At 33.7% G+C, this 54352-nt stretch overlaps 9 protein-coding genes, 1 non-coding gene and 1 pseudogene across 10 annotated transcripts; 7 read left to right on the top strand and 4 right to left on the bottom strand.

Annotated features, from left to right (window-relative positions):
* Window positions 1-1037: 1037 nt before the first annotated feature.
* LOC130494968 (uncharacterized) lies at window positions 1038-17708 on the top strand. Its single transcript, XM_056985845.1, has 5 exons — window positions 1038-1146; window positions 1235-1324; window positions 1890-3248; window positions 4048-6917; window positions 17436-17708. Exons 1-5 carry the CDS (start codon window positions 1038-1040, stop codon window positions 17706-17708), a joined length of 4701 nt encoding a protein of 1566 aa, XP_056841825.1.
* Window positions 17709-23886: 6178 nt separating this feature from the next.
* On the top strand, window positions 23887-24612 carry LOC108857509 (uncharacterized). The gene has a single exon (XM_018631501.2). The coding sequence runs from the start codon at window positions 24023-24025 to the stop codon at window positions 24383-24385; it is 363 nt and encodes a 120-aa protein (XP_018487003.1). The 5' UTR covers window positions 23887-24022; the 3' UTR covers window positions 24386-24612.
* A 698-nt stretch (window positions 24613-25310) lies between these two features.
* Window positions 25311-27841, top strand: LOC108863046 (uncharacterized). Its single transcript, XM_018637345.2, has 7 exons — window positions 25311-25715; window positions 25915-26050; window positions 26165-26246; window positions 26575-26750; window positions 26864-27001; window positions 27091-27230; window positions 27436-27841. The coding sequence occupies exons 1-7, from the start codon at window positions 25598-25600 to the stop codon at window positions 27636-27638; spliced, it is 993 nt and encodes a 330-aa protein (XP_018492847.1). The 5' UTR covers window positions 25311-25597; the 3' UTR covers window positions 27639-27841.
* A 103-nt stretch (window positions 27842-27944) lies between these two features.
* LOC108863047 (probable histone H2A variant 3) lies at window positions 27945-29221 on the top strand. The gene is made up of 2 exons (XM_018637346.2): window positions 27945-28159; window positions 28709-29221. Exons 1-2 carry the CDS (start codon window positions 28049-28051, stop codon window positions 29003-29005), a joined length of 408 nt encoding a protein of 135 aa, XP_018492848.1. The 5' UTR covers window positions 27945-28048; the 3' UTR covers window positions 29006-29221.
* An 826-nt stretch (window positions 29222-30047) lies between these two features.
* Window positions 30048-30133, bottom strand: TRNAY-GUA (transfer RNA tyrosine (anticodon GUA)). The gene is given in 2 exon segments: window positions 30048-30083; window positions 30097-30133. It is a non-coding gene; the product is annotated as a tRNA-Tyr (tRNA).
* Window positions 30134-31267: 1134 nt separating this feature from the next.
* LOC108861236 (probable 2' cyclic ADP-D-ribose synthase BdTIR) lies at window positions 31268-31944 on the bottom strand. Its single transcript, XM_018635068.1, has 2 exons — window positions 31427-31944; window positions 31268-31352 (listed from the first exon to the last, which is right to left on the bottom strand). Exons 1-2 carry the CDS (start codon window positions 31942-31944, stop codon window positions 31268-31270), a joined length of 603 nt encoding a protein of 200 aa, XP_018490570.1.
* A 9238-nt stretch (window positions 31945-41182) lies between these two features.
* Window positions 41183-44128, top strand: LOC108805432 (nuclear/nucleolar GTPase 2). The gene is made up of 11 exons (XM_018577482.2): window positions 41183-41457; window positions 41536-41669; window positions 41756-41885; window positions 41962-42125; window positions 42208-42309; window positions 42430-42534; window positions 42627-42755; window positions 42860-43000; window positions 43213-43313; window positions 43396-43453; window positions 43537-44128. Exons 1-11 carry the CDS (start codon window positions 41223-41225, stop codon window positions 43975-43977), a joined length of 1740 nt encoding a protein of 579 aa, XP_018432984.1. The 5' UTR covers window positions 41183-41222; the 3' UTR covers window positions 43978-44128.
* Window positions 44129-45056: 928 nt separating this feature from the next.
* LOC108857669 (3-deoxy-manno-octulosonate cytidylyltransferase, mitochondrial) lies at window positions 45057-46847 on the bottom strand. The gene is made up of 8 exons (XM_018631681.2): window positions 46549-46847; window positions 46401-46446; window positions 46235-46321; window positions 46033-46157; window positions 45814-45953; window positions 45672-45723; window positions 45466-45576; window positions 45057-45315 (listed from the first exon to the last, which is right to left on the bottom strand). Exons 1-8 carry the CDS (start codon window positions 46780-46782, stop codon window positions 45223-45225), a joined length of 888 nt encoding a protein of 295 aa, XP_018487183.1. The 5' UTR covers window positions 46783-46847; the 3' UTR covers window positions 45057-45222.
* A 1196-nt stretch (window positions 46848-48043) lies between these two features.
* On the top strand, window positions 48044-50696 carry LOC108860083 (putative ubiquitin-conjugating enzyme E2 38). The gene is made up of 7 exons (XM_056986771.1): window positions 48044-48237; window positions 48792-49187; window positions 49285-49348; window positions 49446-49585; window positions 49679-49990; window positions 50070-50356; window positions 50558-50696. Exons 1-7 carry the CDS (start codon window positions 48166-48168, stop codon window positions 50670-50672), a joined length of 1386 nt encoding a protein of 461 aa, XP_056842751.1. The 5' UTR covers window positions 48044-48165; the 3' UTR covers window positions 50673-50696.
* Window positions 50697-51553: 857 nt separating this feature from the next.
* Window positions 51554-52331, top strand: LOC108860766 (uncharacterized protein At1g43920, Chloroplastic-like; annotated as a pseudogene).
* Window positions 52332-52541: 210 nt separating this feature from the next.
* On the bottom strand, window positions 52542-54165 carry LOC108859836 (uncharacterized). The gene is made up of 3 exons (XM_056985846.1): window positions 54055-54165; window positions 52968-53936; window positions 52542-52886 (listed from the first exon to the last, which is right to left on the bottom strand). The coding sequence occupies exons 1-3, from the start codon at window positions 54163-54165 to the stop codon at window positions 52716-52718; spliced, it is 1251 nt and encodes a 416-aa protein (XP_056841826.1). The 3' UTR covers window positions 52542-52715.
* Between the last annotated feature and the right edge of the window lie 187 nt (window positions 54166-54352).

Genomic DNA, 54352 nt, shown 5'->3' on the forward strand with positions numbered 1-54352 from the left:
TAATATGATCGGTATTTTCTACTAATGTATAAATCGTTATGCCTACGTACTAAAACCCATGTTAGCCTTTGACTTCGAATAAATTGTACAAGTCGTTCTCATGCATTTTAAAGAGGAATGAAAGCAAAATAAAACGAACCCACTTCAAGACGCTAAAAATATTAAAATGGAGTAAGGTTGAATATTTATAGTTTTTTTTTCCTTTTTGAACTTGGCTTCCATATTAAAATTGCAAAAGAGAAACAAAAAGAGTACAGGCCCATAAGCCCTGAATTGTTTAGAGCAGAGCCCAATTACTTTTAACACACGGTAAGGATCAAACTGTATATATCATGCAACTATTTCATAATTAGCTCTATATATTTATAGTTTCGCATTCCTTTGAACGTAAACTAGCTCTAAATATAAGCTAGGAATTCCAGAATGGCATTATAATATGATCCGAGTTTTCGTGTTAATGTATGAATCTTTACGACAACCTACAAACTGTATATATCATGCTACTATATCATAATTTTATGAACAAGCATCCTACGATGATAGTAATATTTTTAGTTTCCGAGTAATAAATTTGGATAAATTTATTCCTACAACGCGTATAGTAATAATGTCCTAATCTTGGATGCTGTATTTATTTTTTCATTCCCCCCCCCCGTCCCCCCCCAAATAAAACATGTTTGTATTTATATGTTTATATTTATATATTTATCAGATTTGTTACCATCATATAAAATACAATAAAATATTTACATAAATCTTACTGTGATAAACAACGAATGTCCATATATCTTAATCCAAGTAAACAATTCTAATATTTTAGCAAATATTGTCTCAGGAAATAGTCTTTTCATACGTACATATATGGAAAACCATTACACAGGCATTTACGGCAAATAAATGACTTCCAGAAACAAACCAATATTATTTGTAACTGTCAATTACATCATACCCAAACAGTCAGTGGTATTCTAAGAATCAGACTCATAACCCCCAAAACTTTACTTCCAGCTACGCTCTCTGCGAGATAGTCGATAGCAATGGTGAATAAAACACATAGAAGAGTTACAACTGCTGATCCAGAGGCAGGTGTGGACACTGACAGCAGCAGTGGAAGCGTCAGGGGGAACGAGGAATCCTTCAGTTCTGGTACGCCCATCTCTCTTTCCGTTTAGTATCAACGGTCAGCGAAACAGAGTATTGTAGTCTATAACATCTTCCACCGTCTTATCCACAGCTGGTGATCAAAACAGAGCTGTATCGCGATTGGCACGGCAATCCCGAATGCTGATTCGGTCCACAAAAACAGACAGAACGTCAGCAGTAGGTAAGTCACCACTATATTGTGATTAGCATCGATTTACCCAAACAGAATCACTGATACGAATTCGACATGACAATTCCGTAGCTAGCAAGAAACCAATGAAGAGACGCGGGGTCGGCAGGCCGATCATTCCGACAGGTATACTTATAAGTAGAACGTCATATTGCCTATTTTCACCATATATGTATCTCTGCGTATGTATTGACACTCCTCACAACCAAAACAGCGTCTCCTGCGACAACACCGATCACAATCAACGCCCAAATGCATATGACTCCCTCCGCGTCTGCCTCTCGCAATGCCAGACAATTACGGATATCAATTCGTAATCAAAGAAAAGCAAGCCGGTCAACTAACCCTGCGACCACAGCTGGTAGTTAGTTAATCATGCCTTACATTTAACAGATCACGAGCCATTATATATTTCTGATTTGGTTATATTATGTGGTATAACAGCGTCCTCTTCCAAACGCACAAGGGCTACACGTACGTCAACAACACTCCGGAATCGTTTTCATTGTATATTATCAATACATGATTCTAATCCGGTATTGCTCTCTTTATGTAGGTGGTAAGAACGTCAAACCATATAACAAATGGGAGTTAGGCTCATGTCCATCGTGTAAAGCAATATTGTGGAATGCTGAAGCAATTGCGGGTCAGACCACCAGAGAGAACAAACAGTACAGTCTATGCTGCCAGCGAGGTCGAGTGAGGCTTCCACGTGTTAGGGAACCACCACCTCCATTGCTAGCGCTTCTAGAGTCACCCAAATTCAGAACTCACATCAGAGTTGCTAACAGTCTGCTTGCCTTCACGTCCATGGGTGCTCAGATAGATCATACTGTGACTGGAACCCCCGGCCCTTTTACCTACCGTGTCCATGGCCAAATTATTCATAGAATAGGATCCATGCTTCCTGAGGATGGTAACGACCCGGGGTATCTGCAGCTTTATATTTTCGACACTGAAAATGAGCTCTCTAACAGAAAACGAGCAATCACAAAAGGTTCTTCCTCCATAGAACTCGAAGATACTATCATAGTCCAGTTGATTGAGATGCTCGATACTCACAACCATCTAGCAAAAACCTTTAGATTTGCACGCGACCGCTTCCAGGCTACAGGGAAAATCGAGTTCAGCATCAAATTAGTCAGTCAACCAAACAGAGGTCGTCAGTACGATCTTCCTACTGCAGATGAGGTTGGAGGCCTAATAGTTGGAGACTTATCTGCGACCTCAGTAGGAAGGGATATTGTGGTCGAACACAAATCTTCAGCGCTGCAGAGGATAGGTGATCTCCACCCATTACTGATGAGTCTCCAGTATCCTCTGTTGTTTCCGTACGGTGAAACCGGTTACAGCGAGAGAATCCCGTACAGAGGGCCTGAAGCATCCACGGTGAAGCGAGAATTCATGACTATGAGGGAGTATTATGCTTACCAACTCCAAACCCGACCTACTGAAGGGATGACAATTATTAAGGGAGGGAAATTGTTGCACCAGTATATCGTCGACGCGTACGTAGCTACTGAGACTGAGCGACTGCGATTCATAAGTCTGAACCAAAAGAAACTGCGAGCGGATCTATATAACAACGTATGTGACGCTGTTGAGGCCGGTGACGCAGATCCAGCACAAATCGGTAAAAAGGTCATCCTACCTGCAACCTTCACTGCTGGACCACGGTATATGGCTGAAAAATATCAGGACGCAATGGCTATTTGCCGTTGGTATGGGAATCCTCATCTATTCATCACCGTCACCGCCAACCCAAACTGGGTGGAACTCCGAGATCATCTTAGTGCATATGGAGGTGATTCTCCCAATAGTCGACCTGATCTAGAATGCCGAATTTTCAAACTAAAGCTGGATGAAATGATAGCAGACTTTAAAAAGGGAGTATACTTCCCCAAGCCAGATGCAGGTACACTCTTCTCTTCAACAAAAACTATTAACTACGTATAAATGAACAAAGAAAAATCAATACAATTATCCAGTAACCATGACAATCCATTGTAACATAACCACCGAAAACAGAAAAAACAAACAACAATTATTATTATTAGCAATCACAAACATTGTCCACTACAATTATAATAAATTGCTCTACTTTAAAATATCTATCTTTAATAATTTACAAGCCCTCACAAAATAATATAATATTATTTGAGATTTAAATCGCATCTGATTGATTATATTGTTTTATGGTATCGCACTACTTATACACTACAAATTCTGTCAAATCCGAATTAAGCTATAAACTCCACTAAATATATTCAGTTAATTAATATAATTGGAATTTCGCATAAACAACAAACTGACTAAACTCACAACATAGAGTGAGAAATTTTACACAAAATTATAACTGCGATAATACTTGGTTCAATCAGATTGCGAATTCATTCTTTTTGTTTGGGTCAAAAATTGCAAATTCATTCTAAAACGAGATTATTTAGCATTTCTATTTCGATGACTGACCGTTTACTTAAACAATATTTTCACACCTTTTGTTTAACGAGTTGCCTTGCTTCTGTACTTTTTGTAGTCACCCGTAATTCTTTCAGACCCTTATTCTGTAGTTGTATGAGTTAGCTCAGACTAATAATTTTATTACAGCCTTTAGTAAAAAAAGTTAAATCCTTTACCAATAAATATGTAAAAAATTACAATATTCTAATCTACTATTTTTGTTCTGTTTTGCCTCTATCCGTCAAATGTTGCAGTTGTCTACACCATAGAGTTTCAGAAAAGAGGGTTGCCTCATGCCCACATTCTATTATGGTTGAAAGGCATACAAAAAGAAGTTACTGCTGCGATCATCGATGAGTACATCTCGGCAGAGTTACCAGACAGAGAGACTGACAGAGAAGGATTCGAACTGGTTGAACGTCATATGATTCATGGTCCGTGCGGTAAGTTCCGCAAGAGCTCACCGTGTATGGACAAAGGGGTGTGCACAAAGAACTTCCCTAAACCTTTCTCAGAACATACAAGGATTGACAAATCTGGATTCGTGGTTTATAGAAGGAGAGCTGATCCCGGATCTTTCGTGGTCAAGGGTGACATCAGGTTGGATAATCAGTTTGTCGTGTCCCACAATCTTGCACTCCTAAAGAAATACCAAGCCCACATCAACGTGGAATGGTGCTGTAGAACCAGCGCAATCAAGTACCTGTTTAAATACATTACCAAAGGCGTTGATCGTGCAACTGCCGTACTACAGAAGAATGACCCGAATATGCTTAACGAGGTTGACAGATATTTGGAGTGCCGATACATATCAGCTTGCGAGGGAGCATGGAGGTTGTTCGCTTTCCCGATCCACCATAACCAGCCCAACGTCGTCAAACTCCCGGTTCACCTGCCAGGGCAGCATCTAATGGTTTTTGATCAATCTGATGACTTATCTCGAGTGATTTCGCGAGAAAATATTGAGAAGACAATGTTGACAGCTTTTTTTGAAGCTTGTGACACATATGAGGAGGCGAGGGAGATGACATACGTCGAATTTCCCTCCAGGTTTGTTTACCATTCAAACGAACGGTTATGGGCACCTAGGCAGCAAGGAGAAGCTATTGGTCGGGTCGTGTACGTAAGTCCAGTATCTGGTGATAGATATTACCTAAGGATTTTGCTTAATGTTGTGAGAGGTCCTAGGAATTATGACGCGTTGTACACTGTCGGTGATGTGGTTTACAAGAAGTTCAAGGAAGCGTGTTATGCACGAGGCCTGCTTGATGATGACAAAGAGTGGCATGAGGCCATAGAAGAGCCATCGTATTGGGCTACCGGACGGCAGTTGAGAAAATTGTTTGTCCTCATCCTGGTTTACTGCCATGTTGTAAGCCCGCTCAAGCTCTGGGAGCATGCCTGGAAGTTTCTAGCTGAAGACATTCTCTACATGAAAAGAAAGGAATTTCGCTTTCCAGGGCTTGACCTGCAGGACGAGCAGTTAAAACAGTATACTCTGTTAGAGGTTGAGAAACACCTGAAAGAGCACAACCAGACGCTTTCGGACTACGATGATATGCCACAGCCAGATAAATCAATTTTATCAGATTTGAGAAATCCTCATCTACGTGAAGAAATGGTCTACGACGTTCAAAAGGAGGCCGAGACACATAGCATGTTGTTTGATGCAATGAATGAGGATCAGCGGAAAGTATATCATGCCGTTATGCAGTCTGTCGAGAAACGGTCAGGGCAGTTGTTATTTGTTAACGGTGCAGGAGGTACAGGAAAGACATATCTATACCGGACTATCATCGCAAGGATGAGGTCAGTTGGCAAAGTAGTTATTCCAGTCGCCTCCGCTGGAATCGCCGCATTGCTTCTCCCAGGTGGGCGGACAGCACACTCGCGGTTTAAATTGCCATTGAATCTGGATGATCGTTCGATGTGTGAAATACACAAAGGCTCCAGCTTGGCGGCGTTGATATCTAAAGCGGAACTAATCATATGGGACGAAGCTCCGATGGCACACAGACATGCGTTCGAGACTCTAGACCGTTCCCTCAGGGATTTGTTATCAGATGCAGACCCAGAAGCTGCCAACAAGCCTTTTGGTGGCAAGACAGTGCTCCTCGGAGGTGATTTTAGGCAGATACTGCCGGTGATCCGACATGGAAAACGGACAGACACAGTTCTCGCATCTATTAGCAAGTCTTATCTGTGGAAGATGGCTCGAGTATTCTCTCTTAGCATCAACATGCGACTTCGGCAGGAAGACAAGGATTTTGCTAAGTGGATATTACAAGTAGGAGACGGGGAAGCTCAGACACTGACTTCGTATAAGCCAAGTCATGACGAAGGTAATCGTATTTTGGTTGACAAACGCTTTTTACTCCCTACCTCTGAAACTCCACATGAAGCTTTGGCAGATGCTGCATACCCAAACTTCCTCCATAATTACCGAAACAAAGAGTATATAACAGAGAGAGCGGTCTTGACGCCTACAAATAATACAGTGCATGAAATCAACGCTTACCTCCTCTCTAAGATCCCATCGCAAGCTAGGGAGTATCTGAGTTCTGATTCCATTGAGTTAGAAGCTACACCAGATGATGATTGGACCAGCCATTACCCTCCAGAGTACTTGAACTCCCTAGAATTCCCAGGCCTCCCCAATCATAGGCTCTGCTTGAAGGTGGGAGCACCAGTGATGATGCTGCGCAACCTAAACCAAAATCAAGGATTGTGCAATGGTACAAGGATGATGGTCAGTAGACTAGGCAACCGCATCATTCAAGCGGATATCATGACGGGGACAGATGTTGGGGAGCAAGTTCTCATACCTAGGATACAGCTAAGTCCCACTGACACCATTCATCCCTTCACTTTTAATCGAAGACAGTTCCCGATAAGATTGTGCTACGCCATGACAATAAACAAGAGCCAAGGCCAGAGTCTGAACCATGTTGCCCTGTACCTTCCTCGGTCCGTCTTCACTCACGGACAACTGTATGTGGCCATGTCTAGAGTCACTTCGCCAAATGGGCTAAAGATACTGGACGAGACGTCTGATGAGGAGGGCGAAGATGGAGTGACCAATATCGTCTACAGGGAGGTCTTCGAAGACATCAAAGTGACACAGGTTAGAGCCTCAAATATGTTCCTTACGTTTCTCTATAGCTCAATAATTTTCCCTAAACTAACAATCATATCATGTTGTGCGAAACTGGACATCTAATTATTCACAGTGACCTTCACACTGAGATACAAAAGGGTCCCGACGACAACAATCAGGCTTCCAACCAGATACAAGCTTCTAAGATGACAACCTCTTTCATAAAAAAAAAAAAAAAAAAAAAAAAAACCAACACAGAAACTAAGGATCACCAAATTTCTTTGAGAATGTTACGTTATACGTCTTTGGATACATGATCTCCCTGCTTATTCTGATTGTTCATGCCTTAGCTTTAGCTTTGTTTAGATGTTACAGAGAGCCTGGATTCCTTTTGGAAAGTTCAAAGCTTTGTTATAAATAGAAAATTTGGTGACAATGAACGTTCCTGTATTCCTCATGTGTCTTCTTCTAAGATGAGTCCTTTAACAGCTTCCTAAATCCAGTTTGGATTATTTCCTTAAATTCAGAATTTGTGTTTAGCTGGTAATCACTAAATAAGTAATCTTCTCTGATCCGGCTCATACTTATCTGTTTCATATTAATATGGCATTACAAAAAAATTAATCTTCTCTGATCCGGCTCATACTTATCAGTTTCTATTTATAACGTCTATCGCACAACAGCAACCTATAGTCAGCCATACTACCTTAGTAAGACAAAATTATAATTGGTATTACATAGTGAAACATATCCCGCCCGAAGGGCGGGCCAATTCTAGTAGAAAGTAAAGAATTGTGACTGGGAGCTTTACATTAATTAAGAGTATTAATGTGCTTAGTATATGTCCCAGAGTAGACGTTAGTGAACAAAAATAAGGTAGCTAGGGTTCCCACCATTTTTTACGGTTTGTTAACCTTATCTACGCTAAAGAATATTACTAGTACCTAAGCACATTCAATAAAATTTTATGTGTATATTTAAAAATATACTGTTTATATGATGAAAACTATATTAACCTAGAGTAGTCTAAAGGAAATGAGAAATAGTCAAAACTAACATATTGTTAATACCACTTTCATGTTTAGTTTAACCAAATTAACTCACAATTTTAAAGAGATAAATAGACAATTATAATTCTAGTATTAACTGATCAAGATTTATGGTTTAGAGTTGAGACGTGTGGTTTTAAAAAGTGAGGTTTATGATTTTAATAAATATTTAAATAAATAACTAATTAAAAACTAAAAAAAATTCTAAAACAATTTTTGAATTCCTAAAAAAAATTTTGAAAAAAAAAATCTATAAAAAAATTCGAATTTGAAAAGTTATAATTCGAAAACTATAAAAAGTTTATCTTTATCTTATTTAATTATTTATATATCTATAAAGCATTGTATTAAAGTATCTTGTCTTTTTAATGAAAAATATATTTTTGAAAATATTTATTTAATAAAGATAAACATAATTAATTGTACCAATAATGTGGTAGAAGCGAAATGTTCTCGAAGGAAATTACAGATTTCAACATGAATCATTTTACTGGGCATTTTTATATCTAAATATTTTTACAGTATCAATTTACTCTTAGCTAACTTTTTGAAAAGTAGCTAACTATTAAATTTAAACTAAAGTCATTATCGACTCAAAATTAACTGATACTCCCTCCGTTTCATATTAAGTGTCGTTGTAGAGATTTTTTTTCGTTGCAAAATAAGTGTCGTTTTCGAATTTCAATGCAGAATTTATTAATTTTATTCTGTATTTTATTTTTCTATTGGTCGAAATACATGGGTAATAATGTTTTTGTATGGAAAATATGCAAAATTTAATGATTTCTTAATCCGTGTGCACAACTCTAAAATGACACTTATTCAGAAACAGAGGGAGTATATAATATATGTTTTTGAGTCAGATACCACCGCTAAACTTGTGGCAAAAACTAACTAAATTCTGCTAATTAATCAGAAACTACACATATGGCATCTGAACTGAAAAAACTATATACGTAACATCTTCACCAACCTTATTTTTGTAATTGATTTAAATTTGATATTTATATTTGTATGAAATAAACTTTTAACTATGATTAAAATCTGAGTGATGTTAAAATTAATATATACAAAAATATGACAAAATGAGGCGAAACATACTAATTCTACCGAAAAAAACTTATAAAGAAAGTAATTACTTGATCTTGCAGCTCCGCTTCAGTCCCTCTCATCCCTTGCTCTGGTAACGCTGCGTCCTCTATGAGGTCGTTCTAAGCCAGATATGGTGTTTCCGCTCCTATGTACCTCTTTGTAGTCTCCCTTTTTAATTGTGGTGATGGTTTACCTAGCCGAAATTTGTGCTCTCGATTCAAATACGATGCTCCTGGTGTGGATCTGTTCTCAATTTAGATCCAGCGCTTCGCGTAGATCTAGGAGGCTCTTAGTGTTGTGGGAGTCCCTTGAGGAAGACGATTGCTCACCACTCCTGTCTCATCCTCTCATTTGGAGTCTTAGTGTGGTGAAGATCTTGTAGATCTCGTCTAGCTTCTCCGAGTTATGCAGCGTTTGGATCATTGGCGGTCCCTTCCAAGTGCTTTCTCCTTCGTCAGTGAGACTGGATCTCTTGTCAGGTCGTGAGTTGGAGCAGTTTATGATCCGGTCATTTGCTCGAGTTTTGTTTTCCACTGGTGGTATCTGGTAGGTTGCATAAAGTCAACAGAGGATGGCTTCTTGACTCTCCTCATGGTTGTCTCATGTGTCGGCGCATTGTGGTTTTGCTTTGACTCTCCAATTCGAACCTCGTAGTTGCTCTACATTTCAAGTTTGTTTGCTCTGAAATGGGTTGTAGTGGTTTGTTTTGATAAGTGCCAGGATGATAGTTGGGCATTCGGTATGCGTACTCGCTTGGTGTTGGCTGCTTTAGAGGTTGTGTACCCTTCCGGTTAAAACAGTGCATACGGTCCCGGTTGGCGGGTTTGGAGGTGACAATCTTTGAGTTTTCCCCCCATATAACGACATAGTCGGTTGGTGCCATTTCTTTGTACCACCCGGTGGATATTGCCGGATTGGTAAATAGGTCCATACTTGTGATTTTTTGGTTTTGGGAGCGGCATGTCTTTAGGAAGCTGTAAGCACCGTGTATTTACGGTTTGAAAGCGTCTTTCTCTAGGGTTCCTGGTAACTGTTGGATTTTTCCTCTGTTCCAGTGTCTTTGGTCTGAGTTTGCCTTATTGTCTTTCAATACGGTTATTTGCCTTTTTAAATTTAATTATCGCTTTACGTTACTAGTTTATTATGTAAAATCTGTTAAAATCTGAAAAAATGGTAAATTTAACATTTTACAAAAAGAAAAAAAATGATAAAACTTAACGTAAAAATGCAATTTCCGAGTAGTTTAATGATCTTGCTCATCAGCATCATCCCGTTACACTGGCTTAGATCAAAATCTGTTTTCATTTCATGGATACAAATTCACTCCAAAGAAAGAAACAATAGTAAACACTAAACAACAACCGTATATGTGTTTGGAGCAATGATAATAGACCAACAAATCTTCCCTCGACTTAAAATATAAACCCTTCAAATAATTTTTTTTTTTTGTAAACTATCTTCAAAATAATTATACATATGAACAAAAAATGAATGTATGTATGAAAAGGATACTAATTGGAAGTGAGAGCAAGCTGTGTGGAACTTTAAAGAAGTATATATTTGGTGATTAGTCTGAAATGGAAAGGGAATAGAAACTCCAACGTTCGTTTTCTTGAAGTTTGTTTTCTTATGAGTCTTTTGGAATTTTATTGCGGAATTGATTCTTGAAGCATTTTTTATATTTCTTTGGTAGGTTTGGTTGTGGTTTCAGACAGTGGCAAAACAAATATTTTCAAATATATATATATATATATATATATATATATATATATATATATTTTTTTTTAAAAAAATTAAAAGGTGGAGGTTTGAATGTATAGTTCAGCAGGTTTCTGTTTTTTAATCAAACTAGACCAAACACCAAACCAATTTGAATCAAATTGTTCTTGTTTCAATGGATCTTAAATAACCTTATTTGAACTATCTGATAACTAAAATAAATGATCCAAATCGAATGTCAATACCTAATTAATGCTAAACCTATAAAAAATTGCAAGCGATCATCTCAAAATTTGTTATTTTATTCAAATATTTTTAGCCTTAAAATCATAGAGAGGAAGCCTTTTTGCGCAACCAGAGAGGAATCTTTAGGAATACATTTAGTAGTGTTGGAGAATAAAAACGACCGTTGATGGTAACGTTGAGTGTTCGTGTTCTTCATATTCGCCCTTTTTGTTATTATTATAATAAATAGAAAAAAGAAATTTGATGCTGATTTAATTAGTACTTCACCAATTAAGGAATAAGGTCGTGAGAAAATATGAGTTTCTTCCCTTTTATATACTTTTATCGTTTGGTTTGGGCATCTACGTTCGATGTCGCTTGTCTTATTCATGATCTCTTTCCCAAAAAAAAAAGTGACATCGAATCTGGCTTCATTGCCAATATTAAAGATTTTATTTTTATAAATTTTGGACGATGCCAATTAAACCACCAGGAACCAGGACAATATTTAAAAAAAAATTAAACGGTATAAACGCATTTTATTACTTTTTTGTTTTGCAGTTTTCATCATTCCAATATTAATACATACTCCCTCCTTTTGAAAATATTACATATTTTAGTTTTTCACATATATTAATAAAATATATTAAATCTTATTTATATGCATAAAAGTTTTTGTGATAATTTATTTTCTATAATTTTAGACCAATAAAAATTCAGTAAGTGTTAAAATTTGCAATTAGTAAATAAAACATACATTAAAAATATAAAAGATAGATCGTTTTAAAATGAAAATTTTCATTAGAATATGTAATCTTATGAAACGGAGAGAGTAATTTCATTCTGTTATACATATCATAAATAAGTTGTATTCAATATCTGATGTTGTAGGGGAAATCGGCCAATTCATACCTCAACAGAGGACCGCAGTCCCGATCAGTACATAAACTCGTACCATGTGCTAAAACATACATCAACACGTAAAAATTTCAAATTTCATACATCAACTAACAAAATCCGGCTTTTACATACATTGACCGTTTATCCGTTAGTCAAAAAACGGAATCTAAGCTATCTGTTAAATATTGATTACGTGGATTTTTTATATTTTAAATAATTAATAATTAATAAAAAATCTAAAATAAAGGAAAAGAAGGGTATTCGAAACTGGGTCTAGACAACACATCCACTGGTTTTTTAAACACTGCGACAAACAAGATTTATTGATTGTATTCTCCATAGATTCTATTTCTACCTAATACATATTTCATTCACATATGTCAATTCTCTCAAATAATTATTTAAATAAAAAATGAAAATAAAAAATTTACTCTCTCAGGTAATTGTTATCGAAATATATATATTTTTAAATTCAAAACTTTTATAAAAATAAATATTTCCATTTTTTTCAATGTTTTGAAATTTTTTAAAAGGCAATTCTCCTAAATAGACTATTTTGATATAAGAATAAAAAATAAAAAATAAAAAATAAAAAACATGTAATCTGGAACTATAAAATAAATATTTTTAATAGGTAAAAAGATCCTTATATCCTAGATATATAAATAGAAATAACTAAAAATAAATAAAAAGAAAAACATATAATCTGAAACTATAAAAAATAATTTTGGATATAAGGATCTTCTTACCTATTAAATGAAAAAAAAAATTGGTCATTTTCATCCCTAGTATTTTTTTGTGACAAAAATTTGAAAATAATCTATTTGGCAGAATTACCTTTAAAAATTTTCAAAACATTAGAAAAAAAAACTGGAAATCTTCTTTTTTTTTAATAAAAATTTTGAATTAAGAAATTATATATTTCGACAAAAATTATTTGAGAGAATAAATTTTTATTTTCATTGTTTATTTAAATAATTATTTGATAGAATTGTCATATGTGCATGAAATATTTATTAGGTATAAATAAAAACTTTTTTTTTTTTTTGATCAAAAAATAAAAAAAAAAAAAAAAAAAAAAAAAAAAAAAAAAAAAAAAAAACCAGTGTTACAGTCCCGATCAGTACATAAACTCGTACTCGTACCATGTGCTAAAAAAACTATGGAGAATACAATCAAAATATCTTGTCTGTCACAGTGGTTAAAAGACCAGTGGATCTATTGTCTAGACCCAGGTTTGAACCCCATTTTCTTCCCTTTTTGAATTTTATATTATTTATTAATTATTTAAATAAAAAATCTACGTAATCAATATTTAATGGACAGTTTAGACTCTGTTTTTTTTGACTAACGGATAAACGGTCAATATATGTAAAAGTCAAATTTTGTTAGTTAATGTATGAAATTTGAAATTTTTACGTGTTAATGTATGTTTTAGCACATGGTATGAATTTATGTACTGATCGGGACCACAGTCCTCTGTTGAAGTATGAATTGACCGATTTCCCGATGTTGTAGCTGTAAATTCGACATTTAAGGCTCTACAAGATTTAGATCTGTAATTTTGGAAGCACTCCCACAATTCGTCACTTAGCCCTTAACCCAATGAAAGTATATATGACATAAAAGATCCACGTTGAGGTAATATATATGGTCTTTGAACCCATAATATGAACTACCAAAATAATCACATTGCACTATTTCAGTTAGTTGAAGGGGATGAAGCCAAATGTCAAATCTGTTTATCACAGCCGCCGGCTTAGCGAATGATATTTACCTTTATGAAAGAAATATTTTATTGGAAACCCCACCAACTTAGTTTAGCTTAGAAGAACATATTTACAAGAACATCTCCAATCATACCACCAAATTTGGTGTTATCAAATATTTTTTGTCATCTCCAACCATAATTACAAATATTATACCAAAAGTAATATTATATTATTTAATATTTTTTGTTTTAATAATATTTTTACTTTTGATATTTAAAATTGATAAATAATTATTTTATCACACTTTGATATTATGTTCATTAAATTTACGTAACTATACATTTAAATTTATGTTATGGTTTAATAATATTATACATGTATTTAATTTACATAAAATACTATAATCAAAGTTACAAAACATTAATTATGAAAATCACATAACATAACAATATAATTATTTTAATAAATTTGTATTAGTCAGTAATACATGTTTAACTATATTATAAAATAAAAGAAAAACTATTTAAAAATTTGGTGAATTTAGTAGTATTAAATACAATTTAAATAAAAATTATAATCAATATTCAAATAAAATAAATGATAATAACTATTTAGTGTTTCTTATCTAAAAATAAAATAAAATATAAAGTTCTATGATATTTTATTTTAATAACATAAAAATTATTATAATAACTTAGTGATTTTACCTGTAATCAAAATAAAAATACTTTAATTATGTAAAAATAATTTTAAAATATAAACGATACTATATATTTATGTTTAATTACAAATTTGAAATGATTAATAATATAATTGAAACAAATTTAAACTAACTAATAATAATAATTGAACTATATTATTAAATGAAAACACAATAAAATATGTATATAAAATATTTGGTGTAATGAATAGTGTTACACCAAATTTGGTGTAATACTATTCACTTTACACCAAATTTGGTAGAATTGTGTAATTTTTGGTGTCCCATTGGAGATGAAATTATACCAAATTTGGTGTTTTGGTGTCCTATTGGAGATGGCATAAGGCTTTCTACCGAAAGTGTTTAGAAAAAAAAAGCTTTCTACCAAGAACAATGCATATACATTGTATGAACCCAACAAAACTATTCCATACACATTATTTTTGCAAATTGATTTTGATTCATGTCTTCTGTACAATAGCTAAATTAAATGTGACATGGATAATTACAATTAATGCTTATTTATGTTTTGATAAATTTTTTAGAATATGGTAATAAATTAGACATCATTTAAGTAAATTTATTCAAATATGACACTGGATAATATAATAACACTTTATAAATTTTGAAATGTTATTCATTTCTATTTTAATAATTATCAATTTTATTACTAAAAATATTTTCAATTTTTTAAAAAATTATGTATTTTAATAGTAATATTATTAGTTTATTTTATATATACTATATAAATTTTAGAAATAATTTTTATTTTTATTATTTTGATAATTGTAAAACTTTTACATCTAATTGTTTCTATTAATTGTATACAAACTGATTTATTCTTAAATATAATTTAAAATAAAAATATCTATCTTGATTGCCATGCCATTTCTCTTCTTTGATTTAATATACCAAAGAGACAAATACCAAATCTGGTTATTGTTTAGGTACTCACATCCGAACTCCTTTATATAATCTAACCATCGTTCGGAAATGCTGAATTAAAGCATTGAAAGACAAATTCTATCTTTGATTGCCATGCAATTTCTCCTTTTTGATTTAATATACCAAAGAGACAAATACCAAATCTGGTTATTGTTTAGGTACTCACATCCCAACTCCTTTATATAATCTACCATCGTTGGGAAATGCTGAACTAAAGCATTGAAAGACAAATTCTATCTTTGATTGCCATGCAATTTCTCTTTTTTGATTTAATATACCAAAGAGACAAATACCAAATCTGGTTATTGTTTAGGTACTCACATCCCAACTCCTTTATATAATCTACTATCGTTCGGAAATGCTGAACTAAAGCATTGAAAGACAAATGCTCCAACAAAACTGAAACATTTTCTCTGGAGAATTCTTTCGCGATCTTTTGCAACAAGAAACAATTTGAGAAGAACGCATATAACAACAGATACACAGTAAAAACTATTTTATATGGCTGAAGAAACTGAGGATCATCTGTTCTTTGAATGTATGTATGCCAAGCGTATATGGAGAGCATCGGGCATCTCAAACATGGTAATGAATAACTAAACAATTTCTCTGGAGGAAAATTGAAGCATATATACAATTGGGTCTGGACAAAAAATGGGAACCAAAAAACTGAACCGAAACCTAACCCAAATATTCGAATCAGAACCGAACTGAACCGGAACCAAACCGAAAACTGATCGGTACCCGAATATATAAAAATATTAATTATATATATATATAACATAACTAAACATATATTTATAACTCAAATTATTTTTAAAAGAATCCAAAAAAATTTGAAAATAACTACATTATTATAAAATATCTGAACTATTCAAAAGTATCAGGATAATTTATCTGAAATATCCAAAGTAATCTAAAATATTCAAACTTCTTATCTAAATCATCATAATTAATTGATATTTTATCCTAAATAACCAATATTTTATCTGAACTATCCAAACTACCCAAATTATCCGAACCCGACTCAAATGAGAATCAAAATTATTTCAGGTATTTTCCGGTTCCTAGTTTTACTATCCGAACTGAACCCGAAACTATCCGAACCGAACTGAAAATAAATCAAGTACTCAATGGATCCTCTAACTCCCTATCCGAACTACCTAAAACCCGAAATACCTTAACCGATACCGAAATGTTAGGTCTATATACAATCTTGTTCAACTCAACTACTTCATTTTCATGACCTACCTTTTTGGATCTTAAGGAGAATTTGGAAGAATAGAAATGTTCTAATTTTTCAACAAAAATAACTTTTCTGGCAAACCATGTTTGACATATGCGAGGAATGATTTACATGGAAGGAAGTCTATTGGAATGTTATCTACAGACATCCCAAATGTGAGGAGTATAGAAAACCATCATCATTAGACAAGGCCACCTTCAAGATAGATTAAATGTAACACTGATGACTCATTTTATTAATGCAGAAACTGCAACTAAAGCAGGGTGGATGATACGTGATGAACATGGAACTTATAAAAGGGCAGTAGGATGAAAAGTTCAAGACCCATTGGAAAGTGACTTGAAAGCTATATTGATGGCATTACAACATTGTCCGAGTCAAGAATATTGTGGTGCAAATGCCATATTGGAAGGAGATATCAAAAAAGCAATAGATATCCTTAACAACAAAATTTTATATTATATAATTGGATCATAGAGATCAAATGGTGGGCACAAAGATTTGCAGATATTAAGTTTCACTGGATAAAAAGAGAAAGGTGTTGTTCCTTTGTACATCTGAAAAATGCATCTAGATGTTTCATTTAGATTTTTAATTCAGATGTTACATCTGGATGTTGTTTGTTTGTAGTTTGGGTTGTGCATCCAGATGAAGCATCTAGATGCAATTTTTTTAATTCAAATGTCACATTCAGATGATTGTTAATAAAAAGTCAAAATTACATTCAATGTAATTTTGGCAAGAAAATATAATATTGAACGGAAAATATAATTTTACGGTTGTAGCAGAAAATCTGAATTTGCAGTTTTAGCCTAAAGAGTTAATATAATTTAGTTAAATCACATCTGATTTTTAGCCGTACTTTGTTATTCATCTTGAAAAATCACATCTCGGCGTAGTGGAATGTGTAACCCGCCTGCTGTCTCATTCAACTACATTTGTTCCTGTAATCTATAGCCTAACAGAAGGCAGCGTCGAGGGGCTTTAGCAACTCGACTGAAAGGAGAGGAGAGAAATTCCCATACAGCCAGCGGGGAGGATGGCACTACAGGCAAAGACCGTCTGGCGAAAACGCCGCAGGCGCGAAGCGTGGTAGGCCTGCGCCGGGTGAGCATAGGGGGAAAGGGATCCCGGACGGTGGAAGAGCCAGGGGAGGCCGGGTCATTTGACGGAAATGGAAGGAGGAACCCCTCTTATAGAAAGCCCTATGAAGTTAAGGGAAGTGAATGAATTCTTGGAAAAATAGGGAGCGAGCCTATATATAAAAGGAGTAACCCGCCTGAATTTTACTTTGGCTATCTCCATCTCAAAAGAGTTAATATAATTTTACTTTGGCTGAATTTAATTCAAAAGTAGAGCCAAATGTAGTTGAATCCCGTGGTCGAAAGCTAAATATCTCGAGATGAGATTTTCCAAACTCTCGACAAGCAGCAAATAGAAAATGAAAAGAAGATTTTGAAGGATCTGATTTCATCTAAGGAGTGGCGGTTAACAGAAGGCCATTTCAACTTATGCTCTAAAAAGATAGAAAGCATTGTTGATAAAGCCCTCTCTTTATATAAAGAGGGCTTTAGCGCCTTTATATAAAAAAAAAAGATTTTGGGGATTTTTTGCGGTTTTGCATGCAAACGTTATTTTCCAGTTTCGACAAAAAAGTGATTTTTCAGTTTTGACGGAAATCGTGATTCCGAGACTTTAATGGGAAAAAGTGTTTTTTTTTCTTTTTTGGAAAATGATTTTGCGATTTTTGCGGGAAAATTTTATCATGCTGCTTTGGTAGATTTTTTCCGGTTTTTATGGAAAATATGATTTTTTTAATTTTTGGAAACAATTATTTTGAAAATTTTACGAGAAAGGTGATTTTGCAGGTTTTCAGAAAAAATATATTATTTTTATGGGTTTGGCAAAAAATATGGTTCTTCAATTTTGAAGAGAAAAGTGATTTTACGGTTTTTCAATAACAAATGTTAGAAATATGCTTTTTGTTTGAAAATAGGTAATTTCTTGATATTAATTTTAGAAAGTTGCTCATTTTTTTTCTTCAGAAAGATCATTTTAGATGTTTGTTTTTGTCATTTATTATTTTGTACTAAATTAGATGCATTTAGATGTTTCATGAAAACTCACCCTCATCTATGTGAGAAATTGAACTGAATTTTTAAAAGTGCAGTTGGATCATCTGGATGTTGTGTTTAATGCATAGAACAAACATTAATTTTTGCATTTTTACTCAAATGAATAATCACCTAAATAAGCAAACTAACAGCACCAAGGTAACAAAGTTGCTGGTCGAACATCAATAAAAATATAGATCAACTTTAACAAGTTTATTTACATTTAATTCCTATGTACCAATGCATTTAGATAATCTTATTCATGAAGATTTTGTATACTCTCGATCATCTATATTATTAAAATTGAAATATATTTGAGATTTATTTGAAAACATGAATAACAATATAAAAATATAATATTGTATAGAAACATGAATCGCAATATATTAAGAAAAATATAATGAACTTAAGTTATTAAGAAAATTGAAAGTCCATTATAGTATGAAAAACTAATCTATTTGTGTCAGCTTTAAAATATATGAAAATAACTCAATCTAAGTACCTAAGATATCATTTACTTAAAAAATCATAAAACAAACTCTGAAATTTATATACATATTTCAAATCAAAAATAATAATTTAAAATTGAACTATCAATATTTGATGCAGAAATATAAATATACTCAAAAAATGATTTTTACTTAAATATTTTCGATAATCATTATAAAAATGTTTTCAATATATATAAAAAATACAATACAAAGTCCAATTTTAGAAACGAACGTAAATGTGATTATTTATATGATGATACATATAAAATATTATTAACTATATGATTACTTATATGATGGTAAGTGTAAAATATGATTAATTATACAATGACACATATATAATAGTGACATTAATTAAATGTGATGTAAAAGAGATGAAAGTTTAACAAACTAACTAGATTTTGACCCGCCCTTCAAAGGGTATATGTTTTGTTTTAACTTTTTTTTAATAATTTAATTTATTTTTGTGTTTTTCATAATTATATTAGTGTTTAATATTAATTTAATTTAATATATTTTGGTGACTATATTCAATATGTCAAATTGCATAACTATACACTTGTGTCACATGCATTTCAGAAACTATTTTAAAACCTTTTTTTTTGAAAAGTTCGACCCGCAATCAATCCCAAATAACTATTTAAAACTTTATTCCTAAAGTTTACAATATATTATATTTACTTAGTAGTTACCTAACATAATTTAGTCAAGAATAATTATACCCCAATCGTCCCAAAAATAAAAATCTCTTACTTTATTAGATATGATCTATATACTCGAACGGTTCTTAATGTATTGATTCATTTTCTTTGGTCCATAGGTGAAGAGTTGAGTGCACAAAAATTATATATCTATGGTACTCGGACAGTTGATGATCATATTCTTTATTATCACAATAACATATACATGCATTTTATCTTACATCAAATGAAATAATAGATTTCTTTTTACCAAAAAAAGTAATGGGTCCGATATTAGAGGAAGCAAAGGAGAGATTGTAGAATACCAAAGTTACGCTAATAGATAGTTATACCAGCAGTTGGCATATTAGCAGTTATTTTATATATAGTGTTTTTGTTTTTTTAAGTTAGACTCAACTAATATCAATGGGACATGATCCAAAATTAATAGTACTCTGATTAGATTCTAAGGGTGGGTATATTTATTGTTTTAAATTTTTAAAAACTTTTGATTTTCATATTTATATTTTTATTTGTAATCATATTTGTAAATAAATCTTAATCAGAATATATTTTATAAAATAATATTAATTTAAAAATTGACCCGGCATACACTTGTTTTTTGTAATCATATGTCTGTACGTCTGTTTCTTTGTAACTTTTCTGTATTTTTTTCTTATATGTTAAAGAAATCTAATTTATATGTTTGTGTATAATATTTTAAAATTATTAGTAAGAGGTTTTGAGAATTTTATTGAATTTTTGATGTTGCATAACTATACACTTATGTCATAGCCATTTCACACATTAATTTTGTATTTTATTCCTAAACAGCAATTTTTTAAAAAAAAATAACAAAGTATAGTATAATTTTGTTTACTAATAAAATTGTAATTAAATAGATAAAATTGTATTTTCACTAAATTTTCATGATTTAATTTCATATATAATAAAATATATAATGTTATTATTACACATAATAATTCGTCATGCAATTAGAAGTGAGTTTTCTAAATTTTGACCCAATGTAAGAGGTGGATAATTAATAAATTTATTTGATATAAATTTTAATTTTTTTCTTGTGTATCTACATTTAAATGTTACAAAGATATTTGTAAAATTATTGTAAACATAAGTTTCTAATGGAAATAATTTTGATAACTGATGATATGCACTCTATTTGATAGAAATTTAAAATATGTAATCAAATATGAACAAACTAAAGCTACGTTTTCTTGCATTTATTAACATTTTGAGTTATTAACGTAATTAGTAAAAAATATTTGTACCCACAAAATAGTTCGAAATTGACCCGAAAATCAGGATTGTGGATCTAAGTAGTCATGTCTTATATTTTCGAATGAGTTATAAAGTGCTATATCCGAAAAACTAATATCAAATCAGACCCGCATAAAAAACCGAATAAGTATACAAACATATAAATTTATATTAGTTATAAGTATACTTATAATAATATTAATATTGAAGTTAAAATTACAAAATCAAATATATTAGTTATTTGGGTCTCTGAAATATTCTTAAAATCATTAAGTATTTAAATCAGTGCATAGCTATTCTATTAAAACAACAACATAACATACTGATTTATGTGTAGTCCAACTATTTTAATATAATTATTAAAGCTCTTTATTAATCATTAAAATAATATTATACAAAAAATACAAATATGATTAAAACACAAATATAAAATTAAATTTCTAAAAAAAAAGATAGAACAAAAAATATATCCATCCTTTTAAAGACGGATCAGTAACCATTTAAAATATATATATCAAACATATTTGATCTAGACAAGTTTATTAAAACCCATTAAGAAATTAAATAATACTGGACTTTTTTAATTGAACATATGGATGAACTATAAGGAACGTATCATATATGATCACATTCTTTATAAAGTATATTACACGTTGTATTGTAGTTTAACATTTTGTTTTTGGCGAAATATGTTACAGTTTATAGTCCAACATGTCTTATATTTTTTATATGGTCAAATGTATTATATAAACGTGGATTTTGATTAGTTAAGATAGGAGTAGTGGATCCTACAATATAGGAATAAAAGTAAAAGTTATAGTTGGTTTAAATAATACGGACATAATATCTATTAATTAGATACAGTTATATAAAATCAGTTTTTTTTTTAAATTGGACATAACCCTATATCAATCGGACATGTTGAAGAATTAATAGTATTGATAAAAACTAAAAGCTCAATTAAAACCCATGTCCATTTTTTAAAAACGGCCCAATAAGAAGAATAACCAAAGAAGAAATGTCCAAAACCGGCAATAAACCAGAAGCCAGAATAGTTCTCGAATTCTTTCACGTCTTTGTTTGTACTCTTAAAGACTCAAACGACTCTAACACGTCATAAAAATCAGAAGTTTTTTTTTTTTTGGAAAAAAATCAGAAGTTTGTCTTTAAGAAAGGTGCAGACCGAAGACACGGCAATTGACGATAAAACAAAAGCGTTCCACGCGTTTAGACTGATCCATCTCACTCAGATCACTTCGCTTTAATCTCTTCTAGTATATTTTTATGTAGTCTACGTTTTGATTGCACAAAACCAAACGGCTCTTTCACGTTATTATTTAAATAAACAAATGTTTCATTTGAAGAAAAGTGGAGATCAAGACACTGCAAATTGACGATTTAAAAAAACCTTCCACGCGTAAGACTTATCCATCCCCGAGGTCACGATCAAATACGTCAGCTTCCACCCAAAATCTCCGTGGAAAGCTTAATAAAAGGGGAAAATCGCATAAAAAACCCTTAAAATGTCACTTACTCACACTTTAAACCTTGAAGTTTTTTCACTAACACTTTTAATCTTGGAAGTAACATTTGTATCATAAAAAACCCCAAAACTAAAAAGTTGATCTGTTTACAAGGTCAAAAGGTGATTTGTCAATTTTTTTTTCAAAAAAAATATTTATTTAATTCATAAAATAAATAAAAATTAAAAAAATATAAAATTAAATATAAATTCATAAAATTAAATAAAAATTCAGAAAATTAAATAAAAATTCAAAAAATGAAATAAAAATTCAGAAAATTAAATAATAATTCAAAAAATAAATAAAAATTCAGAAAATTAAATTAAAATTTCAAACAATTAAATTAAAATTCAGAAAATTAAAGAAAAATTCATAAAATTAAACTTAGATTGTTAGACTATCCACCTAGGATCTAAGTTCCCTTAATTTTACGGCAATTTTCAAGACATTTTCATTCATTTCCTACGAAAAATTAAAACCTTGACAAAATTTTCTAAGTCGGACGTATCTTAGTCTCGTTAATGATCCGAGATTGTCTCTTCTTCCTTCTTCTTCTCCTCTTGTCTTATGACCTGAGTTTCAAATTTCGTAACATTAGTTTTTACGAGAAGTAGTGTGTATTTCGTCGAAGGCTTTTTGCGAGTATGAATTAGTAATTTATCGAAAGTTTATTATGCGTTTAGGAATGGCCACTTTTGATTTAATGTCAAAGGACTTCAAAAAGTCAGATACTGAATTTCATATGAATTGGTTTTCGAGAAAATTCGGACGAAAATATCGGAATTAGTTATTTATTTATTTGAAACTTATTTAACTTCTGATATTTATTTAGTTTTATGATTATTTTTAATTTTCTGAATTTTATTTTATTTTTATATTTTTACTATTTTTTTGAATTTTATTTTATTTTTATGATTTTTCTACTAATTTTTTGAATTTCTATTTAATTTTATGAATTTTATTTAATTTTATGAATTTTATTTAATTTTATGAATTTTTATTTGATTTTCTGAATTTTTATTTGATTTTTGAATTTTTGAATTTTTATTTAATTTTGTGAATTTAAATTTAATTTTATGATTTTTTATTTATTTTATGATTTTTTATTAATATTTATTTATTTTATAAATTAAATAAATATTTTTGGAAAAAAAACCGACACATCATCATTTTTACCTGTTAAATAGGTCACTTTTTTAGTTTGGAAGTTTTTTATGACAGAAATGTCACTTCCAAGGTCTAAAGTGTTAGTGAAAAAACTTCAGGGTTTTTTAATGGGATTTTCCCTTAATAAAAGCATATCTAACGTACTAGATCCTCTTTCAGCTCCATGTGTTAAACCGCATCGTAGCAGATCATTTACATCAAACTATTAACATTATTTACTATATAATTCGAAACCCTAAAAGATCTATTTTATCCATCTTCATTCTTGCTTTCTCGCATTTCACCTTAACCATGGCTTCGATTGTCTGCTGCTACGCTCCATACACGATCCGAGCATCTTCCGGATCCGGGTCGATGAAAAACCCGGATCCAAACCGTAAGAAAACTGTTTCTTGGTGGGCTCCTCTCTTCGGCATACCCTCGGAGCCGGATTACCTCAACATCGAAACCCCCTCCTCCTCCGTGGCTCCGGAACCGAGCGGGTCGGGTCAGGATCCGGGTCAAAAGCTTCGTCGTCGCGGTTGTCTTACTGAGGAGAAGGCTAGGGAGTTGAGGAAGAAAATCGCAGAAGCTTCCACGTTCCACGAAGTCATGTATCGTTCGGCGATTGCGTCTCGGCTTGCTTCTGACATCTCCGGTCGGGTTAAGGATTAAAAACGGATCCGGGTCGCTGTTTTTCAGATCTAGAGATCAATTTGTCGAATCGAAAATGTTTCCTGTTTTAGTTGTTGTCGTGTTCATGTTTGTTTTCAGACCATCTTCTGTCGGTGCTTGTTTTTCATTAGAACCGTTGGATTGGGTATTGTCTCCTTTTGTTTGTTGTAAATGCTTGTTCTCAAGAACCGTTGGATCGTTAGTTAACTTAAATTTATTAATCACCTCTCATCTCTCTCACGTTAGTTAATAGCTCTTTGAAAAGCCAACACCTAAAAAACAAATTGAAGTGCTGATCTTGAATCTTAAGAAGTTTTAACTCTGTTCAAAGTCTGTTTCTTTTGATCTTATTAGTCTCATCTGCCAAGTGTAGTAATGTGAGCAAAATATTTTTATGTCGCGTGATATTTTTGATTAGTAAAGACTTTTCTTTCTGTCTAATTCTTGTTGGAGCCAATGTTCACTCAAAAATCTAGTTTTTCACCAAGTTATCATAAAGATTATCTTTTTCTTTTACCTTGTTGGTCATGGTTCTGCAGAAATTTGTAATTAGACTTCTGAACTAATTATATTAATCAAAGGTTTTTCCTTCTTTACACCCTCTCATGGACCAAACATTATATCACTGGATTGATTAAGAACATTAGTGTTTCACAATTATGAGTGTGCAAGTTATGTCAGTGGTTTATCTGTTGCACTGGTTATCAACTTAGCATTGGTCTGCAAGAATTTAAAGCGGTTGTAAATTCAGAAAGGTAGCCAAAATAAAATGCAACTTTTTTTCATTTTATTTTGGGCAAGAATTTCAAGCGGGTTACATAAGCAAGTCTAAAAATTTAGGGTCACTGATGCAAGACTTGCAAAAATATAGGAAGTAAATGTTAAAAAAAAAAGATAAAATTGATGTGTGTCTTTCAACAATGCCCCCAAATCCCTAAAAAGAGGGTTACTACTGCTACTTCTCCCCTTCTTCTCTCGTCTCTAAATATTTCTGGAAGCAGCAGCATTCAACTGTACTGCAGATTCGATCGAAGTTTATTAGATCCGAGATTTTCCTCCCTATATATTTTTATAAAACTAAGAAAAAAGTTTCGATTTCTTTAAGCGCAGTTCGTGTTTGAATCCGCTTGAAATTAGAAAAACAAAAAAACATATTCTTTAGGGTTTTGGTTTAGTTTCGACTGTGGGTGTTGGATTAATATATATATAAATATGGATAAGAAGAAGGTCGCCGTTCCACTTGTCTGCCATGGCCATTCAAGACCTGTTGTTGATTTGTTCTACAGTCCAATTACCCCTGATGGTTTCTTCCTCATCAGCGCCAGTAAAGGTATAAACTGCTTTAGATCTTGTTTCATCACAATCACAAACTGTTATTACAAGAACTGGTTCAAGATGTTTCTGTTTTGTTGGGCTTTTATAAATGGATTTAGCTTTTGACATTTGTGTGGTACGAAACTGAACAAATCCTATTTCTCTATAGTATGTATGAATCTGAGAATAATCTTTATGTCTTTGGTGTGGCTTAGATTCACATCCAATGTTGAGAAACGGGGAGACTGGAGACTGGATTGGTACCTTTGAAGGTCATAAAGGTGCGGTGTGGAGTTCTTGCCTCGACAACAACGCTCTACGTGCTGCTTCTGCTTCTGCTGATTTTTCAGCGTACGTTGTTTTTATTTTTGTTTTTTAGGTTCCATTTTATCATGTTTTCTTTTCCTTCTTATATATATGTAACTTGACCTATAATATCTTTTTTTGTGATGCTTATTCGTTCAGGAAACTCTGGGATGCGTTAACAGGAGATGTGCTGCATTCTTTTGAGCACAAGCATATTGTTCGAGCGTGTGCTTTCTCTGAGGTTCGTTTCGAGTTATTTACTCTCTATTTCTGTCATCTATGTATATATAAGCAGTTTCGAGTTTTCTACATAGACATAAGCTTTTTCTATCTCTGTAGTTTGACTTGAGGTGACCTGTTGTGGTAGGTTTGTTATGAAACTGCTTTAATCTAGCATTTAGTGTATGTAACTTCCAAGTTGAATGCTATGAGGATGTTAGTTACTTTGGTGTCTTGGTGAAATTGGACTCTCCTACTAGATTGATTATGCTTTAACCTTATCGTTCATGCTTATGCATTACTTACTAACTGATTTCTATGCGTTGAAACCTTGTTTCTCTCACTACTAGGATACAAAATTGCTGATCACTGGAGGATTTGAGAAGATTCTTCGTGTATTTGATTTGAACCGGTTGGATGCACCTCCCACAGAGGTCGATAAATCCCCTGGATCCATCAGAACTCTCACATGGCTTCACAGTGATCAAACTATATTAAGTTCTTGCACTGATATTGGTGGCGTGAGGTATAAACGCTATGGAAATAAACTACTAATACGCATTATTGCATAACACAATACCTGATTTGATAAACGACATGTTTTGCTTTTCATTTTTTCCAACTGTGAATCTTATACAGGTTATGGGATGTTAGGAGTGGGAAGATTGTGCAGACACTGGAAACAAAGTCTCCTGTCACCAGTGCTGAAGTGAGCCAAGATGGACGATACATTACTACTGCTGATGGGTCAACTGTTAAATTCTGGGACGCTAACCAGTAAGCTTCTCATTCCATGAAGATAATATTATATTATATATGTATATTTTAAATGACCTTTTTGTAACAATCTCTCTATCTGTCTTTAGTTTTGGACTGGTGAAGAGTTATGACATGCCATGCAATATTGAGTCTGCATCTCTGGAGCCTAAATCTGGTGAAAAGTTTGTAGCTGGCGGTGAGGATATGTGGGTCCGAATGTTTGATTTCTACACCGGAGAGGAGATTGGTGAGTGACTCTCAAAACATTTATACACGTTCATATTAGAAAGTTTGTTATAGGATTGTCTTAAAAAGCATGGTTCTTTTAAATGATCAAGCAAAAGCTCCTCTGAGGTTTTGGATTGTGCAAGTGACACATAGATAAGAGATTTCATCGATTGATTAAGCAAAAATAGCTTATGGTTTCTGATTGTTCCTTTCCATGTTTATAGGATGCAACAAGGGGCATCATGGTCCGGTACACTGCGTGAGGTTTTCACCGACGGGTGAGTCGTACGCCTCGGGGTCTGAAGACGGGACCATCAGGATCTGGCAGACGACACCAAATCATAGTGTGGATGAAGTGGCTAAGAAGATTGAAGGCTTTCACATCAACAAAGAAGGCAAACCCGCAGAGAAAGTTTCTGATGCTTAGGCAGAAGAACACGGAAAAGCCTTTTTCTCTTAGTTCTTGATGCGCTATGTTTCGTGTGTGTTTGTGTTTCCTGACTGAATATACAGAGAAAAAGAAAAACACAAGGACCGGACCTTTCCTTATCTTTTAGTTTTTCTTGGATCTTTTTCGTTATTATATAAAAACTTGGGACTTGTTGTGCAATTTATGAAATAATTTGACTTTTGTCTGGGCTTGGGCTTGGGCTTGGGCCTTTTAGGGGTAAAAGCGTCATTTAGTGTATCGTAAACCGTCTTTCTCTCTCTCACATCTATCGACTCGCGAGCTTCTTCTTTTTCTTCCTCGTCTCTCTTCTGTTGCGATCTATCTCTATCTCTATCTCTCTCTCTCTCTAACTGCGCGGGGGCGGGTGTGAAACTTTTGGCGGGAAAATGTCGGGGAAAGGAGCGAAAGGATTGATAATGGGGAAACCTAGCGGTAGCGACAAGGACAAGGACAAGAAGAAACAACCCATCACCCGCTCTGCTCGAGCTGGTCTTCAGGTAATTAAAATAAAAACTCCTCGAATCTTACAAGTAGATGGTTCGTAAGTGGCGGATCGATTAGATTCTGAGCTAGATTTTGATTTTTATCAGATAATCGAATAGTTGACCTTGGGATACGAGATTCTGTCGGAAATTGCTTCAGTGACCAGTTTGTGACTGATCTCTTGATTGGCCGTGTGTTTTAGTCTCTTGTCTTTTTTTTTTTGGTACTCGAGAGTACTTCAATGTCGTAACAACAATAAAAAAAACAAAAAGAAGCTAACTTTGGGTTTCGTTGACCATGTTGAAGCTTCTCATTGGTGGGTTCTAGAGCAATGGAGATTTGACTTTTTCAACGTCGTTATACTGTTTGAGACTAGTTTAAGATCGTAACAGCAACAACACGCTGTTTTTTTATTTCTTCTTGAATTTTCTTTTTTGAGTTTTTTTATTTGTTTAGTTGGTTCTTTCAAACTGTTTGATGTTGTGACTCTCAGATTGTAAAGAGAGCTTACTCTAATGATCTTTGTTCCGTTATTGTGGCTGATTGGTTCCTTTTGGGTGCAGTTCCCAGTAGGTAGGGTGCATCGACTATTGAAGACAAGGTCCACTGCTCACGGAAGGGTTGGTGCAACCGCAGCGGTTTACACAGCAGCCATACTCGAGTATCTGACCGCAGAAGTTTTGGAGTTGGCTGGTAACGCCAGCAAGGACCTCAAGGTGAAACGTATCTCCCCAAGGCACTTGCAGCTTGCCATCCGTGGAGATGAGGAGCTTGATACCCTCATCAAAGGTACTATTGCTGGTGGTGGTGTCATCCCTCACATCCACAAGTCTCTCATCAACAAATCCGCCAAGGAATAGATTTCTTCTTGCTTTTGCTTCTCATGTTTCTTTCTTTTTAAGTATTACGAGAGTCTGTGTGTGTGTGTTTGATCAAGACGCTAGAGAGAGCCTCTTTTGTTAGGAATCTCGTTTGTTATTCTTCCATTATCCTCCCTCTACTTTGATTCCTGTCGAGTTATCTTATCTTTATTCATATGTATTCAGTGATTATCTAAAAACCCATATTTCTGACTACCTTCTGGTTTGTTTGTTTCAAAATAACATATCATCCCCTTACATAACTATTTTGTCTTTGCTTTCAAAGTTCTGTAAGTACTCACATCGCAGAGAGTTGGTATTTGAGATCGGTGATATATCGTCAATCTGTTGTATCAGAAGTTGGCTGCTAAGTATTTTTGGCCCTTTTGAAGTTTTGGAAAGAGTGGGGGTTGTAGTGTACTTATTGAAGCTTCCTCCAGATTCGAAGATTCACAATGTTTCACAAATGAAACCAGTCATTGGGAAGGATCATCAAGTGTGACTTTCAGTCAATGATGAGATTGTAATCGAGCCAGATTTGAGAGAGTAGATCGATGAGAGGGTTAAGAGGTATGGATCTAAGTAGAGACGCTTGAAACTTACATTTGTGAAGAGATGTGTACATTGATACTCAGTTGTCGATTATATTATGTTTATTTGTATTTCATCCAAATCTGAATGTTATCTGATTGTCTGAATGTTATCTGATTGGTTCTCTACGTACTAAGGTTTATTTTCAATTTGATATAGGATAAAATAATCAGTTCAGATCTTGAACCAATCAAACCATTCTAAGTATATTACAAAACTAAGAGTGCGAAATTACGGTTTCTCTACATTACAAAGATTTATTAAAAAATAAGGTGTTGACAAGGGGGACCATAAATCTATAGAGAGACCTAAAATAAAGATAGATGTTATTTAAAGAATCAAGGATGGCAACGAACACAAGATTCTCTGCTGGGTTGTTCCTCATCAGAGGAGAACAACACGCGGTTTCTCAAACCCCATAACGTCTTTTAAAAAATAAAATAAAAATAAATCCGACCTGCCGGAATCGAACCAGCGACCTAAAGATTTGCTGTCACAGACTACAGTCTTCCGCTCTACCAACTGAGCTAAGGTCGGATGTTGATTTGGATCGTCACTCAAAAATATATAATCTTTACTTATCTACGTTCATAATTAATTCATATTGATTACCATTTACCAATTACCAATCGAGCTTGATTAGTGATTTTCTATATACAGAAATACTTAGCGTTTTCCTCCAGTTATATATATTTTTTTAAGAACTGAACATTTTCATGGGCATAATATACGTAAAATCTGCTTCTATCATCATTCAAAAGGGAGAAGAAATTTATATTAGTTGCAGGTTTGATGAGTGAGTTTTCACATGTAGAAACATAATAAAATTATTACGAAATCAATAATTTTGTTCCTAAAATTCTCTGAAGTAAAATATTATATTTCCAGAAGATTAGTCGGTGATATGCCCGCCGGATACCTTCTTGTTATAAAAACATAATATATATTTAACCTCAGTAATTTTCCAATTTTAGCTATTAAAATATAATATTAAATTTAGATCCGATAAAAATACGTCTTCAGGTTAAGAACGTAGATACTAAAGAAATAAAAACCACTTAATCCCTTTATCAAAAAAAAAGAAAGAAATAAAAACCATTATGTTTAATAATTGAGTATATATTAATGTTATTCCATTACTGTTTTATATATGATACACTTAGTTGTTATTTAGACATCTGCTTAGTATTTTTTTGGTAAAATCTGCTTAATTTGGGTTGATTATAAAACTACACGTTATCATGGTATCAAAATCTTGATCCAACTGTAGATTAGGGTTCGAAGAAAGTACGTATAAAAAGAAGTGAAAAGACGTGTTTGTAACGTCTATAATAACAAACATTTTTTGGTGTGAATCTATGACAAATATTTTCGGTAGTAAAAAGATAAAATGTTTTTATATATATTGAGTCTACAAAGGAAACCAATTACGTATTAGACCCTTAAAAAAAGCAATTACGTACGAACACACCACACACACATTACAAAGAATTATGGAGTTTAGAAATTCTCATCAAAAAATTGCTCTCTAGCTCTTCTATCAACTATCGATAACTTGGGATAGCATCAGTGAAATCAATTAAATTAATTAATCATATATAAGAAATTTTAGAAATAATATGTGCTTGAGTGAAGCGTTTGATTTGGAGTTCAAATAAAATTCCGCAACGCCTAAACATCTTCATCTTCAGCCTCTAACTCGACCAACCTCTCAACGATAACATCCGATGCAATTGTAACAACCTCCGATAAGTTCCTAAAATGTGAGCTTAATCAGAAGTTTTTATATATATAATATTTGTTTATATGAAAATGTTAACTCAAAATTACCCTTTACAGGAATCGAACGTAAGCCCAACGGTATCTTTAGCTTCTTGAAGAGCCCATCTAAACCGTTGTATTTCATTATCAGAACATGTCACTTTTTCGGTCATAACATCGAGTTGTGAAGGTTTGATGTCGAAAAATATCGGTATGACCCTTTTCTTGGACTCCATTATAAGAGCAAGCTCGTGCAAACAGAAATAAGAATCGCAATAGTTTGGAGAAAACACGGTTACAGCGACTTTAGAAGTGAGAATGGCGCGGTTTATATGATCAAAAAGCTTATCTCCTGGCTTCATGTTCTTGCTATCCAAGAATGGACGTAAGTTACGGGCACTAAGATTGTCGTAAAGCAACGTTGCGATGTTTCTCTTTGTGTCCGATCCTCTGTGGTTGATGAACACATCATGCAAAACTTTTGGTTTGGTTGATGATGAAGAAGAGAGAACATCGAGGATTGATGCGTTGTTTAGTTGAATGGACGATTTGGATTTCTTCATGAAGTCAAAGACCTTAGAGATCATGATTTTCTTATGTGTGATGAAATTAGACAAGTTCGTTGGGATGATGAATAGGAGTTTTATGGTGTGTGTTGGTAGGTGTAGTTAATGTATTTATATATATGAGGTTGGAAGTATAACTGTCGTGATTTAGGGCCTGACTGGTGTAACCGCAGCGGTTGCGGTTGCGGTTGCGGGAGTTTGCGGGTGCGGATGGTTGTGGTTTTAAGCGTTTTCTAGAGATTTGTACGACTGGTACAGCTGTTAGAAATTGTTGCGTTTGCGGGACTCTTATGACTGGTAAACTACCAAACGCAATATCTGTTAAATAATAATTTAACAATATTTACATTCTATGTAATTATAAAAATATTAAAAATCATAATAATATGATAAATATAAAATTTATATTTATAAAATCATATTATTCAATTTTAAAAATTTATAGAAAATATTTTAGTTTTGAATTTTTATAATATAAATTGAAATATAATATGAATACATTTTACAATTTCTATTATTTCAATTGAAAATTTTTATTGGATATTTTTAGTATTATTTTTATTTATTCTGTTTTTAAAGAAAAAAAATTTACCCTCCCGCAACCGCCCGCAACCGCAAACGCTAGCTGGAACCAGCTTTTGATTTTAAGAGGTTCAGAGCGGTTTGAAGCGATTTGTAGCGTTTTCTGTGATTGTATCGAAACGCCAACAACCGCTATGAACCGCAAAAGCTGCGTTTGCGGGTGGTAGCGGGAAAACCAGTCAGCACCTTAATGGGCTTGAATTGGAGAAGACACGAAGAGAAGTGGTGGATTTTGAACAGCTCAAGAGGAATGTTTACTAGACGTTGTCCGCGTCAGGAGAAATTGTTCTGACTAGTATACTACAATCAGTTTTGACAGGATATCTATCATAAAATATGTATAATTTTCAATGTCTGAATATATCATCATCATAAGTGTACAAAAATTATGTTACAATACCCCACTACTCTCAATAAGACTTTATCATATAAAATTCATATAGTTAAATTGTAGTTAAGTAAACTTCTTATCTCTTGGTAAAAATCATATTTATTTGTAAAAATAAATATTTAGTTAATCAATTAATTATTAGGTTCTAAATAAGTAATTTAGATTTTGTTTTGAAAATTTTAAATAATATTTTGATCAATCATAAGAGTTTAGACACTATTTTTCATGGGGTCGATATTATATTGAGATAATAGTAAATTTAATTCAGTTTTAACAGAGAATGACCTAATAGTTACATATGAAATTAGATTATATTCAGAATGATAATATATAATGAATATAGTTTGTATATTGTAGAGTACTTGATAATCTAAAGTCTAGATATGTGTATGCTAACTTAATAATTCATAATTTAATATACAATAATCTAAAGTATAATCCTGTTTGAATATAAGTTATAAAGACGAATGAAGAACAAGAAAGGTTTACTAGACGTTGTCCGCGTCTGGAGAACTATTAGTTTCTCTCTAATAGTAGTATAAATATAGTTTGGACATGAAATATATCATAGAATATGTAACAGTAGTTTATAATTTCTCATGTGCGAACATATCACCATAAAGTGAACAAAAGTTATGTTACAAGACCCACTACGTATATGTAACAGTAGTTTATAATTTCTCATGTGCGAACTATCTTATATAATAAAGTAGACTTTTTTATCTTCTTGGAGGGAAAATGCCATGTGGCACACTCTTTTTAATAATTCTTTTTTTTTAATTTATATTTAATAAGTTTTAATGTTAATTATGAAAGGCATTGGTTTTTTAAAATTTTCCTCAAAAAAACCCAAGCATTTATAACAGTGTTTTGAACCCGAACCAGAGCCACTGTTGAATCGGTAAACTCTCCGGCCCAATATGAATCAGATTTGAGTTTTGTGAAAAAGTCAAAATTTAAAACCCCAATTAAAACCTCCAAAAACTCACTGAAACCCAAAACCCGATACCGGTTACATCACTGGTTGAACCAATAGATAATTTTTATTTTTTTAGTTTATATTTTAAATTATGTTTTATATTCTAAATTTCTAATTATCTAATATAATAAAGTTGGCTTTTTTTCTCCCTAGGAGGAAACCAATGTCATTTGGAACACTTTTTTAATAATTAAAATCTTTTCTTAAATTATATTTGAGGTTTTAAATTTTTCCTCATAAAAGCTCAAGCGTTTATAACAGTGTTTTGAACCCGAACCGGAACCACTGTTGAACCGGTAAACTTCGCGACCCAATATAAATTTTGTTTGAGCTTTGTGAAAAAAAAACCCCAAATTTAAAACCCCAATTTAAAACCTCAAAAAACTCACTAAAACCCGAAATCCAATACCGATTACACCACCGGTTGAATCAATAGATAATTTTTATTTTTTTAGTTTTTAGTTATGTTTTAAATTATGTTTTATATTATAAATTTCCAATTATAAAGTTAGATTTTTTTTCAGTTTTATTACCGTCTTCCTATTCTTCTACATTACAATTTACGTTTACAAGGAAGGTGAGTAAGCGTGACCGTGCTCGACCCGCACATCCGTAAAACAAACTCAAGGACGATCAAGCTTATTATTCTTCTACATTACAATTTACGTTTGCAAGAAAAGTGAGTAAGTTAATTTTTATTTAACTTAGTTTATAACAAGTCATTACATTTTTAATTTACATATCAAAAAGAATAAGATCATATGGTCATGTGGATTACAAAACATGTTTTGAATTGTTGAAAAACAAGAACATGGCGAGCTGTTGGTAAGTATTAAAATTTAGAGAAAATCAAAATTAGTTGATGTGATTTGGTGTTAATTTATTTTTGTTATTGACTTACTGATATGATGTTTTAATTTTGGTTTATTTTGCATTGGAAGTTTAATTTATTATTCACATTCGACATAAATATTTATGAATTGTATGTCTTGATTTTTTAGATGTCATAACTCTTATGTTACAAATTTTTTAAATAGTCTAAACTATTTCTTAATATTTTGTATGTTAAATGAAGATAAAAATATAGAAACCAAGGTTAAGTATTTTATAAATGTTTTAAGCATAAAATAGATAAATATCCAAACTATTATTTTATGTTTAGAAAACATTTCAAAATATTAACTATTATATAAAATTTTCATAGCTAATATATTATTATATAATAAAATTAATTCATTTATTAAGATGCGGTTCATCAACGGTTGGTCCAATAACTCATTGATCCGGTCAATTCAGTGACCCGGTCAATCGTCAGATTCAGTGTCTAGGTTGGGTTTCAAAATCACGGTTTATAGGTTTTCTTTATATTTGATGTTGACTATGAAGAATAGAGCCTCTATGATTCTCCATAGTCAACAATCTGTATCACTTTCATAAATTCGACCCACATGATCCGTATGAACAAAAATCTTAAACCCGCATCCACCCCGCCAAAACCCGTGGGTAAACCGTCTTACCCGCGGGTAATAATAATTATATTAAAAACTAATTATTTTAATTATATATTAATTATTTTCATTATATATTAATTATTAAAAATAATATTAAAATAATACATTTTAACTAAAATTATAAAAATATTTTATATGTTTATATATTTTTACGAAAAATAAAAATAAAAAAAAACTTTTTTTTTGAATTTGCGGGTCGGCGGGTACCTATGACTCATATTTGGCTGACCCGCACACACCCCGCTTAAACTAATCTTAACCCACACCCGCACTCGCAGTTCGAAAATTTTTAACCGATCGCTCCGCGGTGGATCAAGCGGGGCGGAGCCCCCAGGATTTGAATTAAATTCCCAGCTCCACTAAAAAGATCAGAAGATATCATTTTATACATATTTTCATTTCATATTTTTAGAATATTTTATTTACTAAGATCATATAATAAATTATAAATTCATGTAAGAATACAACATATGAACCCGGCGCGTAATGCCGGAATACCACTAGTATCACCATAAAGTGAACAAAAGTTAAAAATGAACAAAAGTTATGTTACAAGACCCACTACGTATATCTCAATAAAAAAATTTCATACGAAAATTAAATAGTTAGAATGTAGTTAAATAAACTTCTTATCTCTTGACAAAAATTCTTATTTATTTTAAGAATCAAAATTTAATTAAATCATTAATTATTAAGTTCTAAATAAGTTGTTTGCATTGTTTGAAATTTTTAAATAATAATTTTATCAATCATACAAGTGTAAGACACTTTTTCATGTGGCAATATTATATTGAGATGATAGTAAAATTAATTCAATTTTTAACAGAGAATGACACAATAGCTATACATAAAAAACAATTATATATTTAAAATAGTATACTATAATGTATATGATTTGTTTTTGTAGAGTACTTGGTAATTTAAAGTCTATATTGTGTATGCAAATAATAATTTAATATGGAATAATAAGTAAATCATGTCTGAATGTAAGTTATATAGAGGAATGAGGAATACTTATCGCAAAAATATGAAGAATGAAGAACAAGAAATGTTGGGTAACTATTATAGTCGTTGAAAGAGGTTTTGACCATTTCCCGTCAAAGAAGCTACCAATGTGGTTGAACTTTCTTTTCCTCTTCTACGAGTTAAATGGGAAAGATCGACATGACCACTTACTATTGTTAATTTGCTGTTGTCCCTACTGTATACCAAATAGAATCACACAATATTTCCACTTTTAGAGAGAATACAAATTGAGTTTGGATCTATTGGGCAAGTGGAGTCCACTTCGATATATTTATGGAGTACGAGAGTTTGACTTCAATTCATTCAGAAGGTGGAGAAAGAGTCAATAAGTCCTTGTTAAAAAAGAAAAAAAAAGATTGTTTCAAATGATTCATAATATTCACATTTCGACAAAAAAATATTAATTTCCAATGATTTTTACTCATTTAAGAAAAAATATTTGCTGTAAAATATACCAATAGATATTATTATTATTATTATTATTATTATTTTGTAGAAATTGATATTATTAACTTGGTCATATATTTTGGCGCAATCAAAAATCAATGTAGAGAGTAGACAGTGTAGTTATTAGGTATTGTTTTACTTATTTTGAGGTGTCAATTGGTCTGATTGTAGACAGCATCAATAATGTAAAGTATACGGTATAGTACTATAGTTGAATTTATCATCCAACCTAACTAACAAGTAATTATCGTTAATAATTTGAATTTACCAATTTATTTTTCTTTTCATTTATAGTTATGGTGTAGAAAAAAAATTCCCACAGTCCACAACTGATTTGCATAGGAAATCGATTCGTAATCGAAATCGAGATATTGAATAATGAGAAATGTACAATTGTTTGGATTTCAACATAAAACGTGATTACAAATATAATACCTGGTCGGGTAGCATCTTGGTATTTTGGACGGTTGAAATTGTTATATATATATGGGTAAAAGTTCATATGCTTAGAACAACCAGTTAGTATCGAATAAAAGACTCGTCCACAACTATGTTATAACCCTTTGGCAAAAAAAAAAAAAACTATGTTATAACCCAAAGAGTGTTATTATCGGATCCTTAACAGTGGGATTTACGTTCGTTTGCTCTGAAATACTTAAATGGTTAACGTACGTAATCTTTGTTGAGATGGAAAATATGCGTCTCCCACAAGACTCTTTAGCGCTCTAGTCAGATGAGCAATGTGACTAGACAAATACTCTTGTTTCTAAGAAAGAAATTAGGATGGCAGTTCTAGATCTCATAAGAAAGCTATCCGCTGGGTTGGGAGTAGAGCTTAATCCAGGGCTAGTATTACGATTGCATGATAAGGGCTAAATAAGAGATCATCCCCACTCCCTTTGGTGATATGGCAAGTTGGCAACCCTATCGTAGGGAGATGAGGCGTCCTTTCACATGTTTTGGCTGATTACCTATGTAAAATCACACTAATTATATCATTAAATCAAATCGTAAAATTTCTTGTTCTCATAAATGTGACATGCATTTCGGTCCTCCGTACTAATGGCCTCAGCGTCGAGCATATATCCTCTAATTGGTTGGAATAACAGCTGATCTCATGGTAGGTGATAGTCTTGTGGGAAATGAGGTACGACACCCTATATGAGTCAAGTCCGATCGTTGGGAGTCTAGTTGTAAGATGAGGCGTCCGATACAAGTAACTTTGCCTTTGTAGACCTTCAGAAGGGAGAATACATATCTTCTATCAAAGAGTTTTCGACACTTAAATTAGACATCAATTTTTTTTATACTCTGTGTTGATCCGGTTAAATCCTGATAGCGATCTAATTTTTAAACGGTTTAACACGAATTTGAAATGATTTCCGACTAATATCAAAACTAATTTACGAGTTTGAAGATGTTTTAGTGAGAGTTAAGAGATGAACAACATCTAAAAGATCTAGGTTCCTCTTTACTTATGCTAAAACAGATCTAGTAGTTATATACCCCATATGTTTCAAAATAATGTAGTATATTTTTAGATTTTTCACGTATATTAATAAAGTATATTAGATTTTAGTAATTAAATTTACATTTTGTGATTATTTATCTCTCATAATTATAAACCAATACAAATTCAGGACATACAATTAATTTTATTGAATTTTTTAATTAATCATTACGAATTGATAAAAATACACTAAAAATATATATAATAATATTTTTTTTCTATAATATGCATTTTTATGAAACTTATGAAATATTAGTTATGATAGTCATATATCAGTAACCATTGAACGGTACTTGAGATACCATGTTCAAGAATTTGAGAGGGTGCTTCAGGAGAAGCGAGAAGCATGTTCCATTGCAGCAAAGCGACGAATCACTACAACGACTACAATACTGGATGTTGAAGGCCTGGTATGGTTAACTCCTATACAGTGACACAGTTTTTTTTACTGATGTATAACATCTCTCATGTGGTAGCTATGAAGAACATTAGTCCTACAGCTGCGAATCTACCGGCGGCCTCCATTGCTAAAGTAGATTACAACTATTACTCTGAGATACAATAATCTTTGAGGAATATACTATGTACTGTTCTACTCATCAAAGGAGGAAGATATATTTCATGGATCCAATGGGCCGAGTGGACATGAATATTTCGGTTGCTCTGAAGTTGTGTAATCGTGGTGTCTGACTGCGCACCGAATGTTCATTGTCAATTACTGAAGATTGGATTCAGGACTTTACTATGGCCTGCCACACAGAAGTTACTTGATATCGACTCTTGCAGATTCTGCACCAAATACATTTCAAACTATGATATTTTACAAAGACAATTGCTTATATATTTTGTTACGTTTTCTAAAAGTACATTACAATATAGTTTCGGGCAAATCTCTTAAATAGCACATTATATGATAAAATAATATTGTATTGACTATTTTGTATAATCTTGAAAAATCTATATTGTTAGTGTAAATATTGATCATTGTGTTAAAACTCTCCAAAATATTGAATTAATTAATGGATAAATAAGATTATACAAAAATTTAAACGTTTTACTAAATTCCAAAGTCTAAACCCTAATCATTAAATGTAAAGTTAAATATAGAATAATCTTTACAAAACTTTTGGTTAGTGTTACTGTATTTTGAAAGTTTTATACGCTATTTTTAGAATAGAAATATGTTTTAGTCATATATATTTGTTAAACTATATGACCATTTACATTACTTTATTATATAATAATTTAGCCGACAGAGGTTACATCCTTTCCACAAATACGCAGAGAATCCAGTTACGATGGAGACAAGAAAACAATTTTTTATTTGACTATTTTTTTCCAATCACCACGCATGGTCAGTTGAATAAGTCCAATCGTTTGATAATATAGAATACGTAATTTTCACAAACCCTCGTTTCTACAAGACGATGAGTCAACAGATGCTATGCTTTCCTTTGAATTAAAGACAGAAAACTTGATTGGGTCAAAGCAAAAAAAAACACACACAAAAACTAGACAGCAAACAAAGGGAAAGGGGTCTGTTTAGACTCAAACAACTTGGGTCTTGCCAAATACAACTCAAATAAATAGTCCATGCTAAATATGATCTCAATTGTTGATTAGTTATATTATCACAAAACAATTCTTCAATGGCTAGGTTCCGAGATGTAGAATCTATGCCGAATCACCATTTGGCTGCAGGATTACTAAGACTTGGGTTTTATTTGCGGGAAGGACATCAAGTACATGTATTTTTACCGGTTAACCAATTCTTCTGATCTACGATGGAATAAGATCCGTCTCGGGACAATGTTATTATGTTTTTTGTATCTTTGTATTAAGCTTCTCTATTTTATTAATAAATGTTTTTACCTACTTCAATACTAATAATAATAAACTTAATAAATAAAAAGACATGTTTTATACTTACTTCAATTTAATGATATTCTAAATCTTCAATTCAAAATAGGTAAAAAATCTTTTTTTCAAAATATTTTTTGGACAATAAAAAATACATGAAAATAAAGTGGTTTAAAAAAGTTTTTTTATTTGTTATAGGACAATTCTTTCAAATAGTCTCTTTTAGTTTTTGTCACAAAAATAGCATTCAAAAAATAAAATGACCAAAATAACTTTCTTTTATTTTGAAAAATTTAATATTTATTTTTTTATTTTAAAAAATTGAATTCATTTCCTAAACACACCATTTAACTCTAAATCATAAGTCTTAGATTAGTTAACTATAAGAGTATAAATGCATATTTACCTTTTAATAAAATCTATTTTTTCGTTTTTCTCGTTGAAATGCAACTTTTGTAAAAATAAATGCAAACCAGAGAATATGTTTGCTACATTGTCAACTGAGTTTGGACATGGATTTGTGGACAAAATGTGTGGTATAAACTGCATAAGGATAAAAAGAATACTGATCAAGGGGGACGCTAGTTTTTTAAAAAATGTGTGAAGCGGGTAGATGCACATGTGTTATCAATTTGTTTCTAGTGGATACAATAGTGCATCATCCTGTGGAAGAGGAGCACCCAACAGGGAAGAGATTCGATTTCGAGTTGAGAAAACTGTGGCTAGCTAGTTTTGTGGATGAAACCACCATAACACACCTCATAATTCTGATGGTGAAGAAGAAGAAATTTACATAATACAAAGTAGCGACGCATTTTGTATAGATAGCAAGACGCCGCCAAAATAGGTACAACCGGCCCAATGCGATAGATTAAGTTGGGCGTTTCTGTTACAATGGGCTTATGGGGCGAGTCAGTGTAACCCGCGAAGACATTTAAAACCCTAGCCAACACACTCACGCTACTCTCTTCCTCCGAAGACAGAGTCGGAGAGATGGTGAAGAAGGAGAAGAAAGTGAATGTCTCCGGCAAACCGAAGCACTCGCTCGACGCGAATCGTATCGATGGGAAGAAGAAAACCACGGAGGGGCGTACCTCCGCCACAGTCCGCCGTCTCAAGATGTACAAAACGAGGCCGAAGAGGACTCCCGGCGGTAAAATCCTCAGCAACGAGTATCAGTCCAAGGAGCTGCCCAACACGCGAATCCAACCCGATCGGAGATGGTTTGGTGCGTTTTCGTAAATGCTTTCGTAGTCACTTAAATAGAATCATATATGCTTACCTCTCTCTCTCTTTTGATGTATAGGGAACACGCGTGTTGTCAATCAAAAGGAGCTAGAGTACTTCAGGGAAGAGATGAAAACTAAGATGTCGAGTAACTACAATGTGATTTTGAAGGAGAGGAAGTTGCCTATGTCTCTTTTGACTGATAACAAGAAGGTAAGGGTTTGTGACTTCATTGCAATTTGATCATCAAGTTTCGGTCTTTTGTTTGATTCTTTGTATCCGCGATTCTTTTTGTGAAGCAAACGAGAGTTCACTTACTCGATATGGAGCCATTTCAAAACACTTTTGGGAAGAAGACAACGAGGAAGCGTCCCAAGCTCGTAGCTTCTGATTACGAAGCCTTGGTGAAGAAGGCATCTGAGTCTCAGGGTAAAGAAATGATTTTTTTTGTAGAGCTTGTTGTGAGGAAATGATGTGTTAATTGAAAATTTATGGTTTTTTGAAGATGCGTTTGAGGAGTTGAATGGGGCAGGTCCTTCTGGTGAAGGAGGTGAAGAAGAAGACGGGTTTAGAGACCTTGTGAGGCATACTATGTTTGAGAAGGGACAGAGTAAGCGTATCTGGGGTGAGCTTTACAAAGTCATTGACTCCTCTGATGTAGTTGTCCAGGTATATATCTTGATTCAATGACCTAGCTTATGAAAGAGACTCCTTTGTGTTTTCCTTACCTGTATTTTTTTTTGTATGGCAGGTTTTAGATGCTAGGGATCCACAAGGTACTAGGTGTCATCATTTAGAGAAAACTCTGAAAGAGCATCACAAGCATAAACACATGATTCTTTTGTTGAACAAGGTTAGTTGTGTTCCTCTTTTGGAATACCTCTGCTAGTTTTAATTTAATTGACTGGTCCGGTTGAGAAAGTTTACTTACTGGGTATCTGTTTGTCTTTCGTGTGTGTGTGTGCTTTTTAAGTGTGATCTTGTTCCAGCTTGGGCTACAAAAGGATGGTTGAGAATATTATCAAAAGAATATCCAACGCTAGCATTCCATGCAAGCGTTAACAAGTCATTCGGAAAGGTAATTTTATCGATTGTACAAGCCTCTGTACTCTATTGATTTCTGTTTGTAAACATAGTTTATATCGTTGCTCTTGTGATGGTTTATTTCAGGGGTCACTTCTCTCGGTTTTAAGGCAGTTTGCTCGTCTAAAAAGTGACAAGCAAGCCGTATCCGTGGGGTTTGTTGGGTATCCAAATGTTGGGAAGTCATCAGTTATCAACACATTGCGTACCAAAAATGTATAACTTTGTTTTGTTAATTTCCTGTATTAAGAATCTGCATAGTTGGCTTCTAGATTGCGAGTTTACTTGTTCTTATATTTCCATTCTTTTCTCTCCCACAGGTTTGCAAGGTTGCTCCAATTCCAGGGGAGACCAAGGTGTGGCAATACATCACACTCACCAAGAGGATTTTCTTGATTGATTGTCCTGGAGTTGTATACCAGAGCCATGATTCTGAAACAGATATCGTCCTCAAGGGAGTGGTATGTTTCTTGTATATTTTACTCGTTTCTTTCATGTATTTACATATATTTGTGATACTTGAAAGATTTGCTTCATCTTTGGTCAAAACGTCTAGGTTCATTTTTATCACATGAAAGTTGTCTTTATGTAAACCTATGATTGATTGCTTCTTGCTGTCTGGTTCTTTACAAGGAATGCATTATCTTACTGATGTAATCTTTTCGATATAAAGGTAAGAGTTACAAACCTGGAGGATGCATCTGAGCACATTGGAGAAGTCCTGAGACGTGTCAAGAAGGAGCACTTGCAGAGAGCCTATAAAATCAAGGACTGGTAAGGGAAATTTCTCTTTTTATTCTTCTTCATGCCTTCTTTTAGAGACAAAGATATAAATTTCCGGTTTCCCTATAAATAGGGAGGATGATCATGACTTTCTTCTTCAGCTATGCAAAGCGTCTGGCAAACTCTTAAAGGTGTGTATAATTGGGAATAGGCTGCAGATTTTGTCTTACTCTGTTTTTGTGGCAATGGCCTTGAACTCGATGACTTTGTTCAGGGTGGAGAGCCTGATTTGATGACAGGAGCAAAGATGATACTCCATGACTGGCAAAGAGGTCGCATACCATTCTTTGTACCACCTCCTAAGCTAGAGGACAAGGCTTCAGAAGCAGAAGTAGAAGCAGAAGTCACAGTGCCAGGTATAGACCAGGAAGCTATCGCTGATAACAATCAAGCAACTGCTGCATTGAAAGCCATCGCTGGCATCATGTCTTCACAACAACAGAAGGATGTTCCTGTCCAAAGGGATTTCTTCGACGAGAAAGACCTCGAGGGTGATGATAAAGCAAAGGAGTCTGCTGAAACAGACGAGGAAAACGGAACGGATGCTTCAGAAGATGAGGACTTGGTCTCAGAAGATGGAGAGGATAATGAGAATGATTCAGATGAGGATGTGATGTCAGAAAATGAAGAAGATGACGAGTCAGATTCTTGCTGAGTAATGAATATTGCAAAATTTTGTTTTTGTTATACCTGTAGCTTGTCTTAACTGAAAAGTGAGAATCTTTATTAGACTATTTATGATTTGTAGAACCAAGATATTATTACGATGATGTCCAATGATTATTACCCAAGTTTGTAGTTAGAAACGTGACGAGTGTTAAAAGACTTGCATCTATGTCAACGAAGATGCAACAGCTTGGTCCATCATAATCATAGTCCTTTTGTCTTATTTGTGGCCCTCATGCCATAACGTCAACGATGGAAAGCCACCACCAATGCCTTAATCAGCACTAGGGCCTTCACCCTATCACATACGCACCACCAGGTCCAAAACCATAGCCTAGGCTTGTGCCCTTTCCAATTTCCCGCAGCCGTTGAAGTTAAATCACCGGGATTAATTTTACGCACAACTCTATGTTCAAGGTCCAACTTGGGAAGCTCATGATCTTTCTCGCCCAGCATAGGTTTTTACTACTTTAAAGGCACAACCCAGTGAAGGTGAATTCAAGGCAGTAAAGCCTATGAAGGTCACTCTATCAAGTTGAGTTGATTATGTATGCTTCTCAGAGTGAAGAGAGTTACTCATGCTTTTCTAGGTTGGAGAAACATGCATAGATTCATATGACCGCATTATGCTATACTGAAAAATGTGCACAAACATGGGCTCAGTGAGTCATGCACATCGCATGGCCGCCGATGAAAGACAGGAGGAAACTCGGTAGCTATGTTTTCCTATGTTGTAAGAAACATGATCAAGAAATGAAGATGGAAACGAGTCTTAGTTAAGTCAAAGTGAGAATCTTCTTAAACCATTTTGTCATATACAAAACCAAATTTATTAGAATGATGATGTCTTTGTACTGACACCAAAGTTTGTAGAAAGAAAGAAAGAAACGTGACTAATAGTTAAAAGAATATTGCATCTATGGCAAGGGAGATGCAACAGGCTTGCCTCATTATATTCCTGGTCCCTTTGTCTGATTTTCTTCCCTCAATATTATAAGCTCGTCGAAATATCTTAGTTAAGGGGTTTGATTACCCTGAGATTAGGGAAGATAGATGGGATATATTAACTGGTGGTGCCAAGAATTTTATTCAAAATACAGAGCCTAAAAATAATACCAATGAGTTTTCCACTTAGCAGGCAGTATTACGAAATAATCGAGACCTTAGTTCGATTACACAAATAAATCAAGAAAAAGGTTTCATGAATAAAATTTCGAAAGCAAGATATTGTGGACTAGGATAAGCTTCTTTCGCGCATTAAAGATTCAATTTTTTCAACATCTTCAGGTGTATCAACTCCATGCGCTTCATGGTCCACCTTTATAACCTGTGAGACAACCAAACATTTAAAAACCTCAATGCCTTGAACTACAAGTCTCTCTTATAATCTCTGAGCAAAGGGTCCAAACATTATATGTTTCTTTGTTTACTTTTAGGTGAAAGAGTTTATCATAATGGTTATAAAGGGTTCTGTTACCTTCATTTTGTAGCCATTCTCAAGGACTTTGAGCTGCTCTAGATCCTCTTCTAGCTGCAATGGCGTTGGTTGAAGCTCTGAATATACTTTCAGAAACTTGGAATCAAAGCTCTGAGACAAATTAAACACAAACACATAGAGATTCAAATCATAATAGAGAAAGTGGATCACATATAGAATATGAGAAAACTGACTACTCCCAGTACCTGAATCCCAAGATGAAGCATATAGGGGAAGTCTGGATTGACTCTACCACTCCTAAACCGCATAAAACATAAGTGAACCGGATTACAAACGAGCTTACACTTCATTTCAGTAACACACACACAAGGCACACAATAAAATTACTTGTTGAAAGGAATCAAGCCCCTTGAGAAATAGATAGCATAGCCACGGTTGTCCACAACACATTTGACTCGGTTAGGATCAACCCCGTCTTCTAGTTTCAGTGACGTCACCGCTGTACTAAACACTGCATCAGGTGCTACCTAAAAAACCAAAACCATATGAGCACTATTCAACACCTTTAAAAAAAAAAAAAAAAAACAAATTGAGGAGTAAGGAGACCTGAAGTGCTTTGACAACACCGTCGATAATCTCAGGCTCAGTAAGTGGTTCATCTCCTTGAATGTTAACAACCACATCATACTCCTTCTCCAGCTTTTCCAATGCTTCGTTGCACCTTTCAGTGCCTATGCAAACCATCCAAAGGATACAGATCTTAAGCCAAGAGAGAAGAAACCAACTTAAAGAGGGTTTAATTACAGACCATTTCTGCAAGACTCTGAAGTCATGATGACATCAGCGCCGAATCCACGACAGCAATCCGCGATCCTTTCATCGTCCGTGGCCACAACTGTTAACGATCATATATGTTAGATCCAAAAATACACATCTTTATTTTTTTTTTAAATCTAGATTTAAGTTATTATTACCAACGTGATCAAGCGTAGAGGCTAACTTAGACCTCTCCCAAGTTCTCTGTTTTGAGAGAGAGAAAAACAAAAGGGAAACACTTTATTAGATCCAGATTGAGAAAGGTGGTTACTTTAGAGAGAGATGATAGTGGATAAAAGGAGGAACCTGGATCATGGGTTTGCCGAGGATTTTCACGAGAGGCTTACCCTCGAACCGAGAGGATGCGTAACGGGCGGGTATGATTCCGACGACCCGGCTCCGGAATTTCCTGGATCGACGACCCAGATACGCGTGTGCGCCAATCGCCGCCGCAGTAGCGATCGCCGTTCCGGCCAAGATCCCGTGAACAATCCATGTCTTCTGAGAAGAAGATGAAGAAGAAGAAGAACACAGTGCCATTGTTCAAGCAGCGTCTTCACTTTGTTCCGTTGAGACTTGTTGTCAGTGAAGAGACTGTTTTGTTTGTTCTGTTATACAAAAAAAAATGACGGTGATCGAGCCAGCGTGGAAAGAACCGGTCTGGACTGGTTTAATTAGACTCGATTTGCAAAATAATGGAACTTTTTTTTGGACAAAGCTAAATAATGGATTCTAATTCGGAAAACAAAGGTAGATAAAAATTCAATAATAATTAATTCTAAAAAAAAAAAAAATTAAAAAGAATATGTAAAATAAAATAGAATTTCTCAAAAAAAAAAAGAATACAATAGAATTATTATTGAATGTCGATCAGTACCGGTTCTATTTTTCTAATTTGGATCAGTACCGGTTGTATTTAAAAAAGAACAATCACCTAAACCAATGATAAAGAATCGCAGAGATCTGTCTTCTTCATAGCCTGTTACAGACAAACAAAAAACTTGAGAAACTTCACACAGTGGAACACCTGAAGACATTTCAAATGATAGAAACTATAGATGATAAACACAAAAAACAACAATACATGAATGTATCACGATTTAGATGATTCGGTTACATAAGAAATTTATATTGTGAACAAAACAAAAGGATATATTGTTGTGTTCTAGGAACCATATAATTTTTAGGATTGCTTGATGAATTCAATATAGAGATGTTTAATGTTTGTAGTTTAGTTATGATGAAATCATCATTGTATGTTGAATCAATGGCCATGTTCTGTTTTGTAACTGGTATAAGGTTTGTAACTGGTATAATATAGAAAATTCGATAGTTGAAATTTGGTATGGTTGAATAATTGGTTGGAATTTTTTATTATCATGTAGTAACATTTTTAATAGAGATATATACTTTTTATATGTAAATGCCATTTAATAGAGATTATGTTTGTTATTAGAATGGTTTAGTATGGCTTATTTGTAAAAGATAAATTTAGTACTCTATTTATTAGAGTAGATAAATTATAGATAGCAATATTATTTGGTTAAAATTTTCTATCAAAATTTAATTAAAAAAAAAATTGTTGTATTAGTTTACTGCAAAACAATTACGTAAAAAATTGGTTAAAAAAAAACAATCAAGTAAAAAGTTAAAAATATTTGATTTATGGCATAAAAATCTCTAGGCACGGTTCTGGTCTCTGGACGGAGTCCAATGAGTAGAGACTAGAGACCATAGTTGAAGTCTTTATTTGACTTTAAACTATAAACTCAAAAATGGAAACTAATAATTAAAAAGGTTAATTTAAAAAGATTGAGAGAAATCTTGATTCTGTTAGGGTGACAAAAAAAAAAAAGTTAGGTGGTGTGTATATATACTACGGCAGGAATGAATGTGAAACAGAAATAATCAAATCTTTCGTCAATGGAGCCTGATGTGGTGGAGATCGCTCCTCCTCTGTTCCCTTCTGGTTCGAGAACTCGAAAACCTAGAAAGGTTCCATCTTTCTCTCCTTTTTTTTTTTAAGTTTCCCGGAAGTTAAATTGGTTTAAATGTGCTCAATTTTACTGATACGGCTTCGTTGATGCGTGATGATCATCTGTGTTATCTACGAGTGTTTAGGGTTTCGTTTTTTGTTTTAGGGTTTATGTGGGTTTTGGTTACTCATGTTTTGTTTGCTGACGTTTAAGGTTTATGTGGGGTTGTTTTTTTAATTTTAATGTGGGTTTTTGTTTTATCCTTTCCTGATGAATCATTTCTACTGAGTAACAGATTCGTGTAAGGTAGATTTTGGTTATCTCTCCATGCTTTAGGGTTTATGTGGGTTTAGTAACTCTAAAGTTTTGTTTGGTCTGCTCACGTTTACTGTACTTGTACTGATTCTCTTTGCCTTGGACTGATGTGTTTTTGCTTTATCCGGTCCTGATGAATCATACTTGTCGTTTTTGATTGTGCTCTTACAATTTTCTGAGTTGAAACATGTTATACTTGTTTCTCTGTCTTGATTTGCTTTTTGAGTGTAAAATTTTGGTGCTTTGATCTTGTGGTAGGCTGGAATTCCTGAAGTGATCGATGTCGAACAATATGAATTCCGCAATGGCGGCATTGTTAGTAATAACAATGCTAACCTTGTCGATAAGAAGAACAAAGGGAAGGCTGTACAAGACGGCTCCTTTTACGGTCAAAACCCGTTTAGTCATTTTGCTGATGTAGAAGAAGTGGTGATGTCTACTACACAACCTTTGGGGTTCCCGAGTTCTAGCAGTTCGAGATCAAGAAGAAGACATTTTAATCGTGGTGCTTCTGCTAGCTCTTCTCGCCCTAGAGCAGCTGTGGAGGTTGTTCCTTCAGCTCAGGCTAATTTTCTGAGGGACTTTAAAAGATTTGACACTGTTGAGGATTTCTCAGATCATCACTATGCTTCTCAGGGGAATGCTTCAAAGCAGGTGATGGTTTGTTAAATTTTATAAGATTAATGTTTCATTAAATTGTTAATTTGATATTTAGCTGCCTCTTTTTTTTTTTTTTTTGCTATCTTATTAGCACTCAAGGACTTGGGTGAAAAAGATTCAAGCAGACTGGAAGATTCTTGAGAATGATTTGCCAGGTTTGGTGTATATATATTATATACTAATGCACATCATCAATGCTTTCAACATTTCTTGTTATTAAAAAACTTCACTCTTTTTTCTTGTTGCAAACAGAGACAATATCTGTGAGAGCTTGTGAATCAAGAATGGATCTTATGAGAGCTGTAATTGTTGGAGCTGAGGGAACTCCTTACCATGACGGTCTTTTCTTTTTCGAAATTCACTTCCCTAATACTTATCCTTCAGTGCCACCAGTAATGTCCTCAAACAACTACTTTCTCAACATGTCTTCTGTTTTTTTTTTTTTCTTCTTCTTCTGATGATGACTTTTGATTTGTTTGTGGCAGATTGTTCATTACCATTCCGGTGGGCTTAGAATAAACCCTAATCTGTACAACTGTGGTAAAGTATGCTTGAGTCTTCTCGGTACCTGGAATGGTAACGCTAGGGAGAGATGGCTTCCACAGGAGTCCACAGTGTTACAGCTTCTAGTCTCGATCCAAGCACTCATCCTGAATCAGAAACCATACTTCAACGAACCTGCCTACGGGAGGACCAAGGGGACTCGATCAGGCGAGGCTCATTCCAAAGTTTACAGTGAGAACGTCTACATATTGTCGTTGAAGACGATGGTTTACAGCATGAGGAAACCACCAAAGGTAAAAGTTTCATTAGTCAAAAACTTATTTCGCCACTGGATTGTTATGAAAATTGTGTGGATGTAATGAAAATGTGCAGCACTTTGAAGAGTTTGTTCGTAGCCATTACTTTGAGCGGGCTCACGATATAGTGAAAGGGAGCAACGCTTATATAGAAGGAGCTCCTGTTGGTTCTATAGTTAAAGGTGGTGTCCAAGACATTGAAGAAAGTAGTGAGAGTGGGTCCATGAAGTTTAGGACCGAAGTGGCTAGCTTTATGAAGACAGTTGTGGAAGAGTTGGTTAAGTTAGGAGTGAAGGAGCTTGAAGATAAACTGAAACCACCACCTAAAGCAGAGAGTAACTGTAAGAGAAGCAAAACATCGAGGTGAGCCAAGTCCACCATTTATTTTCTTTCATGTTATTTAATCATCTCCAAGTAGAAGGAACTCATCTTCTTATGTACATTTTAAGTTGATGAAGTTTGTTGACTTTTTTTTTATCAGTGTCATATGTGATGTTAGCATTTTGTATTTGATTAATTACTTTTAGATTTTAATTTTATTTATTTTTAAATTTCTGTCAACAGGTTGAGTTTTTATCTTTATTGTTTTGTGTTTGTTGGGTATATGGTGATAACATCAAAGGAATCTCGAATATTGGATGCTGCCTTATCTAACACGGACGGAGTAGAGAAGTCCTGATTTTCTTTTCATTTTTAATCTTTACAATGTGGACAAGTAGTTTATTATTATTTTGTTTAGGTTTTAGTTTTACGTTTATCATTTCTGATTTTTACAAAGTTGGGATATTTCAAATCAAAACACAAGAACCGATGTAGCCGTAGGTATTGGTTTTTGTTGCTATTTCTAAGTATCTGAAACAGTGTTCCAAAAAGGGTAGTATCTGAAACGAAATCTAAGCTAGTATTCAGAACTATAGGTAATTTTACTGTATTTTAAAATAGTTCATGAATTTTTAATATATTCAGATACATTTCTCACTTGTGTAGTTTTTTAAAAAATGGATGATTTTATATATTTTATATTTTGCAAAATTCAATACAAAATCAAATCTAATTTGATCAAAAAGTTTTGAATACTAAAAGAATATGAATATAATACCTACCAAAAATAGTTTTAAAAACTAAAAATAATTTCTAAAAGAAATTATTCTAAATAATTCAACTATTAAGTATTTTTAATTTTTTGTAATTTATAAATATTTTATAGTAATATAAGTTTTTATAAAAAGATAATAATTATGGGAAATCGGCCAGAAAAACACTGAACTTTGCAGGAATTGCCAAAACAAACCTGGACATATTGGCTCACCAAAAAAACACTGAACTTTCTTTGACTTTTTCGGTTTATTAAGGACGTTACGATTGACTTTCCAGATTAGCACACCGTTAACAGGGTTAACAGATAATTACGACGTCGTTAATTTGGGGTGTTAAATCATAAGACGTCGTTTTGTCTCTTTGTCTGATTAAAAAAAATGACTGAAACGACGTAGTTTCATTTAGAAATGTTATTAAAAATATGTGCTTCCATCGGGTATCGAACCTGTGTGCTCGAGTTAAATGGAACGGGATTTTGCCACTGAGCTAGTGGACTTTACAATAGATTGACAAACATCATTCCTTATATTGGCTTTAATCCTAGTTAAATGAATAAAAAAGAAACGTCGTTTTCTCCTCATAAACCCTAAATTCCCAAATAATAAAATCAGAAGCTCCATTGACGAACAGAGCTCGATTCTCTTCCATTTCTTCCTTAAGAAGCTCGATTCTCTTCCATTTCTTCGAGTGTCACACGATGAGTTCGTGTTGTGAGGATTCGTCTGTGAATACGATGGGTATTCGTGGTATCCCAGAGCAATGCGGATGTGGTCGAAGAACTGGGATTTACACATCAAAAACGAAGGAAAATCCAGGAAGAACTTTCTTTAGATGCCCAACGTTTCGAAATGTAAGTGGTTAATTGTTTGTGTTTCTGTAACCTTGTTGTGTTCTGAAATGTAAAGCTTCAATGTCTAGGTAGTGAGAAATTGTCTGAACATAGATTGTGTACATGATTTGTGTCCAGGATCACTTGTACAAATGGGTAGATGAAGCTGTCTACGAAGAGGTTCACGATGCATTGCCTAAAGTTGATTGCTTTGCATCGGATTTGAGGAAGCTCAAAATGGAGATCGACAACCTCAAAAATGTGGAGGAACAGCTGAAAGAAGATGTCAAGAAGGCTAGCAATGAAGTTAAGAAGCTGAATGTGATCATCAAAGTGGGTTTTCTAGTGGCATCAGTTTCATGTATTGTGTTCATCATGAGAAAATAAGCACTAGGAATGGGTTGTCTTTGAAATGAGTTGTCTTTGAATATGTCTTGTGTTTGATTTGTGTGTTTGTGTAATTCTAATGGTTTCAAGACTCTTTATGTTATGGTTAATGTAAGAGTTGTTTACTTCTTGATCATCAACACAACAAAACAGAACAAAATAAGTAAAAGAAAAAGATAACATCACACAACCATCATCATTGTTTAAGAAAACAGCAAAGAGAGAGAGACAACATCACACAACCATCATCATTGTTTAAGAAAACAGCAAAGAGAGAGACAACATCACACAACCATCATCATTGTTTAAGAAAACAGCTAAACAAAAGAAAAAGAAGTACATCATCCATCATACAACAAAACATAAATCCGAGAGAGACAACATCACACAACAAACAAAAGAGTAGTTCTAAGAGAACCATCTTTCCCACGCTCCAGTCTGTGATGCTTGGGTAGATTGAGGAACTTCCCATCGTGATGCTTCAGTTTGTGAGGAGTGAGCTTGGGAAGCTTGTGATGAGTGAGGTTGTGAGGATTGAGCTTGGGAGGTTTGAGCTTGTGACTCTTCAAAATGTAGTCCCTGTATCATCCCAAATGAATTGTCAATAACCTCAAAAAATCTCAGAAACATTACCAATAGCTACAAAACTAAGAACCTTACCTGATACTTCCTTGGTCTGCCTCTTGGTTTCTTAGGTGAACTCGGGACAAAAGCCTTCCGACATGTATTCTTGTAGTGCCCTTCTTCTTTGCAATTAGAGCATGTCATCACCCTGTTCGCACGGCTCAGCTTGGTAGTAGACACTGTCTCATTGGTTCCCTTCTTTCGATCATGGTTTTTAGGCCTACCAGGCTTGCCATTTCGATTAGGTGGTGGAATCACACCTAATCTATTGGTCTGAGGCCACTCTATCATCCCATTTAAAGGACTGATCCCATAACTGTAGGTTTCACGCCACTGGTTTGTTGTGTAGCAAGGAGCAACAAACTCAGAAAGCTTCCTTTTCGCACCAAGGATGACCTTAGCAGCATGGATGCATGGAATACCATTCATTTGCCAGCTTCGACATGCACAAGTCTCCCTCTCCAAACTCACAACATACGTCTGCTCTTGGTCCTCCACCTCAGTCTCTGGCCCAATTGCCCAACGCAGTGTACACTCTTTAGACTTCTCCTCAACCCTGGCTAACTCTTTGTGTGTCTTCTCCGTGAACCTAGTCTTCCTGGCCGTAGCCATCTTAGACCTTAAGTAGTTCCTAGTCATACATTGGCGCCTTATCTCCTCTAACATGTCGAGCAGAGGCTTCTTCCTAGCCTCCCTGATGGTCTTGTTGAAGGACTCACACAAGTTGTTCAGATTATCATTGCAGTTGGAGCCTATCTTGAAGAAAGCTCTAGACCAAGTCTCTGGCTTTGTCTTAACCAGAGATGCATGTGCGCCTGGATCATATCTCTTAAGCTCATCCATGTTGTAGTTGAACATACCAGGAGTGTAGCACCTTGCAATGTACCAGAAGAACTTCTGTAACCTTAGATCTTTTCCACCTTTCCTCCAGTTCTCGTAAATATGGCGACAACACTGCCTATGCTCAGCTTCTGGAAGGAGGTTATGAACTGCCTTCACTAGTCCCTACAGAAACAAAAAAAAAATCAGAAAAATATAAGAATCACAAGAATCACAAAAATATAAGAATCACAAGAATCACAAAAAAGAATCAGACATATATAAGAATCAGAAACTCGTTTACCTTTTGTTTGTCAGACATTACAACAAAGCCTTTCCCAAGTTCCAATCCCAAATCCGCGGCCAAATGCTGCACAAACCAATCCCAGTTTGTATCATTCTCATTCTCTATCATTCTCTATCTCCTCTTCATTCTCATCATCTGAAGACATCGGATCAGGGATTTTATCTTCATCCCAAGCATAATCATCCCCTTCATCTTCATCAACCTCACAGTCATCATTTCTTGCTTCCTCACCAAAATGAAGACCCAAATCTCCGCAGTTTTCTTCTTCGATGCCAGCAATACCATCATCTTCTTC

Source organism: Raphanus sativus, chromosome 5, assembly GCF_000801105.2.
Source record: "Raphanus sativus cultivar WK10039 chromosome 5, ASM80110v3, whole genome shotgun sequence".
NCBI lineage: Eukaryota > Viridiplantae > Streptophyta > Magnoliopsida > Brassicales > Brassicaceae > Raphanus > Raphanus sativus.

What these genes read in the sequence shown, in the direction of transcription:
- LOC108861236 (XM_018635068.1), bottom strand. Translation starts at nt 31,944, where the DNA reads ATGATCTCTAAGGTCTTTGACTTCATGAAGAAATCCAAATCGTCCATT. An exon ending in ACGTTCGATTCCTGTAAAGG is followed by an intron (nt 31,353 to 31,426) that starts GTAATTTTGAGT and finishes CTCACATTTTAG; the next exon opens with GAACTTATCGGAGGTTGTTA.
- LOC108859836 (XM_056985846.1), bottom strand. Translation starts at nt 54,165, where the DNA reads ATGATAGAGAATGAGAATGATACAAACTGGGATTGGTTTGTGCAGCAT. An exon ending in TAATGTCTGACAAACAAAAG is followed by an intron (nt 53,937 to 54,054) that starts GTAAACGAGTTT and finishes TTGTTTCTGTAG; the next exon opens with GGACTAGTGAAGGCAGTTCA. An exon ending in GCAGACCAAGGAAGTATCAG is followed by an intron (nt 52,887 to 52,967) that starts GTAAGGTTCTTA and finishes GGGATGATACAG; the next exon opens with GGACTACATTTTGAAGAGTC.
- LOC108857509 (XM_018631501.2), top strand. Translation starts at nt 24,023, where the DNA reads ATGGCTTCGATTGTCTGCTGCTACGCTCCATACACGATCCGAGCATCT.
- LOC130494968 (XM_056985845.1), top strand. Translation starts at nt 1,038, where the DNA reads ATGGTGAATAAAACACATAGAAGAGTTACAACTGCTGATCCAGAGGCA. An exon ending in AGACAGAACGTCAGCAGTAG is followed by an intron (nt 1,325 to 1,889) that starts GTAAGTCACCAC and finishes CTCTTTATGTAG; the next exon opens with GTGGTAAGAACGTCAAACCA. An exon ending in CTTCCCCAAGCCAGATGCAG is followed by an intron (nt 3,249 to 4,047) that starts GTACACTCTTCT and finishes CAAATGTTGCAG; the next exon opens with TTGTCTACACCATAGAGTTT.
- LOC108857669 (XM_018631681.2), bottom strand. Translation starts at nt 46,782, where the DNA reads ATGGCACTGTGTTCTTCTTCTTCTTCATCTTCTTCTCAGAAGACATGG. An exon ending in TCGGCAAACCCATGATCCAG is followed by an intron (nt 46,447 to 46,548) that starts GTTCCTCCTTTT and finishes CTCTCAAAACAG; the next exon opens with AGAACTTGGGAGAGGTCTAA. An exon ending in CTCTACGCTTGATCACGTTG is followed by an intron (nt 46,322 to 46,400) that starts GTAATAATAACT and finishes GATCGTTAACAG; the next exon opens with TTGTGGCCACGGACGATGAA.
- LOC108860083 (XM_056986771.1), top strand. Translation starts at nt 48,166, where the DNA reads ATGGAGCCTGATGTGGTGGAGATCGCTCCTCCTCTGTTCCCTTCTGGT. An exon ending in AGGGGAATGCTTCAAAGCAG is followed by an intron (nt 49,188 to 49,284) that starts GTGATGGTTTGT and finishes CTATCTTATTAG; the next exon opens with CACTCAAGGACTTGGGTGAA. An exon ending in CTTATCCTTCAGTGCCACCA is followed by an intron (nt 49,586 to 49,678) that starts GTAATGTCCTCA and finishes TGTTTGTGGCAG; the next exon opens with ATTGTTCATTACCATTCCGG.
- LOC108805432 (XM_018577482.2), top strand. Translation starts at nt 41,223, where the DNA reads ATGGTGAAGAAGGAGAAGAAAGTGAATGTCTCCGGCAAACCGAAGCAC. An exon ending in TGATTCTTTTGTTGAACAAG is followed by an intron (nt 42,310 to 42,429) that starts GTTAGTTGTGTT and finishes GTGCTTTTTAAG; the next exon opens with TGTGATCTTGTTCCAGCTTG. An exon ending in CGTCTGGCAAACTCTTAAAG is followed by an intron (nt 43,454 to 43,536) that starts GTGTGTATAATT and finishes GACTTTGTTCAG; the next exon opens with GGTGGAGAGCCTGATTTGAT.
- LOC108863047 (XM_018637346.2), top strand. Translation starts at nt 28,049, where the DNA reads ATGTCGGGGAAAGGAGCGAAAGGATTGATAATGGGGAAACCTAGCGGT. An exon ending in CTGCTCGAGCTGGTCTTCAG is followed by an intron (nt 28,160 to 28,708) that starts GTAATTAAAATA and finishes TTTTGGGTGCAG; the next exon opens with TTCCCAGTAGGTAGGGTGCA.
- LOC108863046 (XM_018637345.2), top strand. Translation starts at nt 25,598, where the DNA reads ATGGATAAGAAGAAGGTCGCCGTTCCACTTGTCTGCCATGGCCATTCA. An exon ending in CCTCATCAGCGCCAGTAAAG is followed by an intron (nt 25,716 to 25,914) that starts GTATAAACTGCT and finishes GGTGTGGCTTAG; the next exon opens with ATTCACATCCAATGTTGAGA. An exon ending in ACTGATATTGGTGGCGTGAG is followed by an intron (nt 26,751 to 26,863) that starts GTATAAACGCTA and finishes AATCTTATACAG; the next exon opens with GTTATGGGATGTTAGGAGTG.